This window comes from Raphanus sativus, chromosome 2 (assembly GCF_000801105.2).
Source record: "Raphanus sativus cultivar WK10039 chromosome 2, ASM80110v3, whole genome shotgun sequence".
Lineage (NCBI taxonomy): Eukaryota > Viridiplantae > Streptophyta > Magnoliopsida > Brassicales > Brassicaceae > Raphanus > Raphanus sativus.
Genome location: NC_079512.1, coordinates 12,088,246 through 12,151,215, shown reverse-complemented (window position 1 = coordinate 12,151,215; position 62,970 = coordinate 12,088,246). Strand labels below are relative to the sequence as shown.

The following is a 62,970-nucleotide window of genomic DNA, read 5'->3' as shown; positions in this document are numbered from 1 at the left end:
AGCATGTTGGCTAATATAGTCCACAATAACTGAACAATTATTGGAAAGACCTTTTTCCATGTTCAGGGAAAGAGTTTTCCTGCAGATATTCATACGAGGTTTATGGTTATTCAGTGAAAGTATCACAATTTGCGTACACTAGTTATGGCAGATAAATCAGCTTAGAATTCATAACTAAGAAATATTTAATTGCTTTAACAGAAAATGATTATAACACTGATAGTTGAACATTTTTGTGTAAGTACAGTGTATTATGCATGGCGTTCTGAATTTCAATTAGCAGTGTGACCTATTGATAAATATTTGATCCAATTATATTTTTCACATTTTACTGACTAACTGTCATTAGTCACATATAAATATAGCTATCAAGATAATTTTCAGTTATTATTATAACTTCTTATCACTTCCTATATTCTAGGGGCCATTACTCTTTTCTTTTTGTTTTGAACATTGGCTTTCATAAATTATTCTCATTTATTTATTTTATTAAAAGAGAAGTATCCATTTAAAAATACCTCGTAGTTTTCACTTTTATTTACACTTCATGCCACTATAGTATTAATTAAGCTTCCTATTTTTATGCTTGTATTTTTCACTTTAGTTAATGTGTTTTCCAAAATTAAATACATAATTAAATAATACTTTGCTTTATTTTTTTTACTTAGATTAATGTGTTTTCCAAAATTAAATTTGAATTAAATACACTTCATTAACTTCTCCACTAAATCAAAGTCAAATTAAAAAAATTACATTTTTATTCGACAAACAATTCATAGAAATTATAATATCAACATTATTTATTTAACGAATCTGAACGAAAAATATTACCAAATTTGAACTGAAACTAGATAATATCCAAACGGATTTACCATTTTAGTATCCAAAGAACCATAACTAAACCTGATCTAAATGAAATATTTTGGATATTCGAATGTATTTAAATCATATTTATATACTTCAATATGTTAGCTATTTTTAGAGTTAATATCCAAGATATAAACTATTTCAAAGTTGTTTAAAATATTTGAAATATAAAAAATAGTCAAAAGTAAACATCTAAAGTAGATAAACAATTATCAAAACACCAAAAATACTTAAAATATATATTTATTCTCCATCCAAATATTCAAGTTAAACATATTTTAAATTTTTAATTTAGGTAATTTGGCTTATATTACTCAAATTTACATGTTATATTATTTTTATTTTTAGATTTAGGGATATTTACAGATATATAAATTTTGAAAATTTTAAAGTAGTTTAAACGGGTTATCAAACCCGCAAAGATCCGAATCAAACCGGAACCAAAATTTATAAATACACGAATAAAGCTAGAATATTTAAACTCGAAAATCTCAAACCCGAATAGATTTTAACCGAAATCGAGTGGGTACCCAAATATCCACCCCTAATTTAGTCAATATAAAACGATCAAATATTATAAATATACTATTTTGTATAAATAAATAAAAACTAAAAGTGAAAATTAATACCTGTGCGGTAGCACGGATCAAAATCTAGTACTAAATTAAATTCACATCTATTCTATTATATATGAGCAAAGAAAAAATATGACCATTTCTAAATTGTTCCACTAAAACACATTACAACTAGAGAAGAGATTTAGGCTATAGGTCAGTTTTCATCTTTTTATCACAGAATAAGTCACTTAACGCTACTGATGTAGTTTTTAGGTACTTTGCACTGTACAAAATCTGATAAACCGATTTTACCCTGATAATGAAAGAAAAATAGCGTTTTTTTTCTCGCTCAGCACCAAAAAATATTTTTTTGTCCCTCCTGCGGTCATGTCGGTGGTTTCTCCAGTGTATCTCTGTTGTCAATTCCGGCCATAGACTGTTTAGCATGCGGTGGAGCTCTCTGTGGCGGATCTTTGTTGGTTTGATATGTGTATTAATATAACATGTCGAATCAAATATATTAACATTTCTTTCATATTATATTGTATTACTTAAACGTATTATTAATTTTAATTTTCTCCTAAAATTATATAAAAAGAAAGATAATATATGAGTGAATCACGCCTAATATATATGTAAATTGTTTCATTCGTTTGTTTCTTTAGCCAATCATCTAAACTTTAGGAATATGTTACGAGTGTTAATTGCTCTCCCATATTTTAGGCTGTTTGTTTTCAAATAAATAGCTATTATTAAAGTAGTAGCAGAGCTTAGAAATATTATGGTTAAAATTGGAATTTTTTTTTTGGAATGTTATTGAGTTTAGGAGAATACAAAATTATTATTTTTTGATTTTGCGGGAAAAATATATTTTGATAATAACTAAACAAATTAAGTATTTTAAATATATTTTGCATTTTAGCCCTTTAAATAAACTATATGATTTTTCATCAAATATGGCTTGTAATCTTTTTCAAGAAAACCGGTAAATACACACAATAGTAATTACAAAAAGACCCAAAAAATGTAAATGATTTATTAGTTTACATGAGAACAATAGTTATATGAGAAACAATTCCTTGATGAGTACATGATTGAATAATCATTATATATTGCTTGACTTTATGTGTTAGGTTTTACACAATTGGTATATAATAGTAGTTAATTGAATTTTGTATTGTTGGATTTTATTTTGAAGACAAAACCAACTGATATATAATCTATTATATTAAAACAGAAGTCATGACTTCTAATTCATGTGTGATTTTTTTTTAAAATGGACTACTTACTAGATTTGGTCACACTGCATTTTTATCTATTATTAATTTTCATATTAAATAATATCATTTAATATCTTCATTTTTATTTAAGATAAAAATAAATATTGATTTAAAAAAAATCTAACAAAATCTTTGAATAATCTTTTCAGAATCCTTTTAAAATTTATTTTCGAAAATTGATTAATTTAAATTTTAGTTGTCATAAAATATAATCAGAAATTTAAATTTAATTAAGTTTTGATTTATAAACAAAAAAATAAAATTATATAAAATATTGTAATGATAATAATAGCCACTTAAAATGATTACTTTTCAAAAATACATTTTACAAAGATTTTATAAAGATTTTGTTGGAAAGCAATATCCATTTCTGTTTAATTATATAACATGTATAAAAAATTAACTTATATTAAAAAGTTTATATATACAATGATCTATTATATAAATTGAATAAACAAAACAAATTACTAAAAGAAATCTAGCACTTTGAATTACGGGTCGGGATTATAATAAATTAAATACAAAATAATTCTGAAGTATGTACTTTCTAACAAATCTAACATTTTAATTAAAATTACTATATTGAACTAAATATGATAAAATTATTTTAAATTGATAAGTTAGTATATTTTATTTTCATAAATATAAAACATTTATTCTAAAATATAATATGTTGGTAGAATGGTTTAACATTAATAAATTATATAATACATGTATAAAAAGTTAACTTTTCTTAAAATTTTATATATACAATAATTTATTATATAAACTGAATAAACAAAACAAAATTTTCAAGAAAATCTAGCACTTTGAATTACGGATCATGATCATAATAAATTAAATATAAAATAAATACATGATAAGAAGCAACATATATATATATATATATATGTTATCATTTGAAATAGTTAGTTAATTAACATCATGAAAACTATAAAATTATTGTAGTTGAAATAGTGATTTAAACTTTTAAATATATAAATAATCTTAAAATGTATAGTAATTAAATAAACCAAATATATATATAAACATAAAAATAAATACCCGTACGGTTGTGCGGGTCAAAATTTAGTTAGTTTTTAAAGTTGTTATATTCAGTGTAGTAAGTCAATTTGGTTAAACTGATTTAGTTATTCAGTTAAATGACATATTAAAGGGCCGTGGCACAAGTTGGTAATATTAAAGAAAAATGAGGGTTAATTATAAACTGTACTTTCATTTTAATAGATTAGATGTAATGTACTTCTATTTTTTAAAAAGAAAACATAAGCCCATTACTTTTTTTTCTTAATAGATATTTTCATGTTTCCAAATAACATATTTTTAAATAACATTATATTCTTTTATTTTTCATGTACTTCTATTCATGTTTTCAAATAACATTATATATATTTTTATTATGTTTATAGAATTTTGTGTTTTACTAAATTATATATTTTCTTAAAAACATAAGCTATTATTTTTTTTTCTTCCTATTATTTGTTTACATCGCTAGAGGAATGAAATATGGTAACTACTTTCAAATTTGTTTGTTTGAGATCATTTTTTAAAGAATATTAATTGGATGGTGTTATTTCAGATATGGTTTTTAATTGATTGTATGACAAATAAGAATATTTATTTACTTATAGAAGCTTATGATTTAACTAAAACGTTAAGTCTACATGTAACATATATATATATATACGTGGGATGCAAGCCTAGAGGATAGATATAATGTAATATTTTGTTTTTAAATAAATCCTACTGAAATTCTACACTACTAATATCTACGTTATTATATGATTGTCTATTTTTAGGAATCTTTTGTTAAGATAGTTAATGTTTTACATTTTAAAATAATTAATTACTAACTGAAACAAACCGAACACGTGGTTTACAATTGGTTTCAATTAAATTTTAAAAAACGCCTTTAATGAAGGAAACAAATAAACTGTTGAAATCCAGTGGCAAATCTTGTAATATTTTAGATGAATTAAGGTTTATTCTCCAAATGTAATTCAATTTTAATATATTAGATTTGTTAGATCTTATTTTATATATTAGTAATATTGTGTAAACTCTCTGCTACCCTATACTAATTACTATGTGATTTTTAAATCAACATGACATGTTATTTCTCTGTACGCTTCTCCTTAACCTTTTAGATAGAGCCAAACTATCTACTAAACATATAAACAATATTTAGGATGTATTGGTCAATTTCAAAAATGTCTTGATTACATTCTCTTGATTGGTCACTCAATAAAAATTAAGTTATAGGTTGGACCAATACTAAGAATGCGAGTGATGGGTGCAACTAGATTAGAATAAAAAAAAGAGAGAGATGAGAGAGAAACCCCTGGTCCTCTCCCGTGCCGCCTCCGTCCTGCTCCCGCTGGCTACTTCTGGTAGCTCCGCCGCCCCTCCAGACCCACCCGACCCCCTTTCTCCTTCCTCTCCTTCCTTTGAGTTCTAATTTCCCACCCTGCAGACTACTGTTGTTTCTCCTCCCCTTTCAAAAAAGCAAATTTCCCATCTAAATGGGACTGCTTCTTGGGGAGTGGGCAATGGAATTTCCCCTTCCACTATCTCTCCCTCTGGTCCTGCACTGGAAAAAGAGAAAGATCCACTATCTCAGACTAGATCTGCAGAAATCCAAACTTCTTCTGTAGCTACTGTTCAAAACAGTTTCAAGGGTTTCACTGCTCTACCTCCTAAAAACTCCTCTATAACCGATTACTACCTCCCCTCCACTAGTAAATCAAACATACCTCAAACCCACAACTCCACCATAAATCTACCAAAACTAGCTCCTACCCCAACCCCCAATGAACAGCACCCTCCCGCTTCTAACTGAAACCCTCCTCCCCACCGTCGGCTTCCACCGCCTCAACACCTCCCCTTCCCCCAGCTACTTCCTATGCTCAGAAAGCTAGGCCGATAGCAGACAAAATGTTGAAACGATTAGCTCCTTTAACTTACTCTGAAAATGGTGTTCCACAGGTCACGATTCCTGATGAAGTCTTCCAGCGAGGAGCTGAGTTTCATAAGGATTTCATCCTTGGTTCATTCCTTGCAAAGATGCCATCCTACCAAGCTATCCAAAGCGTCTTCAACTTCATTTGGGGTAAAGGACAGAAGCTTGATATCCGTACTAATAAGGAAAACAGAACAATCATGGTCAGGATTCCAAACGATTACATCAGGAAAAAAGTATTAGAGAAAAGGATCTTGTATATTGGAACAGCAATGTTTCAGGTTACCTCGTGGTCTTCTAGAGGATTAGTCACTGCTGTTGATATGGGCTCCATCCCTCTGTAGGCTCATCTTCATGGTCTCCTGCTTGATCTGCGCTCTCTTGAAGGCCTCAGTTTTGCTGCTGGTCTAATCGGTGAACCTAAAGAAACCGATGAGTTCACAAAAAATATTGCGGATGTGGACATTGCGCATGTCAAGATAGAGGCGGACCTGACAAAGCCCCTCCCTTACTTGATTGAGCTTAAAAGATCCTCGGGTGAAATCATTCCAGTTCGAGTTGAGTACCCATGGACCCCTCCTATTTGCTCTTCCTGCAAGCAAATAGGTCACATCTTCAAAGACTGCCTAACTGCTACTCATGTTTGGGTTGAGAAGCAACCAGGCGCGAAACTTGCAAATACAGAGAAAGTAAACCACAAAGAAAATTTACCTTCTCAAGAGCCCACAGACACGCAGATGACTGATGCTCCTCCGTTAGAAACTCCTGCCAAACCTGAAACTGAACCTGTATCTGATCCCATAACTCCGCCGATACCCGAACCTGATTTTGTAGCAGATCTCCAAGAGATTTTGTCAGCTCCTCCTACTCCCTCCGCTTCTCTAGAACCGAGAGATCCTATCCTTTCCCCTAACCCTTTTGTTGTTGCCTCTCCCTCCCCCTCTGCCATTACCCCCTTCACCCACCCATCTTTTTTCCCTCGCCTGACTCCCCCCCTATCTCTTTCTCCTCTGTTTCTCAGGACCCTCATTTTGTGGTTGCTCTTGCTGCCATCCACCCCCAACCAAGACGACCCTCACCCTTTAAACACAAAGTCACAAAAAATTGCTCTCTTCCTCCTTCTAACCTATCAATTTCCCTAAAAAATGCTTTCTCCTCCCTTGAGCCTGGCCTTTTTGACTCCCACCCTCCCCTTCCTGACCCTGACCCCCTTCTCCCCCCCCACTCTCCCTGTTTCCGCTTCTGACCCCCCTCCTCCTCCACCCGCAACTCCTTTTGAAGGTTCCCTCCTACCCCAAGGAGTGTCCCCTTCTCCCTCCCTATGAGTAATAAGATCTTTTTTTGGAACCTCCGTGGCCTAAATGACCCGGTGAAGCACCTCCCTTTTTGTCAGTGGTTAGCCTCTAGTAAGGCACACTTTGGTGCCCTTTTGGAAACACATATTAAAGAGCCGCAACTCAATCATGTTCTTTCCAAAACTTGCAACGGCTGGAATTACTTCTCAAATCATGCCTCTGATCACGATGGTAGAATCATCCTAATTTGGAAACCTCAACTCAATGTCAACATTCTCCATCAATCGAGGCAATCAATCACTTGTGAAGTCAAAATAGCCCCCTCTCAGCGATTTGTGCTCACGGCTTGTTATGCAGCAAACACAAGTGATGAGCGCTCTGACCTTTGGGTTGATCTCCTAAATGTTCAGCAGACCTACTCGCTTGACTCTACATCCTGGATTGTAGGAGGTGATTTCAACCAGATCATCCACTACTCTGAGCATTCTCTTCCCTCTGTGGACTCTTTTGATGCTCAAATGACACAGTTCCGAGACACCCTAACCCAACTTAGCCTATTTGACCTCCGGTTTACTGGCCCCCTATTCACCTGGTCAAACAAATGTCCCTCCAACCCAATTGCCAAAAAACTAGACAGAATCCTCATCAACCAATCCTGGATAGCCTCCTTTCCCCATAGCCAAGCTTTTTTCTTACCCCCTGAAATTTCCGATCATTCTCCCTCTGTTCTAGACCTAGCTGTTGACCTCCCTACTGCTGGAACCCGACCTTTCAAAATTTTTAACTACCTTACCAAGCACCCTTTATTCTACCAGTCAGTGCTGCAGGCTTGGGATCAGTCCGGAGGAATTGGCATGGGACCTCTCTCATCTGTGTGTTAAACTGAAAAAAATAAAAAGAGAGCTTAAAAGTTTAAATAGGGATAATTTCTCAAACATTCAAGAGAGAGTGAGAGAGACTAACATGTTGTTAAAAGATGTGCAGGTACAGGCGTTAACAAACCCAACCACGGAGAACTTTCAAAAGGAAAAGGAGATGCAGGAAAAATGGAACTTCCTCCGCTCCATAGAGGAGAGCTACTATCGCCAGAGGTCTCGTATCAACTGGTTGAGGGAGGGTGATTTCAACACCACCTTTTTCACCGGTTAATGCAGGTGCGGAACTCATACAACTCCATTCGCTCGTTCACGCTAACATCGGGAGAGGTTATAACAGACCCGCTCCAGATGGGTGCAATAGCGATTGCTCACTTCAGACAGCTCCTCGCTCCTTCAACTACCCTCACTGCTGCTGTCTCCCCTCTTTGGGTCCAGGAAATCTCAGCCTACCTGTGCCCTGACGAACATGCAACAACAATGGTCAAACTGCCAACGGATGAAGAGATTAAGAGAACAATGTTCAAACTAAACGCTAACAAGGCTCCAGGGCCTGATGGACTAACCTCTGGGTTTACAAAGCAGCATGGAACATTCTTGGTCAAGAGCTCACTCTAAGCATAAAGAATTTCTTCTACACTGGCTTCCTCTCTTATGCTGTGAACTCTACCATTCTCTCACTGGTCCCTAAAGGGATAGGAGCTTCAGCAGTCTCTGACTACAGACCTACTGCATGCTGCAACACAACCTACAAGCTCATTTCCAAGCTTCTGGTAAAGCGTCTTAAGCCTCTGCTACCCTCACTGATCCTCCCAAACCAAACAGCTTTTGTACAAGGCAGGCTCCTGGTTGAAAATACTGTCCTGGCTTCTGAGATCGTTCACGGTTACCATAGAGACAAGGGCCCTGCAAGAATCACTTTGAAAGTTGATATAGCAAAAGCTTTTGACACCATCGATTGGGGATTCATTTTTAATATGTTGCAAGGAATAAATATTCCCATCGCTTACCTAATGTGGCTGCACGCTTGTGTCACTACTCCGAGCTTCATGGTAGGTTTCAATGGTACTGTGCAGGGTTATTTCCGGAGCACCAGGGGACTGCGGCAGGGAGACCCCCTCTCCCCGTATCTCTTTGTCATGGCGATGAATTGTCTATCCATTCTGCTAGACAAGGGCGCGGAGGAGGGAAAGTTTGGCTATCACCACTACTGCAAGGACTCTAAGCTGACGCATCTATGCTTCGCGGATGATCTTCTCATCTTCTGCGATGGCTCTTTACAGTCGGTAAAAAACATCTTGCAGATCATCCAGAGTTTTACTGATGTCTCCGGTCTTGCGGTTAGCATCACAAAAACGAGCTTCTTCTCCTGTGGCATCAAGCAACCTGAAATTGACCGAATTATCAGCGATACAGGTATTACTCATGGTATTCTGCCTGTCAGGTACCTGGGAATTCCTCTCTGCACAAAGAAGCTATCTCTGGAGAACTGCGAACCGCTCCTGCAACAAGTAAAAAAGAAAGTCAACAATTGGAGTGCAAGATCCCTCTATTTTGCAGGGAGACTACTATTGATTAACACGGTCATTGCAGGAATCTCCAACTTCTGGTGCTCAACATTTACAATACCAAAGAAGTGCATTAAACAGATAAACTCTATATGTGGTGCTTACCTGTGGAAAGGGACCTCTGAGGGTCACCACAGTGCTCGGGTTTCTTGGGAGACTGTAACACTGTCAAGGGAGGAAGGCGGCCTTGGCATCCGCGATCTAAACATCTGGAACAAAGCCTGTACTTTGAAGCTTGTGTGTGGTTGCTCTTCTTTAGATCAGGCTCCATTTGGGTTGCCTGGTTCACAAAGCATATCCTTAGAGAGTGCAAAAGTAATTTTTGGACGATCAAGGAAAAACAGTCACACTCTTTTGCCATAAAGAAACTACTAAGGATGCGCGAGTATGCTTACAGTTGGATCTCCATCAAGGTAGAGGACGGAGAATCCACACGGTTCTGGTCAGACAATTGGAGCCCTTTTGGAAACATCAGGGACTTCTTCAGTATAACAATTCCTTCAGCTCTGGGAATCCGACAGACGGCTACACTGGCTGATATCTACTATGATGAGGCGTGGCATCTACCCGCCCCGCGTTCGGACTCTCAACTAGCTCTCCATGTCTTCCTCACTACACTCAGACTGTCGCAATCGCAAGACAGTTATGAGTGGAATCAACCAGGTAATTCTTCCCCAACATTCAAAACTGGGCTGACCTATAATCTCATTAAACCGCATCAAACTCCAGTCTCCTGGTCTAAGATTATCTGGTTCTCTCGAGGGATTCCGAGGCAGAGTTTCCTTGCGTGGTTGGTCATCCTAAACAGGTGCCCGACAAGAGATCGTATCATCAGCTGGGGGCTCCCCACAAGCCCTCTCTGTCTACTTTGTAATGCGGCTAATGAGTCGAGGGACCATATCTTCTTTGAATGCCCTTTCTCATTTGCGGTTTGGAGCTTCTTAGCAGTGAAAGCAAACTGTAGGGCAGATCGTAATTGGGCTCAGAACGTTCACTACCTCGAGCATTAACCTGGTTCCAAATCAGAAAGATGCCTCCGTCTTCTAGCTTGGCAAGCATCGATCTATTCCATCTGGACTGAGCGTAATAACCGTCTTCACCGGCAGAACTTCTGCTCCTCGACTTCGATCTCCAATTCGGCGTATTCATTGATAAAGAATAGAATCTCCAGTCTTCGAGATCAAAACCCGACCTTCGCTTCTACCCTATTTCAGACTTGGACTGCTAGCTGATGGATCATCTCCCTACCACTGATTCTCGATGTGAATGTCTCTGATTCTTAAAATTGATCGGTGTCTTCTCTCATCTCTGCATGTCGCTCTGTAATTCTCTGGAAGCGTCGTTTGACTACTCCTCTTTTGTTTCTGAATGGCTTAAAGGGCCTAATGTAATGGGCTTCGGCTCTAAACAATGCCTTTCAGGCACATATCATATATATATATATATATATATAAAAAGCCTTTTTCTCAAAAAAAAAAAAACTAGATTAGAATATTTAGAATGGAATAATGTGGAATGGTTAATTCAATCCCAAAACTATTTTTACAATTTGCTATGAATGAAATGGAATGGTCATTTTATCAATTCCAAAAATAATTTGATAAATTATAAAGAAAACTATTGCATAACAAATTTGTTTATGAATGAACGGAATGAATTCCATTAATTCCATTTTCATAATATTCCATTCATATCATTCCATTTTTTTGTTCCATTAATTATATTTTAATTAACCAGTTACAGCCTATGTTTAAACCAACCGATACAATTTAAGCTAAATTTTCATACAATTAGTAGTATATATTTTAAATATTTTACCCCATCTATGGGCGGATCTCATCCTAGTACTTCATTGTAATAGATAAAATATTACTTCATGTAAAGAAAATATATTAGATATGAATTTATGATAATACAAAATAAATAATATGTATTTTTTTTTTGTTTATTTGCATTCTTATGTGAAGATCTCGAAGACCATTTTAAAATTTCTTACATAATTGGACAACTATTCCTAGCTTCTTACTATCATCAAATTTGAGTAGATCTCATATACAAATATTCATTTGTAATTTGTTCATGAATTGATTCTCAGAGCACAGCCATATCTTGTGAGGAGCTTCCGATTTGAACATATATACTTTTGAATAGGAGTTGTGCAAGAGTGCTGTATAGTTAGCCGACAGAGCTGTTCCATCAATGTGTCCGAGGACATCGAATGCAAGACAATGAGTGGTGAAGAGAAACTCACGTCAAGCATCATAATTACGATCTCCAAAATCCAATACCAAAGATGATGAAAGAGAAAGAGAGTAAAAGCAATGAAAGCATGAATAAAACAGTAAAACTCAGAAGTTTTTAACTCTGATACAATAAAGTTAGAAGAAAAAGAGGGTAAAAACAAGGGCAATTTTCTCAAATAGTATTTTTAAGTTTTTGTCACAGAAATAGCAATCAAAAAATAAAATGACTAAAATAGCACATTTTTGTTTTGAAAATTTTAATTTTAATTTTTTATTTTTAAAAATTCGAACACATTCCTAAAACCTCACCCCTTAACTGTAAACCCTAAGTCTTAAATTAATTAACCCAAGAGTTATACATGCATATTTACCCTTAATGAAATTTCTTTTGGTCATTTTACTTTTTGTGATGCTATTTTTGTGACAAAAACTTGGTTTGTGATTTTTCTGATATTTTGTCATTCGATCCAAGCAACCCGGGTTCAAACCAGGGATCTACTTGTTTTTATTTTCAAATCATGTAAAACGACGTCGTTTTCAAATGAAATGAAATGCCAATATTTAACGTCTAGTTAACACTAACTGTGGATTAATGGTGTGCTAATATATGTCCAGTCAATCTTAAGTTGCTTAGTAAACTAAAAAAATCAATAAAATAAAGTATTTTTTGGGTAGACTCGTGTACAGATTTTTTTTTGCAATTCGTTTTTTTGCAGAATTCCCTAAAATTAATTATATCCTTACAAACCTCACATCACCTATATTATATACAGAGAGTTTGTTAATTAGCCCTAGAATACACGTGATCTATTCTATCATGTCAAAATATAGGAAGGTGATTTGGCATATTCTCTCATGTACAATTTCTCGGGTTTATATATGCAACAGACGTTGTGTTCAAAAAAAAATACATACATACATAAATGCAACAGATTGCAGACAAAATTGATCGAATAATGTTTTATTAATTACATAAATCTTGTTTTCTGCAAATTTAACACTAACTAGATTTTGATCCGCCCTTCAAAGGGCGGGTATACTTTTTGCTTTATTTTTTAAAGAAATTGTTTTTGTATTTGTGATTTTTTTGGTATTTATATTTGTTTTTTTAAGAAAAGATATTTGTAGTGTGTTTTAAATTATATTTGCGTTTAATATTAATTTAATTTAATATAACTATATTAAATATATCAAATTGAATAACTATACACTTTTGCTATATGCTTTTCAGAAATTATTTTAAAATTTTATTCGTAATTTTTTGCAACATATTATATTTTTTTATTAGTTATTTAATATAATTAGTCACCTAATATAATTAATCAAAAATATTCGTATAAAAAATCGTAATCGGTCCAAAAATCAAAGTCTCACACTCTATTAAACATGATCTATATACTCAAACGGCTTTTAAATGTTATATCTGAAAACTAATATCAAATCCAACCCATCCCGAAGACCGAACAATTTTTTTTTTAAATGTGAAAAATAATTTTTAATATATTATGTTAAATGTGTATATATATATATTGTAAGTATATTAATTTTATAATGTGAAAAAAAATTATATTCTTTTATTATCAAAATGCGTATTTTTGTTTTAGAAACCTATGTTGTTATTTTAAAATAATTTTATTTCTATAAATTGCAAGTTTTCATAAGATAAATGGTGGTTAGATCCAGAAAATAAATTTTATATGGTTTAGATTATTAGGAAACAAATCGAAAAAACTGAAGATACATATTTTTTAACTGTCACCTACATATTCACGTTTTTATTTAATTGATGTTTAATATTTGATTAATTAAGATATATTGATGCAGTTATCAAGTTTGTGGCCCCTGGTTATTAGGTGGCTATATGTGGAGGTTTACAATCAGAAATTAAATTTCGAAGAATTAAATTAAAAAGATATGTATTGTTGAAATAATAATTGGACATAAAACCAGCCCGTTTGATGTTTTTATTTTTTCTTCGATAATGGCAAAATTGTAATATCTTTGTCTTCCTCCTTTTAGGATTTTCTGGATTTTTAATGCTGTCGCCTAAAAGTTCAGACATGGATTTATATGTATGGAGCTCGACCCGATTGCACCATTTTTTTTTCAGGCTAAAAAAAAAATAAAGAAGGTATAACGTGAGCGTATATTCGTTGATCAATGTAGTTATATATAGGTTTAATTAACTGCCGATTAAGTGGTGTTGGTCTAAGTAAAATCACCATTTAGATGCAGTTATATATTATATTATGATTTTAAATACAATTATATTTTTAAATTGGACACAACTTTTATCAATAGGTCATACTGCAGAATTAATAGAATAGATTTCTAACAATAGTAACAGAAGATCAAACCAAATATAATTTGGTGATATGAAAGCTGAAAGTTTTTCCAGGTGATGGTAAAATACATGGGAAGTTCCTCCAAAAAGACCGCTAATCTTGGCATCTAAAAACAATTCGGTAAGAAAAGAATGTCCGTGAATCCCATTTCAAATTGGACCGAAAAAGCTTTCCAATGAACCGTTAGTCCGACTTGGCTGACTTGATAGAAATGTTAATGTTGTCTATTTCATTGGATCAACAGTTTTGCAGTCATGTTGTCTTCTGCGGCGGCACCTGAACTGAGGTTTACTATCTGAGAATTTCGTATTACCACCAGACATCTCCATTGTTGAATCTCTATCTGCTCCATTTCCAAAAACAAACCACCAATCACCAAACAAAACACAATAAACAAAATAGATACAAATAAATTTCAGACAAAAGACCTAACATGCTAAAACCACAATGTATCTAATTCATAGTCTACTAAAGAGATTACCAAGCATTTGGCTCCAAATAAAATGATAATTCCATCATTTTTATCATTCTCTAATCTAACTTTCTGACACTTACCTATTCCTTAAAGCTATATGCCAGAGACCACAAGACCATAGACAAGCAGAGCAAAAACAGAGTCACTGACCAGAAGAAGTGTGTTTATCTTCCGTATCAAAGACAATCAATCTATACAAAGATCAGACACAAGTGTTTTTAAAGTTTGGAGCTTTTACCTCCCCAAAACAAAGGCTTAACATCTTCTTCTTCATCATCGTACTCATCACCATAACCAAACTCAACATCTCCTCTGTACCCAGGCTCACTCCCGTACCCAGATTCGTTCCCCATCGGGTCGGCGAATCCAAACCCGGAAGCCTCCTTCTCTCCTCCGTAATCTCTCCGCTCTTGCCGCGATCTCCGCGCCTCGCTCACATCGGAAGCCCAATTCGCTTCGCTAAACAGCTCACCGCTCGAGTCCGTACCGACGGCGAAGGGAAAATCAGAGCAAGTCCCGTTGTGAGCTCCGATGGAGCAGCATCTCAGAGTCCCGCTCCGATCACTGCTCCGACCAGACACCGATCTCGAATTGCGACGACGCCGTTTCCTCCTCGCTACTAAGCGGAAACTCCCCCCTTTACTGTTGTTGTTGTAATTGGAAGCTGAGACTGAGAGCTTGTTGTCTTCGTCGGCGAGAGAGAGACGGCTCATAGCTTCGATGGAGAAAGAAGTGGTGGAGCGGTCGGAGAAGCAAGGGCGTTTGGTGGATGAGATGTAAGGGCTCTGTGACTGCGGCTGCGGCGAATGTTCGGATGAGTCTAGGGTTTTGGAGCGGTGGAATGGTCGCCATGAGAGGAGCTGTAAGGTGCATGATTCGATCGAGTTTCGCGATGATGATTCGACATGTTTCTGAGACATTCTTGTTTTCTTTTGAGGATGGATCTGTGTTTTTCTTTTTATTTACAAGTTGTTGGAGTAGAATCTAAATGGGCGGATTTGGAGTGGCTCTTTTTGGGGTTTTAAGATTGATTTGTAATTGAGCATACAATAAGCCACAAAGCAAGTAACTGGGTAGAACTATTTTTTTTCTCTCTCTGTTTAGTTCAGTTTTGTTCTGGGTGTTACAGAAAAGCGAAAGGCTCTCCGGTCACATGTATGCTTTTTTCACGTGTATTTATCCATAAAGCTAACTAGCTTTTGATCCGCGCGCCCGCGCGGATGTATATTCGATGTAATTATATGTTTTCGTACATAGTTTAAAAACCATTCATGTTATTGTTTCATATGTTATTTTTTCACAAAAATGTGTCTCTTGTTTATTTAGTTTAGTGTACATTTTTAAACAATAAAGTTTTATTCTTCTTACATTGTACTTTTTTATTTTTTGCTTGGCAAACTAAATATAGAGTGTATAATATAAGAACATATGTTATTTAGGTTTAGTAGTGTAATTAAATAAAAAAACATATAATTTTGTGATTTATATCATATTTAATTTCTTTTATATAGTTTTTTTCTAGGAAAAAAATCATAGAAACTCTATAACCAATTTACAAAGTAACTCCAAAAATATATTAAAAATACATATCTGTAGTAACTATATTAAGAAATCGTAATTAAATAAATATATTTGGGCATTTTGCAACAGATATAACTGAACTATAATTTGTAACTCAAAATTTTGTGGACCTGAAACCCAAACTAAAGCCCATTAACTTTTTTTCCGAAAAAAAAAGATAGAAAAACGACAGCTTTGATTGACTTTTCAGTTTCCCGTATATCATCTGTTGGAGAAACCGATCTCTTCGTCTGCGATGTTTGTTGTTCATCTTAACTAAAATTAAACGCCTGTGATTTCTTCACAAAAAGGGAAACAGAAGATAGATCTACTGAAAATCATGGCATACGAAGGTTTGTCCTAATCTAGTAGTTATTTCGTTTCATGGTGAGTCTAGATCTTAATCTAGGCCACAGAGCTCTCACCGACGTGAGTTTAACCTCGTTTCTGCAAACTCTGTTTTCCAAATCGAAACAAAAGAAACCTAATTTTGATATTGGTTCAGGTGTCTTGTTTGAGCAAGTTCAAAATTTTGGAGAAGCTCGACCTCCGATTCAACAATCTCAATGATATCCAGGTAAAAGCAAGAGACTTTAAAACGACACCTTTACTTGAGATTTGAGAATATTAGTTGAAAGGCTTTTGAAACTTATGTTCATGTCTTATTGGTCTTATGGACTCAAGTCTTGTCTGAATTTGAAGTGGCTTTCGGCTATGGACAATAAATTTCAGAGCTTGAGTGGAATTGAAGGATTAACCGAGCTTACAGTAAGTTCAATTCATTTCTTTTTTTTTTCTTTTTTTGAACTTTGAAGAATAATTTTCTTATTTAGTAGAGTAAAGTTGCAACTCTATTGTTTCTGAATCTGGCCCATCATATTTTGAGATCTTGTGGCTAGATTTCGCAACTATGCATATGTTTATGATTCTTGCTTGCATTTTAAGTGAAGAGAATATATATAGATTCAAAGCATCTCTCGAAGTTGCAGTTTTGCTACCTTTTGTCTCTCATGATTGAACATCACTTTGTATCTATTCTGCAGTCCTGATGAAAGCTTTTTTCACTGGCGTTATTTTTTCCATGTTTGTGGGTTCCGCAACAGTACAGAGGTTTTTTTGGAAGCTGCACTAAAGGGATACGGAGTAAAGGTCTTTAGTGAAGAAGCCAAGCCTTTCAGACAATTTCTGGAGCACAAGCACCTGCGATATGGATTACAACAGCACGATGCAGTCACAGAGAAGCGTGTCTTCTATCTGCTTCACTAACAACACTGCTACTTCTCCAAGTAGTAGTAGCAACCCCAATGAGTTTGTGAATAACAGTAAGTTTAGTTGTTTTTTTAACTTGGTTGAATGAACTTCGCTGGTAGTCTCTTATAACACCAAGTTTTTTTTTCAATGTGTTGAAGGAGAGGCATGCTAAAGAAGAGAGATGATCATCAACTGTAACACGGGAAGGACAGTGAAGGCACAAGATGTTTGTTGAAGAGTATCAAGTAACAGAAATCAAGATGGAAAAGAAGACAACAGCCATGTACACAGCCACGGTAAGTAATCAGTTCTCTATTGTAACTAAACACTAAGATGAATGTTAATAGGACTGTCTAGAATATTAGAGAACCCCGGTTTAAGTTTAGGTGTTTTTTGACTTGCTTGAGTGTACTTCGCTGGTAGTTTTATATAACACCAAGTTTATTTCGATCTAGTTTTAGATGAAAAAGTATAATGCAAATAATATCTCGAAGTCAAAAAACTCTGTTCTTATAGGAAAGAATTTTTGGGAAAAAGAAAAACTGTTGTTTGCATACGTAATAAAAAACTTTGTGACACAGCAACCATTCTTCCACCGTAGAGAACCTATGACTGTGTGAAATCTGCAAAGAACATAAATAATATCAAAAACCCATCAAAACCATAAAAAATATAACATAAAACACATCCAAACATAAACTGTGTGAGACATCAAAACTATAAGATAAACATACCTTAAAGATTGTCAAAAACTTCTTTGAAAACTACATTCCTAGTTTTTTTCTAAGGTTTGCCATAACCATAAGCAAACCTTAAAAGTTGTAACTGATCAGATAAAAGCCTACAAAATTTAGAATCCATAAGCATCAACTAATGTAAACAATCTATACTTAAAAAAATCAAAGACGCTCACCTTTCCCTACCAAAAAAGAACCGAGGTAATATTAGTTTAACAACATGTTAAAACAAAACAAACGTATAGATTAATATTTTTACCCACTCGTCTGCTAAGACCGTCTCATAGGTATCTCCAAAAGTTGTAGTCTGCCTCCAGGAATGTAGACACTTACTTTGAACTCGCTCGTTATTCTTGAAAGGCCTGAGTTTTGTGAGAGGATGAAAAGTAGAGACTGTCGACATTTTTTGGGTGAATTTCGTAGAATGATATTGAGTTGGCCATATTGAGATAAAGTTATATATAGCTTGTTATATTAGGGTTGAAACAATCACGAATTAATAGGGAAGATTTTGTTCGTTGTGAATTTTTAGTATTTAATGTCGAATATATTCTAAGATTTTATTCCAAGAATGATCTGTTTGTTAGTTGTTAATCGAAAAAATGTTAGAAATATTAGATTTTTTACGTGATTTGCAAGCAATGGGAACAAATAAGGAATCTTATGGTCGTTGATTGATATCGAATATATATAGATTGCTTAAATATAGGAATATATGATGGAAGTAATTATTTTGAGGTTAATAATAAAGTAACGTGATTTGGAAGAATAGAAATCAAAAAAGATTCTTTGGTTGTTTGTTGATCTCGTATTTGCTTAAATGTAGGAATAGATATAGTAAGGTAATTTTTTATTTTTGGAAAATTATAAATGCGTAGAAATGATTTTGAATTCAGTTGGTTTAGTAATGGTTTAACTCTGCATATGATAATAATATTGATACAAACTACGATCTTATTTTATGACATTATATAATATCTATATAATGATATAAACTATGATCTTATCTGTTTTCGAGACATTATTTGTATTCTTAATGATTTTGAATTCTGTATTGATTATAATGGCTTTTGATAATTCGATGTTTTGGTTTTCTTCAGGTTATGAAGGTATTGAAATATTGATAGAAAGGCCCACTGCCCCTAAACCGTAAGTTTCTGTACACAAAAACGTTTTACTAAATGGATAGAAATAAATGAAGGAAGCTGGTTGAATGTGGTTAAGGACAGATTTAGTAATGGTTCTAATTTCGGTTAAGGTAAAGAAATACAATCGTGAATCTCGGCAATAATATTGGGAGTTGTAAGGCCCATACACGTTTGCAAGCCCAAACAGAATTAAAGGCAACGAATTTTGAGTGTGTTTGGCTCCAGGTTTAGCATAGTGGCATTATGTTGTCATATTTGTGCAATTCTTAGGGCTAATTTTTTTTTGTACTTCAGCCTTAATAGTTTAGATTTTCTGGTGTTTTTTATACTACTAGAAAAGCGATGATCAAAGGACTCTTCGTTGTTGATAATTTATAAAATGCGCTCTCTGACCACGCCACTATAGAGTACAGCTTTGTATATATATTTGTCAGATTCTTATCACATGCTTTTTTTTTTCACTAAGAATCCATTCCATTCATTATCAACTTTGAAGTAAGAACCATACAACAAAGGTTAAACACCCAAAAAACATCAAGAAAGATAGGATCTATCACAATTAAGGGCAACACCAAAAAGAAACATAAAATCTTCAAAACTTAGCTAAAAAGACCATCCAGCCAAGAAGGAAAACTAGTGGCCACATAAGATTGAGATAGGTCTCCTAAGACCACTCTTTGAGCAATACGAAAAGTTCCAAAAATCATCTTCCTGTCAACCTTTTCCAATTTCCATTCAAGAATATACTGGAGAGAAGATAGGACAGACTTTGACATCCATCTATAAGAAGGCCAAGCTGGTGGCCTAATCACGGCTCCAATGAGCTTGTTCGATTCTCCCGCAAACACGATCTTTGAAAATCCCAGGTTTCTCATGCTTTCAATTGCCAACACCCATACTTGCAAATGAACTTTTTTCAAGGAAGGAATATAACAAAGGATCATCTACTGTGTAGAATTACCACACCTTTTTCATCTCTCACCAGCCAGGCTGCTCCGTATCTGCGGTTCTGTTTATCCCAGTCAACACCTATGTCGCATTTTTTCCATAGGGGGGAGGCGGAAGCCAGACCATCTTCGTACAGGCTTGATTGACGTCGGGAATCCTCTCACTGGTACTTTCCACGATTTGGGCTTGAGACCACTCATCCATGTCGTGAAAAGCTTTGTTTACCACATCTACCGCCTCAAACTCCTATCCTTCAAAGATCAGGCCATTCCTATTTTTCCAAATTTTCCACAACAACCATGGAAAACCCTTCTCAACTCCATCGGGATGTTGAAAATTTTCAGACCTTCAAGAAAGAAGTTAAAATTTTGGTAGACTGATGGATTAAAACCGTTAAGGGGCATAGGAACCCTGGATACTGCCCACACAAGTCTCGCATGAGGGCAAGTGAACAGCACATGGTTTTCAGTTTCACCATCCATCTCGCAGAATTGACATATATTATCCACTCAGATCCCTATGTTTGCAATACCATCAGATACAGTGAGAGCACTTGACAGTATTTTCCACAGAAAAATTCTGAGTTTGGAAGGGATAGGGAGATCCCATACCAGGGCCTTGAGTGGATTAAAAGAAGGTAGCGCTTCAGCTTGTCTTAAGATCTCTGAGTTTGACAATCTTGAAGCCAGCCAGTAGCCAGATTTTACTGAATAAGCTCTATTAATGTTGAATTTCCACACTTTAAAATCCTTGCATCTGGTCGCAATTTTCATCTTCAAAATCAGTTCCACATCTTGGGAGTAGAACAAATCTCTTAGTATGGCCATGTTCCAGCATTGCGTCTGCTGATCAATCAAAGATGAAACCTTCAGTTCTATATCAACAAAGATGTTTTTCATCAGCGGGCATCTCATCCTCACTCCATCATCAATCCGTGGGGTAATCCAAATTAAGATATCGTCCCCATCTCCAATCATCCACTTCAGTCCCTTGTCCAAGAGCTCTTTTCCATACATTAGTCTTCTCCATCCAAAAGAGGGCTTGGATCCTAGAGATGCTTGATCCAAATTCCCATATTTGACCATTAATGAGGATCGAGTAAGTGACTGAAGAGATACAGTACATCACCAACTCAATCCACCTATGATCAAAATCCAACGCTCTCAGTAAGGCTTCAACATACCCCCACTCAACTCTATTATAGGCCTTCGACATATCTGTTTTAACCGCTAGAAACTCTGTAGACACAGACGGATCCGTTCTCAGAGCATGGACAGCTTCATGGGCGATCAAGATGTTGTCGGAGATCAACCTATCTTCCACAAATACTGACTGGTTTGGAGCCACCAAGTCAGCTAGAAACGGTTGCAGTCTAGACACCATAATCTCGGAGATTATTTTATACAACACCGAACACATGCTAATGGGTCGGAGATCCGTCATCAGCGGAGAATGCAGATTTTTAGGGATCAGACATAGCTGGGTGTAATTCCATTGTTTTATCAGCCAAAGCGAGCCCTATCATGACGCGAGTTCCATGATTGAGCATCACGACGTCTTATAATCCTATCAGCATGCGTGTTTGATCTTCTGCCCTTCCAGCGGTTGTCGTCCCATGAGCTAGAAGAAGAGTCCCGAGCCTCCAGTCTCTGCCCTTTAATCGCATCGCCATTGTCTCTGTATTGAGATCGTGTCTTGAAACTTGAAATCGTTAGTTGCCCTCGAAGATTGGTAAGAGTACTGATCTCTAGCATGTGCATTACGGGTCAATTGTTGGCGAGAGACCTCATCATTAGGTAATTGCATTTGTGTGAAAACATCAGGGCGGGCCATCGGCTGAATACGACATTTAACATCATTCGTCGGGCAAAAACTTTTCTCATGAGATAGCATGCCACAAGTCGTACAGTGCTTAAACAGCATGGTATATTTTATTTCAATCGTCACCTTATCTCCCTTGTATTCCACCTTGCGTGAGAACTTCAGAGGTTTGCGAGAGAATGTCTATGAGCATACGACCCTTAGTTAATTTAAGTGTATCGACATGACCAAGTCGTCTTCCTATGTTCCTAAGGTTACCATCAGTCCATAGATGAAGCGGGAAGCCGACGAGCTGCACCCAAAAAGGAATGATCCATGGATAATCATCATGGACGATAGGCTCCCATCGAACCAGGACGAACATGCAAAAGTTATAGTGAAATGAACTCTGTCGAAGAACAGAGTTCAGATCATCTTCAGTCTTAAAGTTGAACAAGAACTTTCCATTTCCGATGTCATTAGCAGTTATTCTATCCGACAAGCCCCACTGAGATGGCATTGTTTGTAGAAGCTTTTCAACATTCTGCTTCTTCGGATTGAGTATCTTGCCTATTAGTGTCAAGCCGAATTCCTTGATGACAAAAGAGTCTTCGCAATCCACTAACTTGATTGGTACATCATCATCATAAATTATCCCCTTTCCCTTCATATCTGCCTGATGAGCAGATCAATACCGATCTAACGTTCCCATCCAAAGAGACGGAGAAGATCAAGAACTGACCAAAATGGATCAGAAGTGTTTGCCGATCAATGATCCAAGGATACACCAAGGAGTGTACAAACCTCAAGCAAGCGAAACAGATAGCAAAACGAAAGCGGGCCAATCTGATATTCAAGCAAAATTTATCCAAAGAGATAGCTAGCCAAACGAGAATAGACCTAGAGAGAACAGATCACCGGAGAGGAACCCGAGAATCCGTCCATAAGAGCGACAACGATGAAGCCAAGGATCAGACGTGTGTGACAAGCCACTGCGACAACATCGTTAGTACTGCAGGAGGAGGAGGCGGACAAGGAGTGTACGGTAGTCTCCCTTGTGCCTAGTAGATGGCCGGTGCCGATCGGAGAGAGCCTGATCAAAGCCGAGATCAGATGGATCTCAAAATCGCTATTGAAGTCGCAGGGGAGCGGCTAGGGTTCTTTACTTGTTGTGTGAAAAAAAATACTAGTAAAAGTTTGTTGATGATGTATAATGTTAAAATGTGTAAAATAGGGTGTTGAATCAGTTTTCCATCATAGATAGTGTAAAGTTAGGGATGTAAGAAAAAAGGTCACGTGAGGCACGTGATGATCTATGGTATTATTGACATCAGCGGGCTCGCAAATTCGAAAACCCTAGAGCCTGGCCAGTTCTCTCACAATTTGCCGGCATAATCCGAGATCTCTTTCAGGTGAACACTTTACGCCCTTTCTTTTGAAAGTTCAGGGACAAACGAATATAAGGAGCACACAGAGAATCCAAGAACACTCTTTCTTGTATATTAGAAATCACTTAAACAATCTCCTAGATCTGTTTAATCCGAATTACTCTCAGTCACACACGACTAGAGACGGACCAATTTCTAATCTCTTAACTCAGTAGATCGAGCTTCAACACCCTGAACTCGATCACCTTTGTACTTGACCAGACAAACCCTTGCTCAAGCTTTTCAATTAGCGTGCTTAACCTAGATCTGCCCTAGACCATCTAGTTAAGTAGCCCTCATCGAATATACTATATTTCCTTATATCTCGATGCAATCAAATCTTCCAAATCTTCTTTACTTGATAACCACGTTATGACACGTCATAGTTTGCATAACCAACTCTTTCCATTGTGTCACACATCGATCACATGTGTAACACAGTCTCCCTTTCTTCTTCATGATCACAGCTCTTTTCTTGAGCTTACATTCTCCCCCTTTTTATCTTAATGTGACATCCTATGCAACTTGCACACACACACACTGAAACCACCAGACAAGAGATATCTAGAAGATAATCACAAATGCACTTTCGTGATCACATCAACAAGCACAATAGCATTGATAATTCATCAAAGTCTTCAACACAAAAGCACAACATTAGTTCAAGCATTCTGAATCCTTAGTCTTACTACAACCATCTTATTTTTAATACAAGAGCCTTAATCTCACTATCATAAGGCACATCATCACACAAAAGACTTAGAAAGATATGCTTTGGCTAAGCTCTTCGGTGTCACCCGCTTGACAGAGTTATTCAGTATCTCCAGCCTCTCCGTCATCCTGATTCATGGTCGGAGGAGGAGGTTGACGAACAACATAATCTCCCCCTGCATAGATGCACATTCAGATAAAAGCAAAGGGCATTAGTTTAGTAAGCAGAAACAGAACACAAACAAGATACTCTTACTCCTCAGACGAATGTGAATTGCTTTGAGGTCAGCAATGGTACGCTCAATGTCTTCCTCCAGAGTTGCAGATCGTGTGTCTGCTCCAGTGCCATGTCCAGCTTTGATGTCTTTGACCACAAGCTTGGGAAAGCCAGTAAACTCATCGGTTGGATAGTCAATCGGAACGATCCTTTGAAAGTTGATGACTTGTTGGATCAGTGTTGGAAACATGATGCGCCGAGACTTCTTCTTCTTAGTGTTTTCAGCCATTTGCATGATCTGATCATACACCAACTTCCCAAAATTGAACCCATCTTCATTGTGATGAAGCATATACACAAACTTCAAACGAGCTTGATTCATGTTGGTGTAGTTCATAGTCGGGATCCAATTGGTGCAAACCAGCTTGTACAGCACCTGATTCGTCGGAGTGAGAAACTTTGAGCTCATATTTTCCCATCGGTTTATCTGACCATCAGTGAGGAACCCACATACTTCATCTATGCTTTCATTCAACCAGTTGGGATCATCCTCAAACCCAGGAATGCAGTAGATAGCATTGATCAAACTTGGTGAGAAATCTATCATCGACCCCCTAAGATATACAGCCACACCAACATCGCGTTTCGAAGCTTCCAAGAGATTAGCAATAAATTCTCTTACCACAGTAGGTTGATAGGCATCAACGTCAGTGAGAGTATGAAGTAGTCCTGCATTTTCCACAACACCCCTGACATGGGCAAGGTTCTCATCGGTAAGAGAGATCCGATGTTGATTGATGAACTTCCGAGTCTTGAGCCCTTGGAATCGCTCAGTAGCCGCCATAGAGAAGAATCGGGGAGTAAGAGGCGTCTTGTGTGGTTGCATTAGCTCGGGGTACAGATCGAACTTGGTCCGATACATGAGGTGATTTTCAAGATATCGGTCCTCCTTAGCTCGATTCGCCAAGACCTCAGCTTCACCCATAGGGTTCTCATTACCATCATTGGAGTCTGTCTCCGCGAGCGACTCGTTCTCCGGCTCAACAAGCTCCGGTGAGACATCGCGAGTTAAGACGCCGACGGACTCGCTTCCGCGTAGGTGGAGGGGACTGCGCCTGCGATGAGAGAGGCTGAGACGAGTTTCCAGCACCCGATGAGCCTCGATTCAGGCGAGAGCTTCTCCTTGGAGCTTGCATGGCGTCGATGATACCAAGAGAGAGAGAGAGAGAAGATTTTGTCGGCTAAAGAGAGAAGCTTTTGTCCTTAATGTCCACTTCTTTCTTTTGATTTAATAAACCTTAAGACACTCATAAAGCCCATTAGTAATTAACATGACTTAGGCTCTAGGCCCAAACACAAGGGAATCAAAACTCATCAAGACCAAGACCAAGAGATATGTAACAAATAAGAGATGTAACCAAGTGATTAGACACTACCTACCACCATGTGAGAGCTTGAGAGAGAGAACCGGGATTCAAGATCAAAGCATCAAAGTAACCTTTATATACATGTAACCATTTAAGGCATTCTCATGATGCCTTTTTGTCCAGAGGAAAGACACAGAAGACACCACACCAACACAAGTAACTACCACATAAAACTTTTAATGAAATCAATGAGTCAACCCAAGTTTGTAGCTTTTTCTCAGCCGAGTAGCTGTCACACACGAGATTCACTTTCACTAATCATCCTTCCTCAAGTTCATACCCACACTCATTAGTAATGTCTGGAAACACATGGTAGGTATCTTGTGCTTGTCTCTTCTACTCTACAAGTAACATTGAACAATTTTACCTCAAGAGTACAATCTACAATTCCGTGCAAGGAGATGGTATCCGAGTCTAAACACAAAGTGGGATAACACCCTGTTCCAGATCGGACCTTCTCTTAAGAATTGAGATCTTCTCTGCCTAGTCAAGACAGTGATCGCAGTCAGACTCAAAATGTGGCAGCATCCAGTTCCAACTCGAGTATCTATCATTCTAGGCCTTTTTTCTTAACTTTTTGTTACTGAGTGACTCAGACTTTCTTTTGCTTAACACAAATTCTTCTCCTTACTCATACACTCAACCCCTCATGTGTTTCCTCGTTCAATCCAGACAGTGATCAATCCTCAGAACTAAAATGTGACAGCATCTTGATCCGAGATGAGTGCCTTTCTTCAGTGAACCTAAGAGCATAAGTGGTAAACTTGTGGGGGATGACTCGCAAAAGTGAACTTGTTGACTCAAGGTTTTGATGGTGCTGTAGTAGAATAACTTAGTCAGTGCGATGTACAAGCAGTGGTTCTCCTCTTCTGACAGGACTTATTCAGAGATTAACAATTCCCAAGGCTTTACGAAGCCCTAGGAAGGTATTGTAGTCCAACGGTTTGGACATGCTTGGTAACGAGCACAAATACCCACACTCAGACAGAGATCAGGTCGGCTTGCTGTGAGATACAAGAGACTCCCGATCATTGCTCTGTAGAGTTTCTCATCAACTGGCTTGCCATCATCATCACGGGACAGTTTGGTAGTGGTGCTCATGGGTGTGTTTGCAACTTTGCTAGTTTGCATTCCGAATCTCTTGATAAGATTTTTGGCATACGTGCTCTGAGATACAGTGATTCCATCCGCAAGCTGCTTGATTTGTAGTCCAAGAAATAACTGAGCTCCCCAACCATGCTCATCTCGAATTCTTTTATCATGGTCCGAACAAAGTCATCCACCATTTCTTTTGACGTGCTCCCAAAGATGATGTCGTCCACATACACTTGGATAATGATAACATCCTTTCCATTTTCTCCTATGAATAGAGTCTTATCAACTCCTCCTCTCTGAAACCCAGCCTTGATGAGAAAGTCGGTCAGTCTTTCATACCAAGCTCGTGGAGCATGTTTAAGTCCATAGAGAGCTTTCTTGAGTTTGTAGACATACTCAGGAAAGTGTGGATCTTCAAAACCTTTAGGTTGTGTCACATAGACTTCTTCTTGTAGAACAACATTCAGAAACGCACTCTTGACATCAATCCGATAGAGTTTGATTCTGAATCCGCAAGCCATTCCAAAGAGTAACCTGATTGATTCGAGACGTGCTACAGGAGCAAATGTTTCATCGAAATCCACTCCTTCAATCTGAGTGTAACCTTGACCAACCAGTCTTGACTTGTTCCGAATGACATTCCCTTCTTCATCTATCTTGTTCTTGTGGATCCACTTTGTTCTAATGACTTTGACTCCTTCAGGTCTAGGAACTAGTGTCCACACATCTAACCGTTCAAACTGTTCCAGCTCCTGATGCATTGAGTCAGTCCAGTATTCATCATCCAAAGCTTCCTGGAGATTCTTTGGTTCTATCTGAGAGACATAACACTCCACATTATTCAGCTTAGCCATGAACGATGCCAACTTAACCATCTCCTTGAAATTAATCTGTTTCTTTCGGGTAACCCTTTCATCAAACAGACCTCCAATGACATCAGCTGAGGAATGATTCTTATGAACTTTTACTTGATCCAGATCAACTCGTACACCATCAGATTCCTCCTCTTCTTCGGACTCCTCCTTGATCATTGCTTCCGGAGCAGAACTACTTGGTGTAGCATAGTCAACAGTTTGTGTGACTCTTGTCTGGTAAAATCCCACACTGTCATCAAAGACCACATTGACTTTGTCTCCAATGAATTTGGTACGCTGGTTAAAGACACGATATGCGGAGCTGTTAGTAGAATAGCCCAGAAACATCCCTACATCACTTTTGGCGTCAAACTTTCCCAAGTGGTCTTTATCATTCAGGATACAGCATAAGCATCCAAACACGTGCATGTGACTAAGATTGGGAGTCTTACCCTTCATTATCTCATAAGGTGCAGTCTTAGTCTTAGGCTTAACATACACCTGATTTATCACATAACATGCAGTGCTGACAGCTTCGGCCCAAAAACCAGGTGGAACATTGTTTCCACACAACATTGCTCTTGCCATCTCTTGTAATGTACGATTCTTCCTTTCAACCAATCCATTCGGCTGTGGTGTTCTGGGTGCTGCATATTGATGTCAGATCCCTTGGCTCTGACAGAAGCTATCAAACAGCTCATTCTGAAATTCTCCACCATGATCACTCTTGATTTCCATAATCCCACCTTTCTGTTTCAGTTGTAACGCAAGAATCCTGAAACTCTCGATGGCATCAGACTTGTTTCGTAAGAAAGCAACCCAGGTGTATCTTGAGAAGTCATCTACCATGACAAGTATATATTTCTTCCCTGCTATGCTCTCTGGAGTGATCGGACCCATAAGATCCATGTGCACAAGTTCCAACAATTGCTTAGATCTAATCTCAGGAATTCGCTTGTGTTGCACCTTGACTTGTTGTTGGGGTCAAAACGGTTATCTCGAAATCAACGGCTAAGTATTTGTCATACGAAAAACCCTCCGAAAAAACGAACACGAACACCCGTAAACCGAAGGAACCGAGCAGCCGACCCCGGCCTTGGCCGTAGCCGCCGGGCGGCTAGCCCCCGTGCTGGCCGTGGCCGCCGGCGGCTAGCGCCCGTGCTGGCCGTGGCCGCCGGGCGGCTAGCCCCGTGCTGGCCGTGGCCGCCGGCGGCTAGCTCCGTGCTGGTCGTGGCCGCCGGCGGCTAGCGCCCGTGGCCGCCGGGCAGCTAGCCCCGTGCTGGCCGTAGCCGCCGGCGGCTAGCGCCCGTGCTGGCCGTGGCCGCCGGGCGGCTAGCCCCGTGCTGGCTCGGGTCTTCGGACAACAATCTCCGGTACACAAGTCCCAGGCCCCAGCCGTCAGAAGTCTGTACTTCGAGTCTTTCCCAAGTCCTTGCAGGACGAATCATTGAGGTTCTGCGTACGAAACTCCGGTTCTTACTCCAAACTAAGACCGTCGGAAACACTTCGGAAACTCATAAGATATCAACGGGAATGAATATCTTAAATTCTTCGTACGAAACAGCGATGGTTATCTTAAGACACCACTCATCTCAACTCTACGAACGAATGAAGAACTTCCAAAGAAATCGTAGAAAACAACGGAAGTCCTAGAGACGGCCCGAAAGGGACCAAACGCGATCGGACAGTCCGTTTACGATTATCTGAGATAAATACGACGATTTACGTTTATCTTTACGTAACAAGATAAATGCTAAATTTCCGGAAGGATAAATGTCAAGTTTCCCGAAGATAAATGTCAAGTTTCCCGATAAACATGGAGGCCGACGAAAATGGAAAAAAGCCCGCCTTGCGGCCCAGAAGGAGAATAGACCGTCATAAGAAGGAGTATATAAATGAGCCTTGGGAGAGGAAGAATGGGGCAGAGGAGAAAAAATCCAAGAGAAGAAAATTGAGAGACTTAGAGAGCAGATCCGAGATTTTAGACTGAGGAAACTTAGAACTTAGGTGGTTAGACTAGCAACCTCTCGTTCTACCTTCATCTTGTCCGCAGACTTCTGTTCCTTCGGAAGAATCTAACAATCCTTTTACTCAGAGTTCCGCACATAGAGACCCTAGGCGTTATTCTCGACACGCCCGTTTCTATGACAAACGCTCGTACTAGACGAACTCCGCCAGGCAGTTCGATCTCTTGTTCAAATCTTTCTAACTAAACTACGTCCGACTTGATCCTCGAAAGGGGTACGTAGGCAGCCTTCCTTAAGGTCCAGTCTCAAATCTTGATAAAACATTTCCGCGTTTATTGATCACTTGTCGTTGGTTGTCGCAGAGAATCCGGACCTTCAGGGAAAGTTAAGTTTACTTAGCTTTCCTCCGATTTACTTAACAAAAATCGACAGTGCGAATTTCGGTTCCCACAGTTTGGCGCTAGAAGGAGGGGGGGTCGGATTCTCTTACTCAAAAACCTACGATTGGTAACAACAGCATGGCCACATCACCTATCCGCAACATCGTGTCATTCGGGGACAGAGCAACGGCTGGTCAAGCCAAACCTCACGACGAACTCCTCGTTATCAGACTAACGATCTAGGACATCGACGTAGCAAGAATATTGGTCGACACCGGATGCTCGACAAATATTATATATAAAAACACTCTCGAGAGGATGGGAATCGACCTAAGCGCTATCACGGACGATCCCAATCTGATAATCGGACTCTCAGGAAACATCACAATGACCCTCGGCTCAGTCGATCTCTCGATCAGAGCCGGGAGCGTCACGAAGATGGTGGAATTTTTGGTAGTCGACGGTCCAGCAGCATATAACGCGATCGTCGGGACTCCGTGGTTAAACTCCATGCGAGCAATCCCCTCGACTGTCCATCTGTGCCTCAAATTTCCAACCCTCCTCGGAGTTGAAACAATTCAAGGAGATCGTAAAGCGCCGCAAGTCTGCTTGGCCGCTGGGTTAAAACGAAAAAACTCTGAGCCCGAAACTAACCCAAAAAAGCAAGCAACCCACGAACCAGCATCCCAGGACCCTCCAGAAATCTTCTGGCAATCGCAAAGAGCTGAAGCCCTAGAAGGGAAACGTGAGCCCACTTGCGAACCTGTAATTTTGGTCTGCCTCGACGAGACTAACCCAGAGCGGTGCGTGGAGATTGGAGCCAATCTCCGCGATCCGTTAAAAGCAGAACTCATCGCATGTCTCAAGAAGAACCTTAACACGTTCGCTTGGGCTGCGGAAGATATGCCGGGAATCGACATCAACATAACATGTCACGAACTCAACATCGATCCAACTCATAAACCCGTAAAACAAAAGAGGCGAAAGCTAGGCCCCGAACGGGCAACTGCGGTTAATGAGGAAGTCGAAAGACTCCTCAAAGTTGGATCAATAACAGAAGGAGATATCCCGACTGGCTCGCCAATCCCGTCGTCGTCAAGAAAAAGAACGGGAAATGGCGAGTGTGCGTCGACTTTACTGATCTCAACAAAGCATGCCCGAAGGATTGTTTTCCGCTTCCGCACATCGACCGTCTGGTCGAGGCAACCGCAGGAAACAAACTCCTATCGTTCATGGACGCGTTCTCCGGTTACAATCAAATCATGATGAATCCCGAAGACCGCGAGAAGACAGCATTCATTACCGACCGAGGGACCTATTGCTACAAAGTAATGCCTTTCGGTCTTAAGAACGCCGGCGCCACGTATCAGCGGCTCGTCAATCGGATGTTTGCCGAGCAACTCGAAAAAACCATGGAGGTGTATATCGACGATATGTTGGTAAACTCTCTTGACGAACGCGACCACGTAGTCCACCTAGAGGAATGCTTTGAGAGATTGAACCAGCACAACATGAAACTCAATCCAGCAAAATGCAGATTCGCTGTGGCGTCGGGAGAATTTCTCGGGTACCTCGTAACATTCCGCGGAATAGAGGCCAATCCGAAACAAATCAACGCACTGATAGAAATGGCCTCCCCGAGAACCAAGCGGGAAGTCCAAAGGCTGACCGGACGAGTCGCGGCCTTAAACCGATTCATCTCGCGCTCCACGGATAAGTGTCTCCCATTCTACGAAACCTTGAAGGGGAACAAAAAGTTCGAGTGGTCAGAAGATTGCGAGAAAGCTTTCCAACAGCTGAAACAGTATCTGGCCACCCCTCCTATCCTCGCAAAACCCGTAGTCGGAGAGCCCTTGTTCCTCTACATCGCAGTATCCGCATCAGCAGTCAGTGGCGTCCTGATTCAAGAAGAATTCGGAGAACAGAAACCGGTCTTCTACATTAGTAAAACATTACTAGATGCCGAAACTCGGTATCCGCTAATGGAAAAATTGGCACTCGCTGTCATAACTTCGGCGAGAAAGCTTAGACCGTATTTCCAATCTCATACCATCGTGGTACTTACCACTTTTCCGTTACGGACGATTCTACACAGTCCAAGCCAGTCTGGTAGACTCGCGAAGTGGGCGATTGAACTAAGCGAGTACGATATCGAATATCGTCCAAAAACCTGCACGAAATCGCAGGTACTCGCGGACTTCTTGGTAGAATTACCCGCGACGGACTTAACTAACGAGGATCCTGGTTCAACATGGGATCTCCATGTCGATGGATCCTCGACCAAGCAAGGATCCGGAATCGGGGTCCGACTCACTTCGCCGACAGGAGAAATCCTCGAGCAATCATTCCGCTTGGATTTTCATGCATCAAACAACGAAGCAGAATATGAGGCGCTAATTGCGGGCCTACGACTGGCCCATGGGCTGAAGATTCGAAATATTCACGCTTACTGCGACTCTCAGTTAGTCGCAAACCAATTCAGCGGAGAATACGAAGCAAGGGATGAAAGGATGAACGCATATTTGAAGGTCGTCCAAGACTTGGCCCACGACTTTCAGCAATTTGCGCTAACCAGGATTTCCCGCTCGGAAAACGTCCAAGCTGACGCTTTAGCCGCTCTCGCCTCAAGCTCGGATCCAGGGCTTAAAAGAATAATTCCCGTCGAATTCATAGAGCATCCGAGCATCGGACCGCCGGTAATCGCCAACCTGATCAGAACACAGATCGAAGGCGCGGAAGAAAACGAAGACCAACCGGAAGACGACGCAGACCAAACAGACTATGGCTGCGACACTCCCTGGCTAGAACCTATCAAAACCTACATCGTAGATGGTACCCTACCCGCGGAGAAATGGGCAGCCCGGAAAATAAAAATTCAGGCAGCGCGATACGTAACCGTGGAAGGCGAAATCTACAAATGGCGATTCTCCGGACCTCTCATGACTTGCGCGGAAGGAGAAAAGGCGAGAAAAATCATGGAAGAGGTTCATTCCGGATCGTGCGGAAACCACTCCGGCGGAAGGTCTCTCGCAACAAAAATAAAACGCCACGGATTCTACTGGCCAACTATGGTAAAGGATTGCGAGAAGTTCGCTCGGAAATGCGAGAAGTGTCAGCGGCACGCTCCGACAATTCATCAGCCCGCCGAAATCCTCTCTTCTATCTCATCTCCGTACCCTTTCATGCGATGGTCGATGGACATCGTCGGACCGCTACACAAATCAAAACAAAAACGTTTCCTGCTGGTCCTCACAGATTTCTTTTCGAAATGGGTGGAAGCAGAATCCTACGCAAGTATCAAAGACGTGCAAGTCGAGAACTTCGTCTGGAAAAACATCATAACCAGACACGGTGTCCCATACGAAATCGTAACGGACAACGGGTCTCAGTTTATTTCCACACGATTCGAGGCATTCTGCGAAAAATGGAAAATACGACTTAACAAGTCTACTCCCAGATACCCGCAGTGCAACGGACAGGCTGAAACCATAAACAAAACCGTCCTAGACGGATTGAAAAAACGCTTGGAAGCCAAAAAAGGACGATGGGCAGAAGAACTCGAAGGGGTCCTTTGGTCTCATCGAACCACTCCAAGACGAGCAACGGGGGAAACTCCGTTCGCTCTCGTTTACGGAGCAGAATGCATGATTCCGGCGGAGGTAGAATTCCCCGGCGTACGGGGGAGATTTCTTCCCGAACGGGAAGACCTGAACAATGCCATGCTGCTGGATAATCTTGACCTCATCAACGAGCGTCGCGACCAAGCCCTCATCCGGATTCAAAATTACCAGCAGGCCGCCGCAAAATACTACAACGCGAACGTACGTCATCGAAGATTCAAAGAGGGTGATCTGGTCTTGCGAAAAGTCTTCCAAAACACTGCCGAACGAAACGCAGGAAAACTGGGGGCAAACTGGGAAGGACCATACAAAATCATAAAAGTCGTCCGACCAGGTTCGTATCAAATCGCAAACATGCAAGACGTAAAAATCCCGAGAACTTGGAATGCGATGCATCTCAAGAAATACTACCACTAGAACGTAAACGTGGACAACAGAACTACGAGATGGCTTGATCCTCGAAAGAGGTACGTAGGCAACTCGCCAACCGGTGGGTTCAGCTATCCCCCCGATTTAAAAAGGGGGGAGTGGGGTGCGTACACTCGCACGCTCCCACAATTTTCGAAAAACTGAACTTTCGAAAACTTTCCACAATCAATTCGCCTAACGGCCTTAACAATGGATCCAGTATCCACCAAACAAACCATAAAACTATCGCCCGGAAATATTCCGCGATTTCTAAAAGCCCATAGTCCTTTATGGCATAAGAAAAACAAACTTCAAAGCACTGCGAGACGTCGCTTCGTGCCCGAACATCCGTTTTTCGATTAAAACCTTCATACGCCTTCTAAACGGCATCATATCGTTGTTGCTGATCACAACAAACGAACTCTAACGTCCTAAACAGACAAGCCACCTAAGGGTAGGCTCTTTTACATCCGACAAGGATCCCATAGCGCGCTATACAAAAAATCCAAATTTGGTTCAGCACTTCGTAAAGGAAGTAGCTCGATTCGTGCCCATACAAATCATATAAGCCGATACCACTTCGCGGATTTTAAAACGGTACGAATCAGGTTAAAATCACAAACAGGCAAAACGAAAGCCGATTTGTCATCGCACAGCCTCAGTCTGAGAGTAAACCTAGGTCTTGCCCTAAACCCAGCCTTGCTGGTATCTTAAACATCTCATAGGCAAAGCGTCAACGACGCGAGATCCCAAAACTTGTCTCTTCACTCAAGTTTATACGTTTCCACGAATTTTCGCGTAAATCGTAAACCGCAGGAAAATCTCGTTTGTACAAACTACGGATACGGTGATCGTCAGGGAGGCAGGAATGAGACGACAACTCACACCCTGCCCCTCTAACTTCGACAAACAGAAGTTCTAAACGCAAAATATTTTATAAACGCATACCGCAAGTTCAATACAACGCCCTAAAAAGGGCAGGGATTCAAAGCCACCAACGGACAGTCCCGAAATCATACATAATGGCCAACCAACGGTCGAAATACAATCAAAATAAAAATCCACTCAGGGATTGATCAACCTAGGCGTCCTCCGGAACACCGCCCTCATCCTCCGACTCACCCGAAGCAGGAACAGCCTCGCCATCGCCCTCGCCGACCTCCTCACCGCCTTTGTCCGCAACGATTCCAGCATCCTGGACCTCTGGAATTTCCGAACTCGGGACCAGGGTACCCGAGGATGACGGGCCGGCAAGCTCCGCCGCAGTGCAAGTTCCCATCTCCTCGAAGCGCTGAATCCGCCTCTTAAGACGTCAAACTTCCGAGGACTTGCTCTTCTTCTCCTCCTTCGCCTTGAGCAGCGAGCTCACAGTCTTTCCCAGATCACGCTCGAGATCGCTGATCCTAGCTTTGAGCGTCGACGTCTGGGCAGCATGAGTGCTCTCAATCGATTGAAGCACAGCCTCGGTGCGCTTCAAAGTTTCCCGCGACGAATCCAGCTCCTTGGACAAACGTGTAACCTCCAGTCCGCAATCACCAAGCATCCCGTCGATCAACGACACAAACTGATCACACGAGAGAAGGTGAGAATCAAGGAGACAACAAAAGAAAGGGGGTTTCACGAAATACCTTGGAGCGATGTTGCGATAGTTTCGCCGAAACCTCGCCTTCCTCACTCTTAGTACACCTTTTCCTCTTCGCTGATCCGGCAGCCCCAGCTCTTGAACGTCCCCTCGATGGTGGAACAGCGTTGGACGCGGGAAGTCCCAAGACGATCTCCCTCTTCTTTTCTGGAGGAGGAGGCATGACTTCCACCGCATCCTCCGAAACCACTATCGGCGCGAAAGGGGAGCCCTCCGGGCGAGCCTGGACATCGGGTGCTTGCTCCGGAACGACAATTTCTCCAGCAGGCAAAGGGACATCGGGTCCAGAGGCTGGAATTGTGGAGATCGGGACTGGAGTAACGTCGGGTCCAAGAACCAGAACCGTGGGATCCGGAGGTAAAGTGACATCGGATCCGAGAGTCGGAGCCACAGAAGTCGGAACAGAAGTAGCACTAGGACCTGCCACGCTAGACTCCATCTCAGCACGGCGTCGTTCCATCTTGTCCTGAAAAGAACTGAACCCCTCGACGAATGTCTGCGTAAGGGCAGGAGCATCCTGCGCCGGCGAGGCTTGGTTAGCTTCACTCATTTCGACATCAGAATCTTTCTTTTCATTTAGAGAGGAGAGTGAGTGAAAAATGAGAGGGGGATGGGGTGCTACTTATAAGAAATCAAAGGTGGTAGAGTTTTTCGGAATAAAATATTCTTAGCCGAAAATTTCGATTTTCAAATCTTCCGCACACAAAATCGCTCCCGCATCTTGCATGCTGGGGGCTAACTGTTGGGGTCAAAAACGGTTATCTCGAAATCAACGGCTAAGTCTATTTGTCATACGAAAAACCCTCCGAAAAACGAACAAGAACACCCGTAAACCGAAGGAACCGAGCAGCCGACCCCGGCCTTGGCCGTAGCCGCCGGGCGGCTAGCCCCCGTGCTGGCCGTGGCCGGCGGCGGCTAGCGCCCGTGCTGGCCGTGGCCGCCGGGCGGCTAGCCCCGCGCTGGCCATGGCCTCCGGCGGCTAGCGCCCGTGCTGGCCGTGGCCGCCGGGCGGCTAGCCCCGTGCTGGTCGTAGCCGGCGGCGGCTAGCGCCCGTGCTGGCCGTGGCCGCTGGGCGGCTAGCCCCGTGCTGGCTCGGGTCTTCGGACAACAATCTCCGGTACACAAGTCCCAGGCCCCGGCCGTCAGAAGTCTGTACTTCGAGTCTTTCCCAAGTCCTTGCAGGACGAATCATTGAGGTTCTGCGTACGAAACTCCGGTTCTTACTCCAAACTAAGACCGTCGGAAACACTTCGGAAACTCGTAAGATATCAACGGGAAGAAAGATCTTAAATTCTTCGTACGAAACAGCGATGGTTATCTTATGACACCACTCATCTCAACTCTACGAACGAATGAAGAACTTCCGAAGAAATCGTAGAAAACAACGGAAGTCCTAGAGACGGCCCGAAAGGGACCAAACGCGATCAGACAGTCCGTTTACGATTATCTAAGATAAATACGACGATTTACGTTTATCTTTACGTAACAAGATAAATGCTAAATTTCCAGAAGGATAAATGTCAAGTTTCCCGAAAATAAATGTTAAGTTTCCCGATAAACATGGAGGCCGACGAAAATGGAAAAAAGCCCGCCTTGCGGCCCAGAAGGAGAATAGACCGTCATAAGAAGGAGTATATAAAGGAGCCTTGGGAGAGGAAGAATGGGACAGAGGAGAAAAAATCCAAGAGAAAAAAATTGAGAGACTTAGAGAGCAGATCCGAGATTTTAGACTGAGGGAACTTAGAACTTAGGTGGTTAGACTAGCAAGGCATGACCTAGGACGTCTGGCCGCCTCTCGTTCTACCTTCATCTTGTCCGCAGACTTCTGTTCCTTCGGAAGAATCTAACAATCCTTTTACTCAGAGTTCCGCACATAGAAATCCTAGGCGTTATTCTCGACACGCCCGTTTCTATGACAAACGCTCGTACTAGACGAACTCCGCCAGGCAGTTCGATCTCTTGTTCAAATCTTTCTAACTGAACTACGTCCGACTTGATCCTCGAAAGGGGTACGTAGGCAGCCTTCCTTAAGGTCCAGTCTCAAATCTTGATAAAACTTTTCCGCGTTTATTTGATCACTTGTCGTTGGTTGTCGCAGAGAATCCGGACCTTCAGGGAAAGTTAAGTTTACTTAGCTTTCCTCCGATTTACTTAACAAAAATCGACAGTGCGAATTTCGGTTCCCACACTTGTTTTCCTTGACAGCATGCTCCACATACAGTACTAGTATGAGATTCTAAGTCAGGAACTCCTCTCACTACTTCTGCATTAACCAGTCGAGTTAGTCCATTGATGTTCATGTGACCCAGCTTTTTATGCCATATATCAAGCTTCGAAGTGGTTGCTGAGCAGCACACGTTTGTGGGCTTCCACATATAGTAGTTGTTTCCAGAACGAATTCCACATAGCACGATGTTCCCTTGTGGATCAACAGCACGGCATTCTTTGCTATTAAAGATCACTTCTAGCCCTTCATCGCATAGTTGACTAACACTGATCAGGTTTGCCTTAAGACCATCAACATAGTAAACATTGATGAGGCGGGGTAGATCCGGTCTATCAGTTACTCCAACTCCTCGTATCTTTCCTTGTCCTCCATCACCAAAAGTCACTTTGCCTCCTTTAATGGGTTGGAGTTTCTCAAGATGTTCATAGCTTCCTGTCATGTGTTTTGAACATCCACTGTCAAAGTACCACGGAGAATCGCTTTGAGAACTCCCATCAGCACTAGTGTATGCGACATGACTAACCAAGTTGAACTTCTCTGATATGCTTGTGAAGTTGCACGCTAGATTCAACTCTGGTTCCTTGTGTGACTCAGGGGATTCCTTGTGTGACACTTTGAGGACACGATCTTTATAGGTTGGATATAGATCTCTTTTGGCAATCCAGACATGTCCATACATGGTGGGTTCCATGAAACAAAGATTTAACCTCCAGACTCGCTCGTATTGGTGCCTGCGAAAATAACAAAAAATGACATGATGACCGCGTTTTCCACAAGACAACCATTCCCACGACGTCTTGCTCGAGGATTAGACGCAGATTTCCCAGAGTTCTGAAGAGCAGGCTGAGCTTGAAGAGGACGAGGTTCATCTACCTTTTCCTTCGTGGATGCTTTTTTACGAATAACACTTGACGTCCTTCTTGATCAGACTTGAAGGTAGATCCCTGAAACCCGAGACCTCGGCTTGTGCTAGGACATTCTCCCAAGGTGAGCAGATGATCTAGGGACTTGGTGCCGGTTGATAACATTTTTATCTTCTTTAGATTTTCAGCCAACTGGTTCTCCAACAGCTTGCTCTTATCCTTTTCTTGGAAGAACATCTCGCTCAACTGATTGAATTTAGCCTCAAATTCCTTATGAGAACGTTCCTGCTCTGCCATTGCTCGTTTTAGTGCAAGAACTTCTTGATCAGACTCCTTTAAGATTGAAGGAGCAGTTGGTTGTGTTATCGGTTTCTCAAGTTCAAGAATGTTTACTTGTGCTTTTAGCATTGCCCTATCCTTCAACAGCTGAAGGTTCTCATGGATGAGTTCGGTAAACTGGCACTACAACAAATATGTCTTTTCATAGCATACAGATAACGCTATTAAATGGTATTAATAGCGGTTTTACAAATGCTATGAAATAAGACGCTATAATAGAGTACCTATATACGATAGCGTTTTAGGAAGCCGCTATCATAGAGTGGCCTTCCATAGCACTACATCTATACTGTGGTACAGTTATTTATGACACATATTTTGTGCTATAGGAAATTGTAGAAGAGCTGTTCTTTATTGCTGTATTAAACTTACTAGTAGCAATAAATTCGTGTTATATTAAATTTTTTAATAACTTTTTATGATTGCTATATATATATTTAAAATAGCTATTTTCTGTTGTCATCAATTACTTTGTATTAGCACTTCATCGGTGCTATTCGATGATGAGTTGTAGCAGTATTATTGAGTTATATATATATGAATATTAGCTTCTATTATGTGCTACCAAGTTAGTGTATCATGACTTATTTTATATGCTATGTCGTGAAATTCTATTAACTTTTTGAACTAGAATAAATTTTTCAATAGAAATGTGATTTCTCCATAATGTGATTTCTCCAAGTCTCAAAATATGATTTCTCCATAATAGAAAAACAATATCATAATTAAGTTAGAAACAAAGAACATAAGTCTAATTTGCAACAAGCATCATATGTTCATTAGTAATCTAAAGCAAGGAAAGTTGAAAACCATAGAGTTATTATTCCACCTCAAACGATGATAACTTTGTCTTCAGGCCATGCTATAGTGGTACCAATAGCATCTTCCATACACTCAATTGCAGACGTAGGCCTCCAAACGATGGCATCATTCACCTTGACTACATCAACCCACACACGAACTGCATTATTTCCCAACGGAACAAAATGCACTAACTGTTCTGGGTTGTTTGAAGACCAGCGTCCTTCTGCAACAACTACTTTCTGACCGGTAATGTCCAGTAGTTTGCACTTCTGACCCTCTTTCACAACCTGTATATGAGAACGATGTCTAATAGCATTAGCACCTTTAAATGATCACAACCTACTAATACACTTAAGGCTTACCTTCTGAGAGCTTGAAGGAGTTTGTGAAAATGGTTTTGAAATCTTAGCAGGAGCTGGGGGAGTGCGTACTTCTGACTGCGTATGAAGTGATGCTGGAGCTGGTGACTCTGTGTTTAAATTTTCGAATAAAACCCTGCTCACAGGCCATGCTACAAACGACTTCAAACAGTCACGAAGGCTTGAATGTTTTTCTGTTGGCCGCCAAAGAAACGTCTCAGGTAGGGTAACTGCATCTATAAATACTTTAACAGCATTTGGTCCAAGAGGAAGACCATCCACCAAGGCTTTTGGATCACGAGACTCCCAACGCCCTTCAGCAACTGTTTCTTCATCATCTGTTAGCCAATGTAGAAGTTTGCACTTGTTCATTTCTACTGTCTCTGGGCTCTGTCAAACAAATAAATCCAACATACAAAACACATAACTATATTTTACAAAATATAAACTTAGACCCGAAAATGAGATGAGGAAAGAAAACCTTACATTTGGAGATAACTCCTCCTCAAGAACAAGAACAGAATCCTGAGGCCACGCAACAGTTTCTCCTACAGCCTGACCAATTGTGAAAAATTTCGGCGCGGGTCTCCATAGAAAAGCATCTTCTTCAAATGCCGTCTCAATTACAACCTTAACTGAATTAGGGCCCAATGGTACATTGTTAACAAACTCCATTTCATCAGAAGACAGAACACGACCGTCGGCTACTTTGCACTCCTTGTCACACCAATCGTATAGAATACACTTAGGCTGCGGTGTGGTTTTGTTTACACTCTACAAATATTATTCAACACATCAGTTACATTCAGTTCAAGTTCACCAAGAATATTTATATTTGAACTACTACTTACTCTTTGTGCTGAATTTTCACCCTCTTCCGAGTCTGGACGCTGCAATTGACATAAATATTCGGTTACCATTTTGCAAAAATCAATAACCAAAGTACTGAGAGTCTTGCACACTTACTCGACTATTCATTTTTGCAAGAGCCTCTTGTAGTTCATGAACCTGCTTCTGCAACTTATTTTGTGTCTGTTGCATTTCAGTCACATGCTTGCTCTTCACTTCAAACAAAGCAAGTTTGCTCACACTCATTCCTCTACCCATTGCCCTCAAGCGTCCAGGATTGTCGGGTCCTAAGATCTGAGTAAGAGTGTCTTGTTTTGGGTTTGATGATGATGATCCTGGATGATCATCAGCCTGAATAAACTCATTCGCCTTTTCCTGAAAATGTTCGAATTCTGTTCAAGTAGTTTAACTGTAAAGTAAAAATCAGAAGCCAATAAAATAAAGAAACAACGATTTACTATTTTTTCAGCAGCATCTGTGTTTACTGCTGTCCCATCCTTTTTAGTTCTTGACTTGACCCAGACATTCAGCCTCGTCACTTCAGCGGGATCCGAGCTCTCTTTTTTCTACATTATGATTCAGTGTCTCTTATAAAAACCAATTTTATAAAAATAAAATTTGCATACAATTTATAGATAGAATACTTACTAAATCTTCTGCCAATCTAACCATTCCTTTACGGCTACATGTGTGAGGAATCTGCTTACGTCTTCTTTCCTTGTATGAATCGCTGACAGCCTATATAGAAGTGTTAAAATGCTGAAATTAAAAATGAAACTAAGTACAATTTCATACCTTGAACTCTTTACTAGTCTTCTCTTTCACAAACTTCCTCCACTCTGACAGCGGAATATTGTCTGGCCGCAACTTCAAACGCTCTGCGTGGTTATCAGCTTTAATAATCCGATTAACCAAGCGTGATTTAGAGGCCCTCCATATGCATCCCATCTGTTTCATAACAGCCGCTTTCTCGTACTCTCCATCCAGTTCAAACCGTAGCTACAATCACAAGAAAAGGTTAGAGTACTAAGACCAAAAAAATTTACAATGTTAATGAATACAATTACCTTAACAGATTTCCATAGAACAGTCTTCCGGTCCTCACCAATTTTTCTCCAATCATCTATGACCACAGGAACATGTTCCCTTACCAAGGGACCTAAGTAAGAAGACAGCTTAACTGATCCTTCTCCACAGGGTTCTCCAAGCTCTGTGAAATCAACTCTTATGCGTGCACTAGGATCTCTAGCAATATCTTTCATCTTCGTTGGTCCTCTGTGTTTCTTAGGCTGTGGCTGAACCATATCAGTATCATCATCACGACCCTTAGCACCTTGGGAATCTTTCTCGGGTTCTTTTTCTCCAGGCTGGGTTTCCTGATGTGTGTCTTCTTGCTGTGTGTCTTGAGTCATCGGTGTGTCTTCCTGCTGTGTGTCCTGAGTCATCGGTGTGTCTTCCTGCTGTGCGACTTCAGGCTGTTTGTCTTGAGGCAGTGTTTCCTCAATCCTTGTCTCATGCTGCGTCCCCTCAGGGTATATGGTGCCCACAAATTCAGGCGCATCATTTGGTAGAGTGTTCTTCCTCTTCTTTGTTGTCTTTCTCCCTTTACCCATGGCAATCCTACAAACAAACTCAAGGGAAACTCAACAATTAACTCAATGTAAGACAGATTAGCTAATCCTACAAACAAACTCAAGGGAAACAGCAACCGCAAACAAGAATCAAAATAGCTAAAAAATAAAAAAATAAATTCAATAATAAGTAATCAACCAAAAATGTCATGCAAAACACAGATTAGCTAATCAACTAAATCAAACGTATATTCCTTCACAATCATCTCTGACATTCTCAGCCTCATCTGATATGTCTTCTAGACTCATATCCATATCTGATGGCAAAGGTCCTACATCTACTTGTCCAGCTTCCACTTTCTCATCACTGTATTTTCTACAAGGACCCTTCATTACTACATACCAACTCGATTCATCATTCTCCCTAGAGTAAAATATCTGTCTCGCTTGAGAAGCTAAAATAAATGGATCCTTTGCAAAGGATACGTGGCTGTGATTAAAATTAACCAGCGTAAAGCCATCCTCTACCTTCACACCGTTTCCTTTAACTGCCCACTCACACCTGAATATTGGGACGTAGAACGCATTGTAATCTAGTAATATAATATCAACTACTCTCCCATAGTAGGATACAACATCTACAACCTGCGCTGTGTCCCTTGCACTAGATCTACACATTGCTGTTGCCTCATAGTAAACCCCACTATTCTGACTTAGCCTATGCACAGACGTTGTATGAAACCGTAGGCCATTCACAATGTAGCCTGTATAAGATCTGGCTATAAGCCGAGGACCGTAAGCCAGCCACTTCAGTGTCTCTTCGACATTTTCTTCATCAATTGGTATCTAAAAAATAATTAAAAAATGTCAGGTAGACTACATGGTTATAAATTCCACTAAAAACAAATAAAGTAGAACATGCCTGTTGCTTTATCCACGCTGGGAAATTTTCAGTGTGCATACGCCATAAATAAGTTGCATCCCGTTTACATCTACTATTTGAGTCTTGTAGATGTTGTAAATGAGCACTTGCAAATGAAAAAAACAAACCACAGATTACATCAATACTTCCAAGTACTACGAATATGACTGAATAATAAACTAAGTACTGAGAGAAACTTACTCAACATATGGATCCACCATAGCCGTGTTCTGTATTACAGCTAGATGAGCTATTTTCTTATCCATATCAGTTAGAGTGAAAGAGCGGGCAGCTGATATAGGACGACCTTCAAGGATGGAGTGGCTCTCATACTCAGTGTTTCTGTCCTGTTTTTCTTCTACATTTGTGGTCGTTTTCAAGAAAGCCGAGCAGAATTTCATGCACTCATCTGCAAGATAAGACTCAGCTATACACCCCTTTGGTCTTGCTGTGTTTCTTACATAGTCTTTCAATACTTTCATGTACCTGATTTAAATGAACATCAAATGTTAATAATAAGTCCATATGGAAGAAAAAAAATTATTTAACAAGGAAGCATACCTTTCAAATGGATACATCCATCGGAAATGGACAGGGCCACCAAGCCGAGCTTCTCTTCCTAGATGCACACACAAGTGGACCATGATGTCGAAGAAACTAGGTGGCCAAAATCTTTCAAAAATGCATAGAGTCTCCACGATTTCATTTTCCATTTGCTGGAGTTGGTCCATATCAATCACTCGTTGGCAAAGAAGATTGAAGAAGGCGCATAAGCGGAAAATGGCTACCCTAGGACCCTTAGGAAGTAAGCCCCTAATTGCTACTGGCAGCAGTTGTTGCATTAGGACGTGGTAATCATGGGATTTCAGTCCCATAACTTTACAATCCTCTAATGATACACAACTAGATATATTAGCACAATAGCCATCAGGACCTTTAAAATCAAAGAGCCGCTTACAGAATATCTGTTTCTCTGACTTTGACAAAGACCAAGGAGCTGCTGGGAGTAATGTCCTTTTACCCTGAGCTTTTGGATGCAAATCCTTCCTGATACCAAGACTTTGAAGATCCTTTCTAGCCTTTAGACCATCCTTTGAATTGCCACAATGTAACAATGTGGAAATCAAGCTTGCAGCCACATTCCTCTCCACATGCATAACGTCTATATTATGGCGCACAGGGAGCTCCTTCTCATGTAAAAAAAAAAAATAACTAATTTAGAACTTACTATATACAATAAAACAGTTACAAGATTGGAAGTTTTAACATACCTCCCAATATGGCAGTGTGAAAAATATCGAGCGTTTCTTCCATCTAGATAATTCCTCTTCGTCTTTGTCTCCTAAATCTTCATCTTCATCAGATTCACTGACTTCTTCCTCGTTATCAGATGGTATGTCAACTCGAGCAGCTCTCTTTTTCCCAGTCTGTTTTCTATTACCAAAATCATTCTTGTAATTTCTCAGCACAAATGAGACATTCCTACCCGTGAGTATCCTTCCCTTAGTCCCATGTTCAGTTTTCCCATCAAACCAAGTCTTCTTTCCTCTGAAACTATGTAAGGGAGGCAAACACTTCCGGTGGCCCATAAATACAAATTTTCTGCCATGACTCAGCCACAAACTATCTGTGTGCTTCCCGCAAATAGGACAACCCATTCTACCCTTCACTTTACAACCAGCAAGATTCCCATAAGCTGGGAAATCACTAATAGTCCAGAGAAGCATTGCCCTAAGCGTAAAGGTGGACTTACTAACTGCATCGTAAGTTAACTCCCCTATGCACCACAGCTGTTTTAAATCTTCTATAAGAGGTTCTAGGTATACATCTATACTATTACCCGGTTGATGCGGTCCTGGAATCAGCAGACTGAGCATGATGTTCTCCTCCTTCATACATAGGTCAGGAGCCATGTTGTAATTAACCAGTAACACAGGCCAACAACTGTATCGGGTGTTCTTCATACTAAAGGGATTAAACCCATCAGTTGAAAGCCCAAGTCGCAAGTTCCTCTCCTCTGCTGCGAACGAGGGATACTTGTCGTTCATTGACTTCCAAGTAACAGAGTCTACTGGATGGCGCAGTTTGCCATCTGTGCTCTTGTTACTGAAATGCCATCGTAAATCCATTGCAACTTTCTCCGATCTGAACATCCTTTTCAGACGAGGTATTACTGGAAAATATCTCAAAACCTTCTGTGGAACACCCTTCTTGAATTCACCAGTGTGCATGTTGGTCTTCCATCTAGACGACTTGCATTTTGGGCAACTCTCAGCCTTCTGCAGCTTCTTTCTAAATAAGCAGCAGTCGTTCACACAAGCATGAATCTTTTGATATCCCATATCAAAAGATTTCAAAAACTTCTTGACATCATAAGTTGATGTGTGCAGCACATTGTCTTCAGGTAACATGTTTGGCAACGTTTGGAGTAAGTCATCAAAGCTCTTGTCTGACCACCCATTCTGAGACTTAATCCTAAACAATGAAACTACAGCTGATAGCTTGCTATGACTCGCACACGTTGGATACAAGGGGGTTTCAGCCTCTGCAAGTTTTGCTAAAAACTCATCTTCTTTCATGTCCTCACCCTCAACTGACTCACCTAACTGTGCCCCCCTAATAACTAAATCTTCATCTAAACATTTTGCTGCTTCGTATAAACTAAGGATCTCACCATTCCACAATCTATCTCTAGCTTCCACTACAGCAACAGAGTTATCTTCCCCATGGTGAAACCAATCCGGGCGTCCCTTGTAGGCGTCATCCATTCCATTTATAACCAAATGAGAGACAACCTGGTCACTTGTATGACGATCTAGATTGCGGCATCGGGCGCATGGACATACAATCTTCCCATTAACTCCTAACTTATCACTAACAGCATTGACAAAACCCCTAGCACCTCTCTCATACGCAGAATCAACTCTTTAGTACATGTAAATCAAACCAAAAAAAAAATTCAGTTAAGACAGTAAGTGTTGAAATGCATAAACGGAACAGTTAAACAAATGTACATACCTGCATAAATGGACCCATGACTTGTCCAACATTGTTTGCTACAACCTAGTTGGGACCGTTGCGACAGTTCAAACAAGCGTACATGGTTCAAGCAGCAATTAAAACAAATTAATATTCAATGTGGTTACCGCAAACAACGAACTCATTCTATACAAGCATGAACAAAGTATTACAAAATGAGAAGTATATAGATGTGTCTAAATAAAATCTGTGATTTTAGGACAACTCTCAAACAACAAACGATGTCAATATATCACAAGATGCATATAAAATCTACATCTATATGCATCTAATCTATAAATAAAAAACGATGTCTATAATCAACATCTATATGCACTTAATCGATGATAAAAACGACGATGAACCCTTGGGAGAGTGATAGAGAAAATCGAAAACCTAACTAATGACAACAATGAGCAGAGCCAAAAACAACATAATCAATAGACGATGAGGGCCGAGAATCTATCGATGGAAGAACTCACTTTCAGTTTTGAAAATCGGATTGAAAGCGGCGGAGAACTCGAGGAGGGATGAATCCCGGTGAGTTGGGCTTAATCGGAGGAGATGAGGGCCGAATCGGAGTAGATTAGGGATGAATCGGAGGAGGCTGGGGCTGAATCGGAGGTGAGCTTCTTCAGATTGGTGGTGAGCGAAGAGAAAGAGAGAGAGAGGAGAACGAAGAACGCGAAGAAGGAGAAAGAGAGAGAGTAGAAGGTTTTTTTTTTTTTTTAATGCTATTAAAACTATTGATTTGGCTAATTTGGCCGCGAAAACCATTTTTTTATTCTAACTGTTGGCGCTAATTGTAAAAACGTGTCGGATTAGTGAGTTTTTAATTATCTTTTACTGATTTATGGGCATAGCATAATTTTAATGCTATAATATTATTACCCAAACTTCCAACAACCTTTTCATAGCAGTTACGAAAAATGTGCTATTATAATCTGCTATCAATACCCATATTTGTTGTAGTGTGGTCAAACAATGCCTTGTACTCTGTTTCCAGATCATGATTAAGCACATCTTCTTCCTCTTCTATTACTTCTTCCACTTTGTCTAAGATTGAAGCAGTAACTTCATGAGCCACGAGTGCCATGAAGTTTAGGTGTAGTTCCCCATCGTCACTTTCACTGTCTGAGTCTGTGTCGCTGAAGCTCACAAGTGACTTATCTTTCTTCAAAGTATTGGGACATTCACTACGAGTGTGGCCATAACCCTTGCATTCAATACACTTGAGTTCTTTCCTCTTAGCGAGTGGACATTCATTCCGAAAGTGTCCAAAGCCCTCGCATTCATGACACTGAAGCTCCTTCTTCTTCTTTGATCCATCCGACCATGAGGACTGTGAGTTATTACGATCTGATTCATTCCTCTGAAACCTACTGTTTAATCTGCTACCCCCTTTTTCAACTCGCCTCATGAACTTGTTAAAGTTCTTTGCCATCAAACTCAGATTATCCTCAATCTTTGAGACTCTGTCATTGTCTTTAGAGTCAGCAGTGAAAGCAATGCTCTTCTGAGTAGTTTCTTGTCGATCAGACTTCTCGAGGTCATGAACCTTCAAAATCCCAGAGAGTTGATCAAACTTCATCTCATCAGTGTCAACTGCTATGTTGAGAACTGCTTTGTAAGCCTCAAATCGAGGAGGTAGACACCTTAGGAGTTTCTTAACCAGATCTTTCTCTTCATACTTCTTTCCCGAGACTGAAGATTCATTAGCCAACTCACTAATCTTGGATATAAACCCATCAATAGGTTCATCATCTCCCATGCGCAGGTTCTCAAACCTTGAGGTTAGATGATCAATTCTGGTTCGTCGTACGCTTGAGTTTCCTTCAAAGTGATTGATTAAGGTATCCCATGCTTCTTTGGCTGACTCACATCCTTGAATGATTTTGAACTGCTCCAAATCGACAGCTGAGAATATGACTGTTAATGCCTTAGAGTTGAATTTTGATGCTGATTTATCAGAATCTGTCCACTGGTCCTTAGTCTTTTGACCCAAGGTTTTATCTTCCATCATCACAGTAGGTGGTGTCCACCCGTCTTCAACTGCTGTCCAGGCATCCTCATCGATCCCTCTGATCACATGTCTCATCCTTGCCTTCCAGTGTCAAAGTTTCCACAGTCAAGCATAATAGGCTTATGCAGCATGACAAGCTCCTTCATGCTGTCCATGAAATCCGCAGGATCTCAACCTGTTAGTAGTACTTGATACCACAGAGGTTTCCCGCTCTGATACCAAATGAAAGTTTAGGGACAAACGAATATAAGGAGCACACAAAGAATCCAAGAACACTCTTTCTTGTATATTAGAAATCACTTAAATAATCTCCTAGATCTGTTTAATCCGAATTACTCTCAGTCACACACGACTAGAGACGGATCAATTTCTAATCTCTTAACTCAGTAGATCGAGCTTCAACACCCTGAACTCGATCACCTTTGTACGTGACAAGACAAACTCTTGCTCAAACCTTTCAATTAGCGTGCTTAACCTAGATCTGCACTAGACCATCTAGTTAAGTAGCCCTCATCGAATATACTATATTTCCTAATATCTCGATGCAATCAAATCTTCCAAATCTTCTTTACTTGATAACCACGTTATGACACGTCATAGTTTCTATAACCAACTCTTTCCATTGTGTCACGATCACATGTGTAACACAGTCTCCCTTTCTTCTTCATGATGACAGCTCTTTTCTTGAGCTTACATCTTTCTTCTTCCATCAGAATTCAGTTACCCGCTTTTTTAAATTCTTCCATTAGTCAAAAAGATGAGCAGTCGTTCGAGTAGAACTATATACGTGGGGAACCTTCCCGGCGATATCCGCGAGAGAGAGGTTGAAGATTTGTTCAGTAAGGTAAATAAATCACTCTGCTAATCCTTCAATTGGTTTCTTGAATGTAAGAAGAATCCTTTGTCCTTGGTTCGTTTTGCAGTATGGACGATTTGAAGATCCCACCACGACCTCCTGGCTATGCCTTCGTGGAGGTCAATTAGCATTGTTTTATCACTTTCTCACTGCTTGTCGGCTTAATCACTTTCTTGAATGTAGTTTGAGGATCCTAGGGATGCTGAAGATGCAATTCATGGTCGTGATAGATATGACTTTGACGGCCATTGTTTACGGGTTGGTTTGTTATTCTTCACGATTTGTTCACAAACTTTCTTGTTTCTAAGAAGTTTTTTTTTGGCACGTGCAGGTGGAATTAGCACATGGTGGGAGGCGTTCATCAAATGATGCTCGCGGTCGCGATGGTCGTGACCGTGGTGGGCGTGGGCCATCTAGGAGATCTGAGTACCGCGGTATGTTTTGTGTTGCCTCCAAAGTTTATTTTTTTGGGAGATATCTCTAATTTGGTAGTGTTTCCACTACTACACAGTTCGTGTGTCAGGTGTGCCTTCTTCTGCTTCCTGGCAAGACCTCAAGGTAATTAAACATTTAAGTTTCATTCCTTAAGTCTCGTTCGTTTCTATAATCACTTTTTTTTTTGTTGTTGTTGTGTGTGCAGGATCACATGCGTAAAGGAGGAGAAGTCTGTTTCTCTCAAGTCTACCGTGATGGTAGAGGTTAGTTAGTCCTCATATCGGTATGTCCAAAGCTGTATTTTTTTTTTCTGTATATAAATCCTGTGTTAACTGTTTATATGGCAAACAGGTACAACTGGAATCGTAGATTATACCAGCTACGAGGACATGAAGTATGCGGTGAGATTTTTACAACTTTTTAATTTGTGTGGGTTCATCCTTGATTAATGTTCTTCCTTGTTCTACAGATAAAGAAGCTCGATGACACTGAGTTTAGGAATGCCTTTTCTCGTGGATATGTCCGGGTATGCTCAGGACAGCTTTATTCTTCTTCTTCTTTATTATTTTCACTTAACATTTCCCCATATCATTATAGGTTCGAGAGTACGATTCTAGGAGGGATTCGAGGAGCCCTAGCCGTGGAAGATCTTATTCTAAGAGCCGTAGCCGCAGCAGAAGCAGGAGCAGGAGTCTAAAGGCTAAATCTTCCCGTAGATCGCCTGCAAAATCAACATCGAGATCTCCTCGCTCCCGCTCTAAGTCAAGGTCACCACCACCTCCGCGAGGAGGGTATGTTTCATTTCTCAATGGTTATGCTAAATATTCGTCTAAAGTTTGTGTTTCTTTTTTTTTCATTGTGATATTATTTTTGCATCTGTGACATGGAATGAGGCATCAAGGCTCATGGTGAAACTGCTATTTATACACGGAAAACCTATTGGGATTTTAAAACTGGATATTGTTTCTCGGACTTTTGCAGATCTCGTTCAAGGTCAAGATCTCCTCTCCTCTGCCTTCTGTAAGTGATGCTTCAAATCTAGATACACTCTACTCAGCTCTCTGTATTATAATATAATATTTTCAGGGTATTTCTGCCAACTTTTCAATAGACTACTAAGATTTGTCATCGTTTGCGTGGTGCAGGTTCAGGAGGAAGCAAGTAAGAGCCCTAGCAAGCTGAGTCCAGCCAAGAGCCCTATCCGTAGCAGGAGCAAGAGCAGAAGCATGAGTCCATCTCGGTAATGCTGTACACTACACTCACTCTCTTTTAACTTATTTGGAACACACTCTGGCTCCTTGTCTGAATCTCTCACTGATGAGGACCTCAAGTCAGTAGCCGAATCACCAACTCATGAGACCAACCATACAAGCTACATTGGAGCCAGCAGCGACATAGGTGCATTCAAAATACAATATCTTTCACACATGGAGGGTTTTTATCATGAGGACAATTTTCCTGGATTCTACACTCAAGATGGAGTCCAACCCAATTGGAATTTCAAGAAAAGCTTCACAGAGGAAGAAGTTATGAATTTTACAAACCGGAGGTTCTCTAGCACATCCATCTGCGAGCATCAGACTTTAGAAGAAGATTTCAGCTCAACTAGAAAGCAGCCCTCTCCATATTTAATCATAGGCTTCAAGAGGGATTTATTATCTATCCAGAGAGTCCAAAATCAGGCGAATTGGTTCAGGAAAAACCAAGATACAATCAATTTCCCAAAACCGGGCAAACCGACATCAATTTGGGAAAGTTGCCAACCACTTCAAATTGGATCGAACCAAACCTTTCTGTGGAAGCAAGGAGATCATCTTAACCATCCAGAAGACATCCAAGATGATCTTAGCTGCACCAGCACCCAGGAGATCAGGCGGATCCCCATTTACTTCAAGTTTCCTTATTTGGAGTTTCTTGCAATAAATCTCCAACAGCTCTTTCCTCTTCAGCTAAGGCACGACATCAACACCTTGGAGAGTTTATTGAGCAACCAGGAGCTATTATTTCGTGGATACAAAACCAAGATATCAAGATACAAGATCAGATCTTCCAAATGGATACAAATCAGCCTAACGGCTAGTTTATTGAAGACAAAGACCCTTGGCTTTATTTTTGTGTATTTTCTTTCCTTTCTAGAGTATTAGAACGTTGTAGTTGAGTCAAGGTCGAGCCTATATAAGCTCAAGACCATTCATCATTGTTTTACACCTTTGATCATTTTTATAATAAACCGAGAATTTTCTCTTTAAAGCTTTTGCTTTGTTCTTGTGTTTCTCTAAGTAGTTAGGTGGATTCCATTGCTTAGTGAACGTGTTTAGTCTCTGTCTTTGTGTGGAATCACTAAGACCGTGGCTTGTGAGTTGTATCAAAGGCCATCCGCAACCTTTGTGGTGCTCCTCAATCCATCAAGTTACTTCCATCCAGATTCCTTTGGTTGATTAGATCAGCCCAATTGAGTCACCCTTGTGCTAGATCGGCTCCTCCTCTCCTGCTTGGGATCTTACAGCCTTTGTCAGCTTAGGCTTGTATCATTTCTGGTATCAGAGCTGAAGTTCCTTCAGCATCAGGTTATATCTATCCTTGTCTCTTTTGATTTGCATCCGTTTTTCTTTAGTCTCTTATTGCATCTAGTTTATCTTGTTTCTCTTTTCATAAAACCCATAAAAAGTGTTGTTCATGTTCTAGTTTCTGTTTGATTCAGTTTATCATTCATAAAACCCATAAAAAAATTGTTATTGCTTGATTTTTTATTTCTGCCATTGATGCTGATTTGTGTTCTTACTGTTCTTTAAAAAAAAAAAAAAAGAGTTGATTTGCTTGTTTTAGTTTTTATATTTCGTGTTTCCTGTGATATATTAAAAAAAAAAGAAGAAATTTCCATTTTTTGTTTTCAAACTTTTCTTTTCCATTTTTGTTTTATTGTTTAGTTTCTAATTTGCTTAATATCTTGATTCTGAATATTTTCTTTTCTACTTGCGAGGCATTGTTCTAAAGCTTTGCAACCATGGAGAGTGAAGAAGAAGCTGAAGAATACAACACTTCAGAAGTAGATTGGGGAGAAGAAGCTGGTCAAGATTGTTGGAGTGATGGAGATGATCATACTGATAGTTCTTGGTGCGTGAACTCTGTTCCAGAGTATGCTCTAAATGTTGAACAAGAGTACCAGGAGGAGGAACAAGAGCCACTGGACCAATACTCAAGTTGCTATGGTCCCAAATCCCAAGTCACCTATGGGGGTAGTTCTGAGGAGAAATTCTATGTTCAAGCTTGTCCAAGGAGAATGAAAACCACCATGTCTACACCAGCAAGACCTTACCACGGAAACCGATCAAGCCATATCCAAAGCAATCAATGGAACCACAATGGTAATCATCTTAGGCAGAATCGCTTGGATACATTAACTATGCAATTTTCAGGTCATAAGGGAGGACCAATTGCATACCTAAGGTGGGAGGACGACATGGAGCAATGGTTTATAGCTTGGAGAATTCCAGAGAAGTTACAACCATCTTATGCAAGAGATACCTTAGTTGGAGAAGCATACAAATGGTGGAGCCAACTTGATGCTGATCGGATCTATTACAATGATCCACCTTTTACTTGGGCAGAGTTGAAGAGGCTCATGTATAAGCAGTTTGTGGAAAGGGCAGAGTACAATCAGAAGGTGTCTACAAACAGAGTGGTACAACCCCAAGTCTTGCAGCCGGCAAACAAGAGGCAAGGCTCGAAACCAGTGCATACACCTCAAGTCAAACAAAACCAAGGTGAATACTTTAAATCTGTAGAACCATCTGAGGTTATTTGTTATAGGTGTCAAGACCATGGTCATCTTGCAAAAGATTGTCCCACAAAACGAGCTGTGAAGTTAGCAAAAGAAACTAACTTGGAGGTAAGTGATTCTTTTACTAGCTTGGATGATTCTTTTGATAGGATAGATAAAAAGTTTGAAGAACTTCTCAACTTGATGAAAGCTAGATATAATTCTGTTTCTAGTAATTCCATGACTGTCTTAACACACTTGTCTAGTGCCCAAGAGGTTGAAAATATTTCAGGTACTAACATGGAAATCAAGGAACAAGAACCCAACCTTGCTGTGCAAGCAAGTCCAAGACTTGAAATTTTTCAAGTCCCAACTAATGATGAGGTGATTTCTGAACTTACAGTGGATAATCCTACTTATCAAAACACTGGTATGATGCACTTGCACCCTGTCCAGAATGTTGATGCAGGTCTCAGTGAAGGCCAAGAGAATGTGTCTGAGAGACTAGAACAAAAAGAAATCATCCTTGAACCCGATCCACTTCAGGTAAGTGATCCTATCCCTTGTTTGCTTACTGAAAACTTGGATAATGTGCACACTGATTTATTAGGTCCTGATAAATGTGAGGAAAAACCAGGCAGTTTAGATAAGTATGTAGATTATACTTCTTTTCTTATTTCACCCTTAGAGAGGAAGCAAGAGATTTTAACATCTACTGAAAATGGAATTTTTCAAAACAATTTATATGCTGATTATTCCATGACTTCTATAACACACTTGTCTTTAGCCAAAGATGTTGAGTCTATGACAGGAACCAATGCTGAAGATTCCAGAGGAGATCTACCCAGAGCTAAGATCACACCAGACCGGACCAGAGGAGTAATCCTATCCTATTTTTCCAAAGAAGAACCACCAGATGTGCCATCAAAGTTCAAACCAAAACAATACCAAGGTAAGACCCTAGAATCTCAAAAGAGGATGAAACCTGACTTGCTCTATCTTGGTGCAGATAAATTGGTTTTGAGGACAAAACCTTTTGAAGAAGGAGGAAATGATGAGGACCTCAAGTCAGTAGCCGAATCACCAACTCATGAGACCAACCATACAAGCTACATTGGAGCCAGCAGCGACATAGGTGCATTCAAAATACAATATCTTTCACACATGGAGGGTTTTTATCATGAGGACAATTTTCCTGGATTCTACACTCAAGATGGAGTCCAACCCAATTGGAATTTCAAGAAAAGCTTCACAGAGGAAGAAGTTATGAATTTTACAAACCGGAGGTTCTCTAGCACATCCATCTGCGAGCATCAGACTTTAGAAGAAGATTTCAGCTCAACTAGAAAGCGGCCCTCTCCATATTTAATCATAGGCTTCAAGAGGGATTTATTATCTATCCAGAGAGTCCAAAATCAGGCGAATTGGTTCAGGGAAAACCAAGATACAATCAATTTCCCAAAACCGGGCAAACCGACATCAATTTGGGAAAGTTGCCAACCACTTCAAATTGGATCGAACCAAACCTTTATGTGGAAGCAAGGAGATCATCTTAACCATCCAGAAGACATCCAAGATGATCTTAGCTGCACCAGCACCCAGGAGATCAGGCGGATCCCCATTTACTTCAAGTTTCCTTATTTGGAGTTTCTTGCAATAAATCTCCAACAGCTCTTTCCTCTTCAGCTAAGGCACGACATCAACACCTTGGAGAGTTTATTGAGCAACCAGGAGCTATTATTTCGTGGATACAAAACCAAGATATCAAGATACAAGATCAGATCTTCCAAATGGATACAAATCAGCCTAACGGCTAGTTTATTGAAGACAAAGACCCTTGGCTTTATTTTTGTGTATTTTCTTTCCTTTCTAGAGTATTAGAACGTTGTAGTTGAGTCAAGGTCGAGCCTATATAAGCTCAAGACCATTCATCATTGTTTTACACCTTTGATCATTTTTATAATAAACCGAGAATTTTCTCTTTAAAGCTTTTGCTTTGTTCTTGTGTTTCTCTAAGTAGTTAGGTGGATTCCATTGCTTAGTGAACGTGTTTAGTCTCTGTCTTTGTGTGGAATCACTAAGACCGTGGCTTGTGAGTTGTATCAAAGGCCATCCGCAACCTTTGTGGTGCTCCTCAATCCATCAAGTTACTTCCATCCAGATTCCTTTGGTTGATTAGATCAGCCCAATTGAGTCACCCTTGTGCTAGATCGGCTCCTCCTCTCCTGCTTGGGATCTTACAGCCTTTGTCAGCTTAGGCTTGTATCACTCACCGACTTCTTACAGGTAAACAAACAAACAAAAAAGTAACCTCATTATCAATCAGGTAACGAAGCTTTGTTTTGTTGGAAGATTCTCCTAGGGATCATATCTATGTTATGTTGTTTCGTTTGACTAGTTCTCAAGTAAGAGAATTAGTTCTACTTTTCTTTTTATTTTTAATATACTCATTGCAACTATATTTGTTTAAGTTTCTCCTCTAAAATCATCTTTACTTTTGTTTTTTTTTCTTCTATTGTCTAAAAAATATTCACTGCAACCATATGTGTGAAAAGACCTCGTTTCTATTGCTCTCATTATAGACGTGTATAAATGTGTGATCCCCCATTGATCTAAGTTAACCAACCCAATTAATCATCTTGTGTTGTAAACCAGATGGTTTAAGGATTGCTCATAACCAGATGGTTCAACAGATCGAGGTTACACTTAACCAAAATTGTACTAAACCGAGATTGTACTAAACCGAGATTTATTAAACCAACCATGTGTTAATGGATTGGGCCTTGTTTCTCCTTTATTGTTAAGTGGCCGACTTCTTAACTAAAGTTAAGAAAGTCCCACATTGCTTAACTTTGTAATAGGAGGCCAAACTCCAACCTATATAAGGAGAGCCTTGTTTGCTTATGAATAACATCTCATTCTTACACAAACAAAGCATTCGATCTCTCTCTCTCTCTCTGGTTCGATTGTTCTTAAGCAAGAACACTAGGATTAGAACACGTTATCAGCACGATCTTGCTCAAGATCAACCAACTCGGAGACCATCATAAACCCTAGCCGCCGCCAACCACTTCTCTCTCTAAGATCTTTTACATTCAATTGTTTCTTAGATCTTAAACTAATCATACTTTGAATTCTTTCTTTGTTTGATTGATTAAGGTTTCTAAGAAAAGAACCAAGGAGAAAAATCAGCAAAGTAAAAGGTTTCTAAGAAAGGAACCAAGGAGAAAAATCGGCAAAGTAAAAGGTTAGATCTCAAAACCCTAATTTTACTTGCAGCTCAAGTTTATTTCGGTTTCATTTTTTTATTTGAATCCGATTTTAAAAAGGTTTATGATTTTATTAAAGTTGATCTAGTTCTTGTTTAAAAACATATAAATCGATTTTATAAAATCTTATAAACTCTATTAGATCATATTTGATCAGATCCGAAATTCTAAACCTAAACCCTAAAATTTCGGATCTCAAAACCCTAAAATCCCTCTTAACTTTAGTTTTGTATTAGACAACAAGCGATACCCCTTTTAAGGATGACACGCTATATGTCTAAATCAAAACATAAGTCTATGTTTAACCAACACTTAAAATCTGATTTAAATATTTAAAATCTAATCCTTAAAGTTAATATCAGATTAAAAAGAAATTTAAATCATAAGAAATTTTAAGCATGTGATAACATGACTTTCATTTTGTATAAGACAACAAGTGATATCCCTTATTAAAGGATGATATGCTATATATCTAAAACAAAATTAGTCTTATGTTTCCACATTTTTTGATCAATGATCCACACCATTGTGTGGTTAGATCTTGAATTTTAGTCAATGATCCATACTACTTAGTATGGCTAGACCATGGTCAATGATGTGTACCTTCCGGTACGGCTAGACCACAGGCCGTATTGGTGGATGAAGTACCTTCCGGTACAACTAGCCCACAGGCCGCATAAGTCAATGAAGTGTACCTAAAGTACGACTAAGACCATGCTCTCATCCATCTTATCTTAAAGCAAGTTGATGGATGAATTATAAGAAGATAAAATTTTCTAAAGACCTAAACACTCTGATCTTTGTTTCAGATGGCCAAAATCGCAAATTTGGATTTTGCACCTCTAACTGTGAGGGGTGATAATTACCTACAATGGGCACTAGATGTCTAGATTTCTCTTGGAGCCAAAGGCCTAGAGCATTGTATTGTTCCTCAGAACAAAGCTACTAAGAAAGAGAATTCTAAGACCCTCATGCTCATCCGTCATCACATTGAGGAGAGCTTAAAAGCTCAGTACCTCACAGTGAGTAATCCATACGAGTTATGGAAAGAGCTTCAGATGAGATATGATCACCAGAAGACCTTGATTCTTCCGGGTGCCACCTATGAGTGGCTTCATCTCAGGATTCAAGACTTTAAGTCTGTGAATGAGTACAACTCAGCCATGTTTAAGATAGTCTCAAAATCTGAGGCTATGCGGCGAGACTGTAACTGATAAGCAGTTGTTGGAAAAGACTTTCCAGACAATGTCTTCAAGCAATTTGTTGCTTCAGCAACAATACAGACAGAAAGGTTTTAAGACCTATAGTGAGCTCATCTCATGTCTATTGCTTGCAGAACAGAACAACGAGCTGCTCTTGAAGAACATTGAGCTTAGACCACCTGGATCTAAGCATGTCCCTGAGGCAAATCATACCTCAAATAAGCCTAATGATGGTGCTGAAGCCAACCATGTCCGATATGACCCTAAGGGCCGCGGATCCTCATATGGAAGAGGACGTGGCCGTAGAGGTCATGGGCGAGGACGTGGACAAGGTGGCAACAGCAAAGGGCGTAACACCCCTTATGACCGTCCAAACCAGTCCAATAATGGACAAGGTAAAGGCAGAGGCAATGGGACTTCTTCAAAGCCACAGAATCCTGCAAGCTCACCTTGCCATAGATGCGGAATGATGAATCATTGGGCAAAGAATTGCCGCACAGCCAAGCATCTGGTCGACCTCTATCAAGAGAGTCTTAAGGGCAAGAATCCGGAAGCACACATGGTGTACAAGGATGGTGAGGACGATTTTGATCATGACAAGGATGACCTCATGGACTTTGAGACTTCAGACATACTCACTATGCTGAATGATGATCCAGTCGAATAATGTGATGCATCAAACGATTTATGTTTGAATGCTTTTGGTGTTTTTAGGCTTTGAGAATTTTTTTAAAGTGCTTTTGCATTCTATGTTTTATTTTAAGAATAAACTATGTTTACTTTCATTTTCAATAATAATATGAATGATTCAGATTATATTTTATTGTCTAGAATGAAAGGAAGTATGGACACACTTGTGGTTGATAGTGGAACAAGCCACACGATTCTTAAGGATAAGAAATTTTTTGTTAATCTAACATTGAAAGATGCCAATGTGAGCACAATAGCTGGTGTATCATCACTAATCAAAGGCCACAGCCAAGCTTATGTCTTGTTACCAAATGGGACACATCTAGAAATAGATGAAGCATTGTATTCTCCAAACTCTAAAAGAAGCCTGTTGAGCTTTAAAGACATTCGCAAGAATGGTCTTCATATTCAAACAAGTGGAGAAGGAGCCAAAGAGTTCTTAAACATCTTTGAGCTCGACCAAGACCATAAGAAGGTCTTGGAAATGATACCAGCTGTATCCAATGGTCTTTACCATGCTCAGATCAGTGCGGTCGAAGCCAATGCTATAACAATAAGCAAAGAGTTCAAGGAGAACTTTGCCTTGTGGCACGACCGGCTAGGGCATCCAGGAACATCTATGATGCGCAGACTTATTCTAAACTCTAATGGTCATAACCTTAAAGATAGACGAGTTGTTCCTAAGATCCATACGTGTACCTTGTGCACAAGGAAAACTCCAAGTCCGACCATCACCAGTCAAAGTGACAAAGGAAACCATAGGTTTTCTGGAAAGGATACAAGGTGACATCTGTGGACCAATACACCCGCCTAGTGGGACGTTTAGGTACTTCATGGTACTAGTTGATGCATCCACAAGATGGTCCCATGTGTGTTTATTATCCACACGAAATCTAGCCTTAGCTAGACTACTTGCTCAAATCATCAGATTGAAAGCACACTTTCCAGACTTTCCTTTGAAGACTATACGTCTTGATAATGCTGGTGAATTCACTTCCCAAGCCTTTTATGAGTACTGTATGTCCATGGGGGTGACAGTTGAACACTCCGTGGCACATGTCCATACACAGAACGGCCTAGCCGAGTCCTTTATCAAAAGGATTCAGATGATTGCTAGACCTTTACTCATGAAAAGTAATCTTCCAGTCACAGCTTGGGGACATGCAGTATTGCATGCTGCGGAATTAATACGCATCAGACCATCTAGTGAGCATAGATATTCACCATCCCAACTCCTCATGGGTCGAGAGCCATACATCTCCCATCTTAAGACTTTTGGATGTGTTGTTTATTATCCAATAGCTCCACCACAAAGGACAAAGATGGGAGCTCAGAGAAGGATGGGAATATATGTTGGATATGATTCTCCCTCAATTATAAAATACCTCGAGCCAACCACGGGTGATTTATTTAAGGCCAGGTATGCAGATTGCCACTTTGTGGAATCTGAGTATCCAACATTGGGAGGAAATAATAGCAAGCGGGTAAAAGAAATTACATGGAATCATACATCCCAAGCATGGAAAGATCCTCGAACTCAAGTCTGTGATCTTGAAGTTCAGAAGATTATACATCTTCAAGAGCTAGCTAATAAATTGCCAGATTCCTTTGCTGACCCAAATAGAATGACCAAGTCATATATACCAGCTGCTAATGCACCAATAAGAATTGATGTCCAAAAGGGACAAAATCAAGTTGCTACAGAGTCTAAGACACGTCTGAAACGTGGTAGACCAATTGGTTCCAAAGATAAGAATCCTCGCATAAGTAAGAAAGGTGCTAAACAGACCGTGGGCGAGGGGGTGAAGGAGCTGGTCGATGTGGTCGATCCGTCCGTCCAAAAGGACCGGGACATGGACGAACCAACGTCCGAACATGGGCCGGGCGTACCAGCATCCTCAGACATGAACATTGGCACGGTTGCTAAGGGGCCTAATGAGATTTGGGACGCCAAAACTCAGGGTTCTGAACCACCTGACAATGAAGAGATCTCTATAAACTATGTCATGTCTGGAAAACAATGGAACAGAAAACATGTCGACATGGATGATTTATTTGCATATCATGTAGCACTTGAGATCATTGAAAATGATGAGGATCTAGAACCCACGTCCATTTATGAATGCATGCAAAGAAAAGATTGGCTTAAGTGGAAAGAAGCCATAAACGTGGAGTTAAACTCTTTCAAGAAGAGAGGTGTTTTTGGACCAATACTCCTAACACCACACAATCTAAAACCAGTGGGTTACAAATGGGTCTTTGTGAGAAAGAGAAATGAGAATGGTGAAGTCGTGAGGTATAAGGCCCGACTTGTTGCACAAGGATTCTCACAGAGACCAGGAATCGATTATGAGGAGACTTATTCTCCCGTGGTGGATGCAACAACATTCAGATTCCTTATAAGTCTGGCCATAAGAGAAAATCTTGATTTACGGTTAATGGATGTAGTAACCGCATATCTTTATGGACCACTGGACAATGACATATACATGAAAGTACCAGATGGTATTGAAATACCTAAGGATGCTAAAGGTTCTCGAGAACAGCAGTGCATCAAGCTTAACAAAGCTTTGTACGGATTGAAACAATCTGGTCGTATGTGGTACAACAGATTGAGTGAGTACTTACTGAAAGAAGGCTACAAGAATGATCAAGTAAGCCCATGTATATTCATTAAGAAATCCGGCCAAGGCTATGTGATCATAGCCGTGTATGTTGATGATCTAAACATACTTGGAACAGCCAAAGAGATTTCCCAAACAGTTGAATATCTCAAGAAAGAATTTGAGATGAAAGATTTGGGAAAAACCAAGTTTTGCTTGGGACTACAGATTGAACACCTTAAGGATGGAATCCTTGTGCATCAAAAGACCTATACTGAAAAGGTTCTTAAAAGGTTCAACATGGATAAGTGTCATCCACTTAGTAGTCCCATGGTTGTAAGATCCCTTGGTCTAGACACTGATCCGTTTAGACCTAAGGCCGAGGATGAAGAGGTCCTTGGTCCAGAGTATCCTTACCTCAGTGCCATTGGCGCCTTGATGTACTTGACTACACATACTAGGCCGGACATCTGTTTTGCTGTGAGCCTATTGTCCAGATTCAGTTCATGTCCGACCATGAGGCATTGGAATGGGATCAAACACATTCTAAGATACCTACAAGGAACTAAGGATGTAGGTTTATTTTATGCTAACCAAAACAAAGAAGATTTGGTTGGTTTTGCTGATGCAGGTTACCAGTCCGATCCACACAGTGCTAAGTCCCAGACCGGCTATGTTTTCACATATGGAGGCACGGCCATTTCATGGAGATCAGTCAAGCAGACCATATCAGCCACATCATCCAATCACTCGGAGATATTGGCAATCCATGAAGCAAGCAGAGAGTGTGTCTGGCTGAGACTCATGACACACCATATTCGGACAGCATGTGGAATCACGGATGGTAAAGACGAGCCGACTGTTCTTTATGAAGACAATGCGGCCTGCATAGCTCAGCTCAAAGATGGATACATCAAGGGTGACAAGACTAAGCACGTTCTCCCCAAGTTCTTCTTCACCCACGATCTTCAGAAAGAAGGAGAGGTCAAGGTACTCCAAGTCAGATCAAGCGAGAACTCAGCCGACCTCTTCACTAAGGCATTACCAACATGCACGCTCAAGAAGCTTATGCAGCAGATTGGTATGCGATCACTGAGAGACCTTCAGTGATGTTCACTTCAGGGGGAGTAATGCGGCTGTACTCTTTTTCCTATCCATAGGTTCCCTTTTTACCACATTGGGTTTTGGGTTTACTATGGAAAGGTTTTAACGAGGCAGTATTCCAAACGCATTACAAGCCCTAGACGGTTATGGCATTCAGGGGGAGTGTTGTAAACCAGATGGTTTAAGGATTGCTCATAACCAAATGGTTCAACAGATCGAGGTTACACTTAACCAAGATTGTACTAAACCGAGATTGTACTAAACCGAGATTTATTAAACCAACCATGTGTTAATGGATTGGGCCTTGTTTCTCCTTTATTGTTAAGTGGCCGACTTCTTAACTAAAGTTAAGAAAGTCCCACATTGCTTAACTTTGTAATAGGAGGCCAAACTCCAACCTATATAAGGAGAGCCTTGTTT

The 62,970-nt window shown here is 40.1% G+C and overlaps 6 protein-coding genes, 1 long non-coding RNA gene and 1 pseudogene across 7 annotated transcripts; 3 read left to right on the top strand and 5 right to left on the bottom strand.

Moving 5' to 3' along the window:
* The first annotated feature begins 9,778 nt into the window (after nt 1-9,778).
* On the top strand, nt 9,779-10,411 carry LOC130508535 (uncharacterized). The gene has a single exon (XM_057004096.1). It carries the CDS (start codon nt 9,779-9,781, stop codon nt 10,409-10,411), a length of 633 nt encoding a protein of 210 aa, XP_056860076.1.
* Nucleotides 10,412-13,909: 3,498 nt separating this feature from the next.
* On the bottom strand, nt 13,910-15,622 carry LOC108829744 (uncharacterized). The gene is made up of 2 exons (XM_018603340.2): nt 14,703-15,622; nt 13,910-14,332 (listed from the first exon to the last, which is right to left on the bottom strand). The coding sequence occupies exons 1-2, from the start codon at nt 15,382-15,384 to the stop codon at nt 14,214-14,216; spliced, it is 801 nt and encodes a 266-aa protein (XP_018458842.1). The 5' UTR covers nt 15,385-15,622; the 3' UTR covers nt 13,910-14,213.
* Nucleotides 15,623-16,268: 646 nt separating this feature from the next.
* Nucleotides 16,269-52,175, top strand: LOC108836502 (serine/arginine-rich-splicing factor SR34-like; annotated as a pseudogene).
* On the bottom strand, nt 17,762-18,427 carry LOC108829739 (uncharacterized). The gene is made up of 2 exons (XR_008941215.1): nt 18,010-18,427; nt 17,762-17,898 (listed from the first exon to the last, which is right to left on the bottom strand). It is a non-coding gene; the product is annotated as an uncharacterized LOC108829739 (long non-coding RNA).
* LOC108829743 (uncharacterized) lies at nt 21,036-21,491 on the bottom strand. The gene has a single exon (XM_018603339.1). It carries the CDS (start codon nt 21,489-21,491, stop codon nt 21,036-21,038), a length of 456 nt encoding a protein of 151 aa, XP_018458841.1.
* LOC108829741 (uncharacterized) lies at nt 22,057-22,578 on the bottom strand. The gene has a single exon (XM_018603338.1). It carries the CDS (start codon nt 22,576-22,578, stop codon nt 22,057-22,059), a length of 522 nt encoding a protein of 173 aa, XP_018458840.1.
* Nucleotides 44,933-46,640, bottom strand: LOC130508534 (uncharacterized). The gene is made up of 3 exons (XM_057004095.1): nt 46,609-46,640; nt 45,077-46,515; nt 44,933-45,024 (listed from the first exon to the last, which is right to left on the bottom strand). Exons 1-3 carry the CDS (start codon nt 46,638-46,640, stop codon nt 44,933-44,935), a joined length of 1,563 nt encoding a protein of 520 aa, XP_056860075.1.
* Nucleotides 52,176-58,196: 6,021 nt separating the features above from the next.
* LOC130508533 (glycine-rich protein 2-like) lies at nt 58,197-58,820 on the top strand. The gene has a single exon (XM_057004094.1). The coding sequence runs from the start codon at nt 58,197-58,199 to the stop codon at nt 58,818-58,820; it is 624 nt and encodes a 207-aa protein (XP_056860074.1).
* The last annotated feature ends 4,150 nt before the right edge of the window (nt 58,821-62,970 follow it).

Excerpts from the sequence above, each read along its gene's own strand:
- LOC130508534 (XM_057004095.1), bottom strand. The coding sequence starts at position 46,640 with ATGTTGGACAAGTCATGGGTCCATTTATGCAG. Across the intron at positions 46,516-46,608 it reads TCATGGGTCCATTTATGCAG|AGTTGATTCTGCGTATGAGA; the intron begins GTATGTACATTT and ends CATGTACTAAAG. Across the intron at positions 45,025-45,076 it reads TAAGGGAAGGATACTCACGG|AAAACAGACTGGGAAAAAGA; the intron begins GTAGGAATGTCT and ends TTTTGGTAATAG.
- LOC108829741 (XM_018603338.1), bottom strand. The coding sequence starts at position 22,578 with ATGAAGGGAAAGGGGATAATTTATGATGATGATGTACCAATCAAGTTA.
- LOC130508535 (XM_057004096.1), top strand. The coding sequence starts at position 9,779 with ATGCGCGAGTATGCTTACAGTTGGATCTCCATCAAGGTAGAGGACGGA.
- LOC108829744 (XM_018603340.2), bottom strand. The coding sequence starts at position 15,384 with ATGTCTCAGAAACATGTCGAATCATCATCGCGAAACTCGATCGAATCA. Across the intron at positions 14,333-14,702 it reads TAAGCCTTTGTTTTGGGGAG|ATAGAGATTCAACAATGGAG; the intron begins GTAAAAGCTCCA and ends GAAATGGAGCAG.
- LOC130508533 (XM_057004094.1), top strand. The coding sequence starts at position 58,197 with ATGTCTTCAAGCAATTTGTTGCTTCAGCAACAATACAGACAGAAAGGT.
- LOC108829743 (XM_018603339.1), bottom strand. The coding sequence starts at position 21,491 with ATGGTGTCTAGACTGCAACCGTTTCTAGCTGACTTGGTGGCTCCAAAC.